General features: G+C 42.7%; 1 protein-coding gene, 2 long non-coding RNA genes, 1 other non-coding gene and 1 pseudogene across 8 annotated transcripts; 2 read left to right on the top strand and 3 right to left on the bottom strand.

Moving 5' to 3' along the window:
• Positions 1–5,964: 5,964 nt before the first annotated feature.
• On the bottom strand, positions 5,965–6,096 carry Gm24670. Its single transcript, XR_003954222.1, has one exon. It is a non-coding gene; the product is annotated as a small nucleolar RNA SNORA17 (small nucleolar RNA).
• On the bottom strand, positions 18,799–20,133 carry Gm13347 (predicted gene 13347; annotated as a pseudogene).
• Positions 36,105–39,653, bottom strand: Otud1 (OTU domain containing 1). The gene has a single exon (NM_027715.2). It carries the CDS (start codon positions 39,320–39,322, stop codon positions 37,958–37,960), a length of 1,365 nt encoding a protein of 454 aa, NP_081991.1. The 5' UTR covers positions 39,323–39,653; the 3' UTR covers positions 36,105–37,957.
• Positions 39,487–41,578, top strand: Gm3230 (predicted gene 3230). The gene has a single exon (NR_033642.1). It is a non-coding gene; the product is annotated as a predicted gene 3230 (long non-coding RNA).
• Positions 41,579–60,354: 18,776 nt separating this feature from the next.
• Gm13348 (predicted gene 13348) lies at positions 60,355–63,351 on the top strand. Of its 5 annotated transcripts, none has more exons than NR_166089.1 (5): positions 60,355–60,427; positions 60,799–60,915; positions 61,537–61,711; positions 62,259–62,351; positions 63,167–63,351. It is a non-coding gene; the product is annotated as a predicted gene 13348 (long non-coding RNA). The 5 variants fall into 5 exon arrangements; NR_166088.1 differs by having other exon boundaries at positions 62,259–62,395; NR_166091.1 differs by lacking the exon at positions 60,799–60,915.
• The last annotated feature ends 8,738 nt before the right edge of the window (positions 63,352–72,089 follow it).

The following is a 72,089-nucleotide window of genomic DNA, read 5'->3' as shown; positions in this document are numbered from 1 at the left end:
CCAGTGGACTGTCTACAGTGCCACCTCTGCAAGACAATGAGTGCTGTGGGACCACTGGACTGTCTACAGTGCCACCTCTGTAGGACAATGAGTGCTGTGGGGCCAGTGGACTGTGTACAGTGCCACCTCTGCAGGACAATGAGTGCTGTGTGGCCAGTGGACTGTCTAAAGTGCCACCTCTGCAGGACTATGAATGCTGTGGGACCAGTGGACTGTCTACAGTGCCACCTCTGCAGCACAATGAGTAGTGTGCTTTACATTTCCATAACATTCTTGTGTTCTTTCCTGTGTCGTGTTCTCATTGGCTGGCTCTTCTCACAAAACAGGAGGATGTTTTGTTCCTAAGCAACCTCTCCTCTATGCAGCAGGAAGGACCAATGCTCCCTTGCCCCCTGCTTACATACTGAGGAGATGCTGGCTTCCTAGTCAACTTCTGAGTCTCACAAGTCATCTAAACAGAAAGCCTTAGGCTGCTGTTCATTCTATGTCTATTTCAGTATTGCAGTTTCGAGGTTTAAGCAAAACAAAAAAAGGAACTACATAGACTACCCTGTGTCTGCCCCACCCTCTCCCACAATCTAAATCCTTCACCAGAATGGTACCTTTTTTATCTTGTGATATAGCCTGGTCTGGTAGGGCATATCTATAATTTCAACTACTCAGCAGGCTGAGAAACAAGAATCTTGAGTTCAAGGCCAACTTGGGCTTCACAGTAGGATGAAAATCAACTTGAACAAATATCAAGAGCATGTCTAGAAGGATGAAAACAGGCTGGTTAGGGAGCAATGGAAGGGAAAGGAGAAATAAGAGAGAGAGAGAGAGAGAGAGAGAGAGAGAGAGAGAGAGAGAGAGAAAATGGAGTCACTATCACCCTAAGTCCATAGTTCAAATCCCCACCATGACATGTGTCATAGAGGATATACTCCGTACCCTAATGTATTAATTGTTTAACTGGAAAGTCTTCTAATCATATTTAATTTTACAAAATTACTTCTTTATGGATCTTAAAATTACTACAAGACCCATAGTAAGGGTTTTACTATATATCCTTTGCTAACCTGGAACTCACTATATAAACCAAGCTGACCTCAAGTTCACAGAGATCACCTGCCTGACTCCTGGGTGCTGGGATTAAAAGTGTACACCACCACCATGAAATTCTAATAATTAATTTTTTAAAAGACCAGATAACTATAAAAATATATTTCTTAGTCTGTTACTAAATGGAATGAAAATTTTAAACAACATGAAACAAAAACATCTTTGATAGCTCAGTAGCACATTATTCTTTCTAAGAAAGAGAATTACATAGTTGGTTTACACAGGATGAACTAAAGCTCAGTTGCTAGCAAGCAGCTTCTAATACAAAACTGACCACAGGCTGAAAAGAATGGAAGAAATGAAGTCACATAACAAAAAAAGGACAAAATAGCTGAAGAGATGGCTCAGTAGTTAAGAACACTGGCTACTCTTCCAGAGGACTCAGGTTCAATTCCCAGCATCCACATGGCAGCTCACAACCACCTGTATGTAACTGCAGTTCCAGGGGACCTGACACCTTCTTCTGGTTTCTTCAGTCACTAGGCACACATGTGGTTCACAGACATTCTTACAGGCAAAACACTCATACACACAATATTTGAAAGACACAATCAGAGGAGCCAGAAGATGGCTCAGCTGGAAAAGTTCTTGCCAAGCAAGCATGGAGACTTGAGTTCATTTTTGTCACCTACATAAAAAGCAGGGCTTAGCAATGCATATCTGTAATCTCAATGCTTGGGCTCATTGGCCAGGCTGGTCAAGCCAAATCAGTGAGCTCTAGTTTCAGTGAGAGTTCCTGTCTTGGAAATTAGGGTGGAGAGGAAGGAAGGAAGGAAGGAAGGAAGGAAGGGAGGGAGGGAGGGAGGGAGGGAGGGAGGGAGGGAGGGAGGGAGGGAGGGAGGGAGGGAGGGAGGGAGGGAGGGAGAAAGGAAGGAAGGAAGGAAGGAAGGAAGGAAGGAAGGAAGGAAGGAAGGAAGGAAGGAAGACACCTGACATTGATCTCTGGCCTCGTTATACAAGGGCACACTTGTGTATGCAGATATGCACACACATATGCACAAACCCATGTGAACACATGTGGAACTGTGAAAGGCAGCCTGCTTTCTGGTCGAGCTAGTTTTAAACCCTGGAGACCCAGCAGGTGTTCCTGCAAGGGACAGAAGACCTGTTTGCCATGCTCCCAGACATAAGGCTCCTGACATGAGGCCCCAGCTCCATAATTCTGTGGCCATCAGTCATGTAGGGCAACACCCCAAGCTCCTGGTATTTCACCCCACAGTTACCTGGCAACAGCCAGGTATGCTTCTACCCACAGTTACCCGGCAACAGCCAGATAGACCTGACCCACTATAAAAGGGTCTGCTTGTCCCCTCCTCCCTCTCTTACTGCTGTTTCCCAGTTGCTTCTCTCTTGCCCTTTTGCTCCCCCTATCTCCGAATTCCCTTCTCCCCTCTCTCCACATGGCCATGGCCAGCCTCTACTTCTCTACTCTCTCACTTTCTCTGCCTTTCTACAATAAACCCTTAAAACCATGAACTGCCCCTTCTCATCGGGATCCACCATACTGGAGCAGTGGAGCAGGTCTTCCTCTAAAAGAGCCGAGCATCTAATCTCCCATGGAGGGCCTCTCTGCGCTCTCAGCCAGGGTCTCCACCAAGGCAAACCAGAGACAGAGACACTCCTCCCTGCAGGACCCAGCCGGAGCTCTCCTCCTGCCCTTTTCCCTTTGTGTCCCAGGCCAGAGTCAGCCCGTAGGTACCCACTCTGGGCATTCAGTAGCATGTGCGGTGCCCAAGAGTGAGAACCTGCTGTCCCTGGCTTCTGTGCAGCCCCGGGAACCAAGAGCCAAACTCCGACAGTTCCTCGGGGACCTCAGACTGCGCTTTTCCCACCCTCGGAGCGGTGTTCTGCGGCTTCTCACAGACACCCACCTGGCAGCAGTGTGGGGTCCATGAAGTCAAACTTCCCGCATCCGCTTCCATGCCCTAGCCCTGTGGTGGGCCGGACGTGGGACACACCATTTTGAGAGACAGACAGACAGACAGACAGAGAGAGAGAGAGAGAGAGAGAGAGAGAGAGAGAGAGAGAGAGACAGAGAGAGAGACAGAGAGAGAGACAGAGAGAGACAAAGAGAGCAGAGAGAGAGAGGAGAGAGACACACAGAGAGAGACAGAGAGAGCAGAGAGAGAGAGAGAGAGAGAGAGAGAGAGAGAGAGAGCGCTTAAATCTGACTTTGCACTCTGAGGCCATGACCTCTCCAGAACACATCACTGAGTACATTGCCTTGGTTTCAGATAAGCAGACACTGGACCAACACCACACTGCAGCTTCTGCATCATTTTCACACAGCTCCTGCTCTTCCTTTAGTTGCCACTGAGCTCTCACCACATGAGCTGGAGCTGGGGATGTTAATATTTGCCTTTCAAAAGATGTGCACTAAAATAAACATACTCATGAGACCCACTTGTTGCCTAACACAACAGTGGATGTCAGTATTGGCTTCTGAACTTAGAGAGTCATCTCTACGTCATACAAATCCCACTATTCACAAAGGGGACGTTATGAACATACTTCATCCCCATCCTTACAGTATAAGCTTCTTGGGATCTAACTCTGCTTGATAAGTGCTGGTTAATTTTTTTCTCAACTTAACACAAGCTACGGTCATCTGGAAAAAAGGAACTTCAATTAAGAAAATGCCTCCGGGCTGGTGAGATGGCTCAGCGGGTAAGAGCACTGACTGCTCTTCCGAAGGTCATGAGTTCAAATCCCAGCAACCACATGGTGGCTCACCTATAATGAGATCTGACGCCCTCTTCTGGTGTGTTTGAAGATAGCTACAGTGTACTTATGTATAATAAATAAATCTTTAGAAAAAGAAAAAGAAAAGAAAATGCCTCCATCAGATTAGCCTGTAGGGAATTATTTCAGTTTAATGATTAATATGGGAGGACTCAGCCCATGTGGCCAATGCTGAGTAGGTGATTCTGGAGTGTATAAGGTAGCTGGCTGAGCAGACAAGCTAGGGGAAGGCAGTCTCTGCTTCAGGTTCCTGCCTAGAGTTCCTTCCCTGATGATGGCATCATCTTCAAGGTGAAATAAATACTCTCTTCCTCAGGTTGTTTTTAGTCAAGATATTGATCACAATGGTAGAAAGCATTCTGAGACAATCAGAATTTTCAGGGTTGCAAATCCTGTCATCTGCAGCAAGGTGGACAGAGTGTGACGTCAACTGAAATAAGAATACCTAGAAGGACAATCATCCTGTTCTCTCACGTGATGGGAAAGTGACCTTGACCACAATACAAAGCAGAAATCACTGGAGGCTGGGGCCAGGGGGTAGATAAGAGGAGGGTGGGTTTGCTTATTACATGTTGTATATGTGTGCTGAAATATCACAGTGAACAGGGTTAATATGGAATAATACATGGAAATGAAAATTAAATGTTTTTAGACGTTTTTATTGGTTCTTTGTAAATTTACATCGTGCATTTCAATCCCACTCTCCTCATACCTGCCCTCTACCCTTGCAACCTCCTCCCCAACAGAAAAAAACCTGTAGTGTCACAGTGTGTCCCATAGTATACCCCTTTTTCCACACTTCTTTGTTTGCAAATATTCATTGCATTGATTCATTGGTCTGGTAGGAGACCTCTGGCTTCTGCTACTCTATCAATCCTGGAACCTCACTGTAACTCCTTTTGAATATTCTGTTGTTGGCCTGTGTCATGGAGATCCTGTACTTTTGGATCCGTAGGACTGGCCCCTTCATGCACTCTAGCTACCAATGGGGTATGTATTGGAGTAGGCCAACTTAAAGCCTTGGATCTAGGCTGGTCAGTCTGCTGGATCTTCCCTCTCATGTCCTTGGGATTGGCTCACCAGCAAACACCCACTGCCCTGTCAGCTCTACCCTGCTTCTTAGGCAAGATGCAGGGACCACTTTCATAAGTGTTGCAGCTACTGAGGAACGTAACCAGTTCTCCCAGTCTCATGACCCTGGGGCCATCTCTCCTGCCTGCCATAGGTGGCAAGGGATGAGGAGAGGGAAGAGGGCATCTGTCTCTCATCTGGGCTACTGCACAGCAGACAAGAGGCAGGGTCAGCTCTCCTAAACTCACACCCTCAAAGCCAGCTCATCTGCAACCCCATGTCCAAGGTCATCCCTACTATGCTGCCCAGGTGAGGGCTCACTCTGGTGAGTTCTGCAGCTGGAGAGGAGCAGGCACAGCTCTCCTGCATTCATGACCTCAGGGGAAAGTTTCCCACCTGCCACAGACAGTGAGGGGTTGGGGAGAGGAGGGTAGGGCATCTCTCCCTTGTCCATGCCACCACACAGGAGACAAATTGCTCGTACCCTCAGGGCTAGATCACTTACACCTCCTGAAATGTATGGTGATGAATCTTCCAACTGCAGCTAGCTGGAGTGGTATCTGCTCTCATTTTCCCAAGGCCAGCTCTCCCAAGATGCCAGGTAAGGGGTGGGACCAGTTCTGCACAGCCTTCAGACATCAGCCCAGACCAGAGATGTCCACCTGGCCATTGGTGGTAACAGACCCCTGCTGCTCTAGGACCATGGCTCCAGAGATGGCCCTGGTGGCAGCACAGTCCCGGACTCCACCATGGCCTCAAGTGGCATCACTGGCTATGCTGCTCACTACCCTCCAGTCTGAAGTTCTGCCTCTCTTCAGTGTACCCACATCCTTTGGTTTCTGTTTCCCTTCCATTTCCCCACCACTTGTTTGCTCTTCTTAGTGGTTCTCAGGGCTTCTGGGTGTCTGGGCCATCTCAGGAGTGGTCTCATAGGTACTGTGCCCTCTCGTATATTACGGCACCAAACAGAGGTGACCTTGGGAATAGTCTCTCCTGCCCTGTCTGTATGGTGCTGGACTGGTGGTCATCTCAGGTTTGCTTTTTTCAGGGAGTGTTGAGCTACCAGTTATTCAGATATTTACAGGTCCGAACACTGACCAGAAACACAGCCTCTCTCCTCTTTGCCACCTGCTGATGTACACGTGACACAGTAGCCACACCTGCACAGACTCTATGGGCAGAGAAAATTCGATGTTTTAAACATATAAATACATTCCTCCACAAGCCACTTATTAAATTTAGAATAAATCCTACTGTCTTGACACTTGCCCAGTTTTACCATATAGATCTGAAATTATAGTAAAATTACAAACTTATTTTTCTCCTTGCTCTCAGGTGGGAAATGAAATTAACAGTGCTCAGTATTGTGTTGTGTTTGTTTACTAACATGTATTTGTTCACTAATGTTTAGTAATCTGTGTGCACACCCATGTGCCACAGTTTGTGTGTGGCTGAGGGCAGCTCTCAGGAGTCTGTCTCTTCCTGCCACTACACAGGCTTCAGGAGGGAGCCTTGGCCCATTCACTTGCTAAGCATCTCAAGGGTGGTAGTCCCAATTAAACAACTCACCACAGGGCTTTCCAGACACTGCAACAACAATCACGAACAAGTATGCTATTTGCAAAAATGCTATTAAGAATTTTCTCTCCAATCGAAATGCCACATCGCCAGTTAAAAATGCTACATTGCCAGTTAGCGCATTTATTAGAGAAAAATCTGCACAGTGACCACGTCTGCAGTGGGGAGGCAGCGACAGCTGGACGACACACCTGAATTCTCTGATTCAAGTAATGTGGTTATCAGCATAGTCTCTGGAGTAGACACCCACTCAATATCCTGCTTGTGATGTAGGAAACCCCAGTACGCATTCTAGTGCCCTGATGAGTTAGTCTGTCATAGTTTAGAGATTCTTTTTTACAAAAAGCTCTCGTTTTAAAATGAAAATCAGCGAGAGATACCTAGATACTAATGTTCCACACGGCTCGGTGTGGAAAACAAGGGTCAGTAAAAAAGGCCTTTCATCGGTGCTTCAGCGTGCCGTGCCGAAGCTGAGCTCACTGATAACCACAGAGAAGCAATTCTGGTTTTGTTCCAACTCTGCTAAGGTCGTAGAGCAATGACCTCCATGTCAGCTTACTTGGCAAACATATGAACACCACCAGCCCTCAACAGTGGAACATGCCTTTATCTTTCGGCTTGGGTCGCTCTCATCCGCTTTAGTGTAAGCGGAAGGGAGATAAAGCAAAACAACCAGGGCTCGCTGGAGACCACAGCATGGCACCGCCCATAGATTCATTCTAGGACCGAATGCTGGGGCTTTAACTGTGAGCCTTTGGCATGGTGTAAATGAAAATGATAGAAATGCAGAAGACTGAGAGCGGGAAAGAGGAGCAGCAACATGGATGGGGAAGAGGAGCCATTTAAGCAGTGCAGGTGATCTCTCCCAGGGAGCTGTGCGGCCTATAGAGAACTTAAGGGGGTCTAAAACAAAACCCCTGTCACCGCCCCCATCCCAAAGATCCAGGAGTTCCCAAATAACTTAATCCAAGTAACTTTCCTCACCTGCTCCTTTGCATAAGTGTTGCTGTTAGAACACCCACCCAATACACACACACACACACACACACACACACACATACACAAAACAGGTTGCCATTTAAGTTCAGCTTGGCAACTGAGTCTCCTACTGCCTCCTAAACAGTCCCATCCAATGAAAAGAATTCTTCCATATTTTAAAATTATTAGAAATTTTTTTGTCACAAATGTAAACTGCTCATCAATGTGATCAAGGAAGGTACCCCATGGGCCTGGCCTCCACATGCATGTGCACATGGTCACCCATGCACATAAACATAAATGCACACCACAGATACATGCATATGCAAACTTAACTCACCAAAATATTAACTGTATTTGAAAAGCAATTTCTTCAAAAAATACCACTGAACAGACATGAACAAATTAGAAAATACCAGTCAAGATGTACAATTCTCTAGTCAAAAAAAAAAAAGAGGTACAATTTATAAAAGATAATTCAAAATATACGCAGAGATCTCCTATTTTTAGTTGGGAGCCTCACCTTTAATGGTGGAGCTGTCTCTACAGCTCATACTCAGAGAGCTTTCTTGACTTTTTTCCTTAAAATATTTTGGAGAGGAAAAAAAGGTTGGCTATTGTGCCCACCATGTTTCCAATACTTAAACAAATTCCTGAGGTAATCAACTCCTCAGGAGGGAAGGTTTATTTTGAGTCACAGTTTCAAAGATTTTGTTTCATGGTGGCTTGGTCCTGTTGCTTTTGGCCTGTTTTGGTACAGGGCATCAAGGCAGTGACATGTGGCAATGGAGAACTGTTTCCTCATGGTGCCCACAAAGTACCAGAGAGAGCCACAGCAAGGTGCCAGCTCTCGATAGTCCCTTCAGGAGAATATCTCCAGTGACCTAACTTCCTTCCATTAGGCCTGCCACCTAAAGGCTATACCACCTGCCTAAGAGTGGAAACCCCTAAAGTAAATGGATTCAATCAATCATCAATTAAGAAAATGACTCGTCACAGACATGCCCACAGACAGGCCAATCTGATGAAGGCAATTCCTCAACTAAACTCTTACCAGGTGACTCTAGGTTGTATCACGTTGACGAAGGCAATCCAGCACAACTGATCCCTTGCAACTTAACACATAAGCACAACCTTTCCTTACCTGTTTATGATGTTAATATTAACATCACAACATGAAACACGATCCAACTTTTAAAAGCCACACAGTCTCTAAAAATGCCAACACTTAAAATCAAAGTTTAATATCTCTTTAAAATATCCAAAAATCTCTTAAACTGTGGGCTTCTGTAGAATCCAAAATAAATAACATGCTTTCTTATTCCATTGGGGAAGAACCAGGCACAGTTACAAGATCAAAGCAAAAACCTGAATCCAATAGTCAGGAATAAAAGAGGAAATATGTATTCTCCATTGTTGTTTCAGAGGTTTTTGTCTATGGTCAGTTGGCCCAGCTGCTCCAGGCCTAAGACCAAATATCATGGCACGGGCTGGCACTGAAGCAATGAGGCTCAGAAGCAATCACAGCAAAAGAGAGGGGCTAGGGTTAAATAGCCCCTCTAAGGGACTATCCCAAGTGACCTTCCTTCCGTCCACCAGGCCTCACCTCAAGTCCCACTCCATCCCAACATTACTATTACTTATGGATCAAACCTGCGATGCATACCTAGCCTTTAGGGAAGAGTTAGCAAGCAGAGACTAGACTTGATATCTTGAAAAGACTAGAGCACAGCCACAAAGGATAGTCTCCTGTTTCTTGTTCTCATTTTAATAGACTTATAGTTTCTGTATTTGTGTTTTTCTTCACATATGCGTATACCATGTGTATATCTGATACCATTAATTAAGAACTGGAGTTCTTAATTAATATTAATATATTAATATTAATTAACTGGATATTGAGAACTGGAATATATGTGCTATGAGCCACCATGTGTGTGTGCTGGAAGCTGAACCCAGGTCCTTTGAAAGAACAGTAAGTTCTTTTAATCACTGAGCTAGCTCTCCAGCCCCATAGTGTCCTGGGGGAAAATGCTAGATTTTTATTCACTTATTGTGGGTGTGTGTTCATCTGTGTGGATGTACATCTGCAGTGCTGCACATACATGTAGAGGCCAGAGGACAACTAGGAATTTGATTTTCTCCTTCTTCCATGTGGGTCCCAGGGAATCAAACTCAGATCTTCAAGCAAGGACTTTTACCTTCTGAGTCATCTCAGCAGCAGTCAGCCTAACAGTATAACAGTACCTTGTGCCTGGTGGATTGGTGATGGAGGGGTGGGGGTGGGGGAGTGGAAGAAACAGTTCCTAGAAATTGCCTCAGGTGAGTCAAGAAAAGAAGACAGTATAGGACAATCTGAAGCTAAAAGGGATGCATTGATCACAGGAGTGTGGAGGACCCAGGAAAGGGCAGAGGCACAGGGGGAAGAATTTGGAGCAGAGGGAGATGTGAAAATAAAAAACCAAGGTGACAGAGATAATGATGAATGTTAAGAACTGCTGCTGAGGCAGAGGCTCCTGGGGACAGACCTTGAAGCCTCCAGAACACCCTGCTGTAGAGAGAGGAAACCCTTAGAAAGAAAGAAAAAAAGAAAGCAAGAAGGAAAGCAAGGAGGGGAGGGGAGGGGAGGGGAGGGGAGGGGAGGGGAGGGGAGGGGGGAGGGGAGGGGAGGGGAGGGGAGGGGAGGGGAGGGGAGGGGAGGGGAGGGGAGGGGAGGGAAGGGAAGGGAAGGGAAGGGAAGGGAAGGGAAGGGAAGGGAAGGGAAGGGAAGGGAAGGGAAGGGAAGGGAAGGGAAGGGAAGGGAAGGGAAGGGAGATAGGTTCCTTTTCTGAGCTGGTTTGCTCTGGCAGCTGAGATCTAGGTCCTCAAGTTGGGTTGTAGAGTAGGCAGGAACCCTGGACCTTTCTCTAGCTTTGGATCTCACTTTATGTTTCCCTCCTGTGTTTCTTCAGAAACCAATCTTCTTTCCGGAGTAACACATTCTTTCCCGACGTGGCTAATAGCAACCAAGATTCAAATAATAAAAAATCCATCCATGATAGACTGTTTTAAGAGTTTTGATTGCCCTGTACACTGAAGATAAGATGATACTATGCAGAGCAGCTGTTGGGAGAAAATAAAGACATCTATATGAAGTCTAACGCTGCCAAACCTGGATAATAGCAGTTTCTAGGAAACAATGCCCAGGTTCTGCCTGAAATGTACTGAGTAAAAAGTCTTAACAGAACAAGACTGGAAATTTGAATTTTACTAGGCTCAATGGCTTCCCTTTCCTCTCTTTCTAACAGCCAAAAAAAGAACAAAAGTTGAGGTATAGTTTACAAGACATCAGCAAATCCTGGCTAGGGTCCTTGTTTTGAAAAACACGCTAAGACCTGCAACTCACATCACGCGAGCTCAGGCTCTCACGCAGAATCTTCACTGCTGATGTCACCCACGTGAATCTGAAGCAGCCCAGAGTCCAGAGTAGCATCTCAGGCGATGTTTTCTAAACTCAGAATCCTAAAGAATTCTGGGGCTCCTTAAACTCTGTTTAAGCCAATCAAAATCCACTCTTCGTGGAGGGGCCTGGGAATCTAAATTTAACAAGTCCTCCCAGGAGACTTTTACCACTGGGCAAATAAGGTTAGGTGGCTTGAAGTCAGTGTTTACTGCGCACACACCTGTTCTGTGTAGTGTTAAAGCGCTTTCATGTGGATATCATTATTTTCTCTGAACAACCCTCATCTTCAGTTCACAAGGGAGCCACCCCTCTTTAGCCAATTAAGGATGGATTTTACAGTTTGAGTCTCAGGGTAACCTCATTTCCATATCTCTAGTCTTGATTTAGATTTTTAACTCCCTCTCACTTTGAGATTAAGCACCGGTTTGCAAAGGGCCCCACAGACTTCAGTGCATAAAACAGAGGACCCGCGCCTCCAGGCACTGGTAAGGAATCAATGGCTCCTTCCGCTCTTTGTCTGTGCGCTTGGCGCTGTAAGCTGCTACCTTGATTTTGGAGATTTGAGACAGAAGTTGGCTGCAGAACCTGTTATTGAGAGCAAAGATCTTTTGAATTACACTGAGAATCGGAGTCCTGCAGAAACTGAACCAGAAAAAAGAAAACAGACCGATCATCTGTTTGTGCTGGCTCTGCAAGCCAGGGTGCTGGCGGGAGAGGCCTGAGCATTTCAGCTGCTAAGAAAAAGGTAATGAATATTTCCAGTTTCCTGTCACGCCCTCCTCCCACATTCTTATCCTCGTGCTCATCGGTCTTTGGAGACTCATGGTTTCCAGTTTACTAAAAGCCCACACTCATCTTGTCCCGTTCTGTTGATTCCTCTTACACTTGTCCGGACTTTACAGTTTGTACATCCTAATACTTTCCACATCTGTGTTTACTCAATAACACAAAAGCAGACTCTTCCAAGCTGTGTCCCATTCATCTTTACCCCAGGGACAATCAGAACAAATGATGTTTGAGTTCTCTGTCTTCTCATCAGCAGTATCGTGACTCCTTCAACATAGGGAAGCTTTGCCTTGCTCTGTAATTCAGAGTCCCTCTCTAGAAACTTAAAACTCTCATTAAGTACATACTGTTGGTGGTTGTTCTTGATCCTAACAAACTCAGGGTACTAAGACTTTTCTTTTTTCCCAGCAGATAAAACTAAAAGAGTGGTATTTTTAAAGTTCAGTATTTTTTTTTTCTAATCCTGTGTCTCAGCAGGTAAATGTGATGTTTTAAAATTTTTGGGAAATCCACCACAGTTACCACATGATACTGGGGGCTTTGGGGTCCCCTTTGGAGGTTACTAGTCTCATTTGTAAAAAGAATTTAGGGGTGGACACAAAGGGAAGCTTAAAGACATTTTGTGAAACTTTAAAAGAAAATCTCCCGGGCAGGAAGTCGTAAGTCTCAGCAGCTTCCTGGAGAAAGATGGAGATGAGGGAAAAAAGGCTCGATCTGGACATAGAAGTCTGACATTGCTGGCAGCTACCTGGTGGGGAGGGGAGCTGGAGAAGAAGAGGAGAACCCCCTCCCCCCTCAAAAAAAAAAAGTGGAAAAGCATGCTTTAAAAAAAAGGAAGAAATGTGTGATTCAGAAAGTGGGCAGAGCCCTGTGGCTCAGGGCTTAGCTCTGGGACTGCTCCTGGCACAGAGATTCCAGGGAAGAAAAAGTACATGATCCAGTTAAAGGGATAATTATTCCTCCCACCTCTGTAGCTCCGGCTAAGGTAAGCCCTCTTTCCTGCAGGCTGGTCTCTTAGCCAGGTGATTGGCCCTTTCGGATGAACTCCATGTTTTGAGTAGCTAATAGGTCGCCATCCAGGCCAAGGAACCTGCTTTCCCTGATGGGCCTCCACAAAACCCCGACCAAGGCTTCGGTAACAATGCTTTCTACCAAGCTTAGAGACCTGAGCTCAACGCCTGGATCTCACATGGAGGAAGGAGAGAATCAACTACACACACACACACACACACACACACACACACACACACAAACACACTAGTAAGTAAGTGTCTTTTTAAAAATAACTTGTTATTAGGTATGACTTCAAAGTCTGCATTCTTCCTTGTAATACTCAGTGTTCCAGCATTTTCTTCATTCATTGATTCAAGTGTGTATGTGTGATTTCCACAGGGACATGGGAAGCAGACATATAGTGCTTCTTCATCTTGGAGTCACAGAGAGCACTGGGTGGAAATATTCCTAGAACACTTGTTGATTTCTCTACCTAGCCAAGCCAACCTCACCAAACTAACTATGAATGCAACAAATAAAAAGCACACTAACTAAATGTACTGCCCTAGGACTTCCACCAGGAACAAACATCCCCTGTTATTCCCCGAGGAAGCCACAAGTTTGGCTCACTCACACCCTGGGTGACCTCTGGCATGGTGTATCTCCACTTGGCAGATCAAGCCCACTGAAGGATGAGGGAATGGCCTTCCGAATGATGAAGCGCTTTAATACTTCAGTATAGTGAAGACTTTCCCTCTGTCACCTACTGAAAGTTGCTCACTTTGCAGTATAGAAATCAAGTCAGAACACCGTTGCTTAATAGTTGGTGGGTCCATATAGTCTGCTGACTGTCTGTAATATCCAGTAGTGATCTTCTATTTGTTGACTTAACTGTAGTGTAATGAAGTGGCACTAAGCTGTAGGTCTTTTCCAGGACTATGGTATATATATATATATATATATATATATATAGTATATGTCCTCTGGTTTGATAATTGTTCCTGGATTGCCTCTCAGGTGAAGAGAGCATGTGCTTGCTAGATGAACTACAGGCTCATAAACATAGTCAACCCAGCTCTACCCCCTTTACCCATTGCCTAAGACTCTATCCTATTTCACATCCTTTCTCTTAATGCTCATGTTTTTGCAGCTTCTTCTCTATGCAATACAGCACTCTTTCTTTTTGTTTTTCTATGTTTAGCAAGGAATCCAGTGTATGGAACATGCTAGACAAGTGCTCGGCTACTGGACCACATCTCTGGCCCACAGATAACTAACAGTAAACCAAATCCTCTATTTCTTTACTCTCTACTCTAAAATATTTAAACTGCTTTCTAATTTCACTTATAATAGTTCCAGATGTCATATGAAGTCTGCTTGGGTCCCCGCCAACATCTCTGACCCCATCTAACTCCTCATTGCATAAATACTTTTGGGATGAACCAGTAACATTTTTCTGAGACTGGAGAGATGACTCAGTGGTTAGGAACACGGACTATTTTTGAAGAAGATGTGAGGTCAGTTCCCAGCACTTATATAGGGCAACTTCAGACTGTGTGTAACCACAGATCCAGGTGAGTCCAATGCCCCCTGCTGGTCGATATGAGCATTGCATTTACATGCACTCAGGCACAACCATATGTACCTCATTTAAAGTAAAATGAAATAAGCATTTTACTTCAATTTTATAACTTATAGAAACTTCACAAAACTATTGCGCTAGAGTATATAACATGAATTCCAGGTAGCCATCTGGATGACAACTAATTGGTAAGTATCATTGGTAAATACACCTATTGTCGGTCATTAGCTCTGCTTTTTAATAATGGAATGCTACACTTCATCCCCACTACACCTCAGAGGCAATTTGAGAAAGTCATACATTTTCATTTTTTGGTTGCCTGATAGTTAGTAGGGCAAAAATCAAATTGAATTATCTGTATCAGCCAAATAGTACTGTACTAAGGATGCGATGTGGCTGTTTTAGTAATTAATGATTTGATTGGCTGATTGCTCTATGAATCAAGAATTCCTTAAATTTCATACACAAGGAATTTTTCAAAGAATTTTCACCAATTATTATTATTTTACTAAGTTTGTTATAGCTTGGATTTACTAACAACACCCAGCCAACTGACAGCAACTACTCAGAACACTAGCCAGGGAAGTGTCAATACTGCCATGATCTAGGAACAGCTGACAAACAGTAAGCCATTAGTGGGCTTTGGGTTGGAGATGGACAGGTGTATTACTGTGCTGGCTTCATCCCAAGAAACTTCACACTGTCACACTTGGATAAATGATCATGAAGCAAATGTGGACCACAGATGAAACCCACAATTCTACCTGAGCAGATCCAATGAAAAGCAGCCTAGATTGTTAGTTCAACATATAGTTAGAAAAGTAAATGAGTCCAGGTAAAAATATATAATTACTTTGAAAAAAAAGACTGTTTTTCACGATTATGATTCCCTTAACTACCCCCTTCTTAACCAATATTTATTTATAGCAGCTAGGCCTTTGAGTGCAGGAAAGTCATGCTTCAAGACTCAGACTGGATTCCTACTGAATTGACCCGTGGGCATGTTTTGCAAACCAGTACAAGGAATGGCCACATTGCATTTCTGAAACTAATCCATTTTATCCTGAAAGTTCATATTCAATTCGTTCTCAATAGCAAGAAGGAAAAAGTCATTTTTCTAGACATTCTTAATTTAGCCTGAAAGGAACCCCAGAGGCTTAACATGCCTTAGCTATTTTAGTGGAATAAGAAAATGTCATTTAATGCCTTATCTTCAAAATACAATCTCTTGAAATAAACCTGAATGACTCAAGTGTGCAGAATCAGCAAACACACGCAGACTAAGAGGGCAGATTGACATGAATGGGTTTTGATATATCCACTGAGAAGCGCACGGGTGTCACAAGCTTTAATCAGACCAGGAAATACAGAAGAGCCAATGGTACAAAGAGTATATCAAAAGGAAATGCAGTTATTTATGTCAATGTTAATATAGCAAGAAATACAGAAGATTGAATTGGGTACCCAAAAAAGATTGACAGTTTCTTTGTTCCATTCATCTAATTTAGGGAATTAAAGAAACCAAGAGTAAACATTGGGTAACCCAATTATGTTCTGACTCCAATTGTTTTTACCCAACCACTATTTTAACGTTAATTATTCATTTTAATTAGCATAATTCATTTTTCAAACAAAGCTTACACTTTAAAGTGTCTTTAGCACAAATCGCGGCAAGGAACTTTTTAATAAGAGGTACAGTCATCCCTTAATTTCCGTGGGAGATTGGTTTCCAGACTCAGAGACTATCAAAATTCACAACGGGGTGGGAAAGATGGCTCAGTGGGGAAAGTGCTTGCTGTTCCAGCAGGAAGAACTGATTTCAAATCCCAGCACTTATCAAAGCAAAGTGTAACATTGACCTTCACACAAATGTATAATTTCACTCCCACATGAACCTATACAAACAAAAATTAAATAAAAAGTTAAATAAAAAAATTAATGGTCAGGTCCTTGGGTTTTATATATATATATATATATATATATATAGCATTTCTAGATAACTTATAACACCCAATGTAATATAAATTTTATTTAACCAGTTGTAGCCTGGCTGGTTTAGAGAATTATGACAAGGAAATGGATCTTCATAGTCTAGTAATGCAATTTCATTTTTACAATTTATTTTGTGTATGAATACTTTGCGTGTATATATTTATGTATACCAAATGCATGCATGGTGTCAACAGAGTGCAGGAGAAGGAATTAGCTCCCCTGGAACTAGGGGTTAGGGATGCAGGGATGTCTGTGAGTCACTAGGTGGGTGCTAAGAATTCCCGAGTCCTCTGAGAGAGCAACGAGTACTCCTAACCACTGAGCTCTCTTTCTATTCTCCACAGGTTGACTTTAACATTTTTAGCTAGTTGAATATTTAGATGTGAAACCTGCCAACATGGAGAGAGAACTGTATTTCAAACCAAAAGAAAACCACCCCAGCCTGAAAGGAGAAAATATGTACTTTTGCAAGTTGTTTTTCACTTAACAAAAACCCCCTTTCAAGTAGCAATACATTTTAGCTTGCTTCTAGATTCTGGATAGATGGATCTAGAGAGCTGTAGTGACAATTTTGGAATTTTAGTCTCTTTTAAAAAACACAGAAATGAGCCAGGCATGGTGGTACACGCCTTTAATCCCAGCACTCAGGAGGCAGAGACAGGCAGATTCCTGAGTTCGAGGCCAGCCTGGTCTACAGAGTGAGTTCTAGGACAGCCAGGGCTATACAGAGAAATCCTGTCTCGAAAAACAAAAACAAACAACAACAACAAAAAAAAACAAAAAAAAAAAGAAATATTATAAGAATATGTTTCCATTTTAATCCCAGGTGTGGAGTACAGGGCTGCTTCAGAGTGTGCACAGCATCTGATATGAGTTGCCTTGTGCAGAGGCATGGTTTTGCCTCACACACAGGTATTTTCTGCAACTGTGTGACATTTGGAATTCTGGGGACGTTTTAGAAGGTATATTAATGATAGAGCCCTGAGAGGTGGGTGGGCTGTTGGTTGGTTGGTTGTTGGTTGGTTGGTTGCTGCTGATCAGTTTTTTAAGAAGTTAAGAAGAAGTTGGACAAAAGAAGAAATTAGATAGGCTGGTGGAGAAGATCAAACTTGCCCCAAGGAACTTGACGCCCCTAATAAGCAGGAATCAACCTAAAAGTAATGTCACCCCCTTTCCCCTCTATCTTTTTTCTCTCCTATCTATAGTTATGGGCATGAAGGGAGGAAAAAGAAAAAAGGAACCCACAAAGTATCAGAAGACCAGCTACAGAGAGCTAAGGAAAATCATCTCTCCAGAACTTGCTAGTTACCACAGTTCACTACGGAGTTTGGATCCACAAGGTCACTCTTGAATCTTAGGCCTAACTGGAGCTCACCTGTGGCAGAAGGAGCCAGTGTAGAGCCTCCAGAGCTCTCTCCTGAGGGATGGATGGGTGACATGATGCAGTCTCACTGCAGAAGAAGTGCCATCATTGGACTTCAGTGGAATCAGATGAGGCTATGTATGGCCAGGATCACCATCAAGCAAGAACCAAAGTCTAAACCTCAGGCAGGACCAACCAATTCGGGCAAGAATGTAGACTGCATAAGAATATATACTGCATACAGCTGGGCCTAGAAAGGGGCCACTGCCAAGAAGCAAAACTCTCTCGGGAATTTCTCTTCCTCCTTCATCTCAGTTCCTTGGCATATTTATTTTATCACTCTGAGAACCAGCTACATTTTCTGCTCCTCTGGGACTCTGTGGAATAAATTACACATATGATATTTTAAATTTAGATGTTAGCACCCCTGACTCCGAATGTACTAATCTTGCATGGGCTGAATGACTACCCAGGTGCAGGGAGCCGTCGGCATCAGGGGTAAGGCTTCCCCTTGATGGCATGAGAGAGTGGCAGAAAGCAGGAAAAGCATGGCAGAACTGAGAAACCCTTTAGACCAGGGGTCCTCAGCCTTCCTAATGCTACCACCCTTTGATGCAGTTCCTTGTGTTGTGGTGACTGCCAACCATCAAATTATTTTTGGTGCTACACCATAACAGTAATTTTGCCACTTTTTTCCTGTAAACACCTTTTATTCAGTTAGCCACACTAGCAGGCAATTTTTCCACACCAGAAAGGAGTCATGACTTGATTTTTCCTGCTTCCAAAATGTTTATCAAATCCTGTGTCTCCCAACAAATGAAACATCCATTGTCTGTGAGACTCGCTCTGGGGAATGGAGGTGAGTCTCCAGTCTGTATGCACCATGAGCAGGAATGTCAGTCTTTCCTCCTCTTCTTTACATATCTATTCCTCCTAAAGTATCATTCCAGAAAACTGGGAATGAACGACTACAAGGTCAAGGGAGGAAAGGAGGTTGGGACGCACACACCATGAACACAAACGAAATGAAAATTGTACAAAAGCAGTTTATAGTGGACTACTCTGAGACACCAAAGGCTGGTTGAAGGAATTAGCCATTTTGCAGGAGCCGGGGCTGTGTGCTGTGTGTAGATCTGAGCCAAGCAATTCACACTGACTTGGGGTTATAATCCCCCTGCCCATGCCTAAGTCTGGTTTCTGCATCATGCCTCCACAGGGGCCTCTCATCCCACCACTCGGCACACCATGGGGGGCTTTAGGTCCCGAAGGCAGTTATCCCTGCAGTCGCCTTTTGTAGGAGCTCAAGACTTCTTCTCTTCCACATTCATGCACGCAGCGCTTCGGAACATGATGGGCCTATTATTAAAGACCTTCTGAACAGGTTCAGAGCCATCAAACAACAAAACCGCAATTGGGTAACTTCCCTCCACTGTTGATGTGCAGCTCCATCACGTTCCCATATTTTTGGAAAAAATCCTTCAGTTCCACATGTCAACCTCATGAGCTGTCAGGGTGCCTCACCATCCTTCAAAGTTCCACATCTCCTGGTTTACCAGCCTCACAAATTGATCAGGGTCCTCTCTGAGGAGGGATATTGATCCATTGTTCTCGAACTCTCTGATCTCTCTGAGGCCTTTGTGGTGGGATCTGAGAGTCAGGTTTAGATTCTGGACGGGGCTGTAATACTGGCACTTTGACCACATGAGGTGGTGTCCCTGTCACTGGAACAGCCCCACTGGGAGGTAGTTCTTACTAGTCACAGATGCCAAAAATAAAATGCCCTCACGTCCTCCTGTGCTGGGACCATGTCTGCCAGGGCCTAAGAAGCGCTGTTCTGCGCATCCTCAGGAGCAGCTTCTTCCAATGCAGCCTCAGGTTTGTCCTCTTCAATGTCGGTCGGGCACAAGTTCTGGCTCCGTCTCTGGTTCCAGTTCCACAGCAGGGTCCTCTAAATGTTCCTCCAAGTCATTACTGACAGTCTGATCATAGAAAGTTCAGGAATCAGGCACCACCTCTGGTGTCTTCTGTCTTTCTTTGGGTTCCTCTACGTCTTCCTCGGATTCCTCTTGAGGATCTGTGACAAAGCCACTGAAGAGCTCATCTTGTTATTTGAAGTTGTCGTTGTGAACATAGAATTTGTTGGCAACAGAGCCCTCAGGAGCAAGGACAAAGGTTTGTGTGAACCTCCGCAGAGCCTGGTTGTTGTTGGACAGTAGCCCCATCACTTGGACCACCACCCGGTCATTCAGAGTTGCTTGAGCATCCATATGGTGGATCTTGGTGTGGCAGTTTGGTGATGTTTTGTGACATCACTTTCCTATGGATTTCCTTCTGCCCGTAGATGGCACCTGCTGGCTTCCCATTGGAATCAAAGCCCCCATGGGTATAGGAAGAGTTATTTCAATAAAATCTGTGTAGCATGTCCATGGCCTGGTTCAGCAGGGTATAGTACTATCACACAAACTCCCTCCCAACCAGCATGTGACTAGGCATCTCCATAACCATTGCTTTGGTGGAATCAACCTATGTGGCTGAGTCAGAGGAGAAGGTTGCTGTGTGGGAGGAGGTGGTGGCATCCCTACTATTATGAATTGTAATGTAAATATTTTTGAAACTGGATGTTTACCAAAGAGGTCATGACACACTGGTTGAGAATTACTGTTTTAGACCAATTTAAATGATGAAGAAACCAAAGTTCAGGAGATCCTGGTTGATTCCTAGTAGAAAAAAACATGGCAACCCAGTACTGAGTCCAAGGCTCTTCAGGTCTCAGCACAAAAGTCACACAATGGATGCGCAATGCCCGCCACAGGTCCCTGGGAACTCTTGGTCCCCAGCTGGAGGCACTCTTTTGAAAGGCTGACTGGTTAGCCTTATAGGTTAAATAAAGCATGGCTCTGGTTCCCACCCCAGCTGTAAACCCCACATCCCCATCTTATCTTTCCATGGCCCTGGTCTCCTCCTCAGCTGTAAGCTCTCCCCACCCCTATGCAACTCCTCTAAAGCTTCCAGGCAAAATAAACGCTTCTTTAAGTTGCTTCTTTCAAGAACTCTGTCAGAGCTGTGAGAAAAGTAATATACTTGAGCAACAAAAGAAGATACTTGTATTTATTGGTATTTTTAATTCTACAAAAAAAGCTCAAAGCTATATCTTAAGCCAAGTATGCTGCACCAAGAAAGGTCACTCCCTTATTCTAAAACTGAGTTCTTTAGTCTGTGGTCATCTTTATCATTCCTAATTTGCATCCCTCTTCCTGTTAAGACCTGTCTGTAACATAGCCTCGTTCTACAGGGAAAAGCTTCTCCAGGGTCAGTTTCTCAATCACCAGCTCTCAGGTACTTAATGAGTTGCTATCACTAGAAAACAAACAAAAACCAAAAACAATTTTGCAGGGAATGAGCAAGCTATTCTAGACCTTTTTCTCTATCTCCATTTATGATTTAAGTACCTCCATATCCAAGCCTACTTTATGATATGCACATCAGAAGCTTGAATCTCACCATACTTAACTGTAGACAGATCAAGACTTGCCTCCTACCACACACAATGTCTCAGTTATCTCATTTAAAGTAGTTCACACTGGTACATGAATTAATGTCTTTTTTTTCTTTTTTTCTTTTATTGGATATTTTATTTATATTTCTAATGTTATCCCCTTTCCTGGTTTCCCCTCCAAAAAAAAACCCTCCCCCTTATTCCCTCCCTGTTCCCCCTGCTCACTAACCCACCCACTCCTGCCTCCTGGCCTTGGCATTCCCCAACACTGGGGCATAGAGCCTTCATAGGACAAAGAGTCTCTCCTCCCATTGATGTCCTACTCGGCCATCCTCTGTTGCATATGCAGCTGGAGCCATAAGTACCAACATATGTGCTCTTTGGTTGGTGGTTTAGTCCCTGGGAGCTCTGGGGGTCCTGGCTAGTTCATATTGTTGTTCTTCTTATGGGGTTGCAAACCCCTTTAGCTCTTTAGGTCCTTTCTCTAGCTCCTTCATTGGGAACCCTATGCTCAGTCCAATTGATGACTATGAGCATCCACTTCTGTATTAGTCAGGCACTGGCAGAGTCTCTCAGGAGAGAACTATATCAGGCTCCTGTCAACAAGCACTTATTGACATCTACAACAGTGTCTGGGTTTGGTGATTGTATATGAGATAGATCCCCAGGTGAGTCAGTCTCTGGATGGTCTTTCCTTCAGTCTCTACTCCACACTATGTCTCTGTAACTCCTTCCATGGGTGTTTTGTTCCCCATTTCTAAGATGGATCAAAGTATCCACACTTTGGTCTTCCTTCATCTTGAGTTTCATGTGGCTTGTGAATTGTATCTTGGGTATTCTAATCTCCTGGGCTTCTGGGCTTCTGGGATAATATCCACTTATCAGTGAGTGCATATCATGTGTATTCTTTTGTGATTGGGTTACCTCACTCAGAATGATATCCTCCAGATCCATCTATTTGCCAACGAATTTCATAAATTCATTGTTTTTAATAACTGAGTAGTACTCCATTGTATAAATGTACCACATTTTCTGTATACATTCCTCTGTTGAGGGACATCTGGATTCTTTCCAGCTTCTGGCTGCTATGAACATAGTGGAGCATTTGTCCTTATTACATGTTGGAGCATCTTCTGGGTATATGCCCAGGAGTGGTATAGCTGGGTCCTCAGGTAGTACTATGTCCAATTTTCTAAGGAACCACCAAACTGATTTCCAGAGTAGTTGTACCAGCTTGCAATCCCACCAACAATGGAGGAGTGTTCCTCTTTCTCCACATCCTTGCCAGCATCTGCTGTCACCTGAATTTTTGATCTTAGCCATTCTGACTGGTGCAAGGTAGAATCTCAGGGTTGTTTTGATTTCCATTTCCCTGATGACTAAGGATATTGAAGATTTTTTTTAAGGTGCTTCTCAGCTATTCGGTGTTCCTCAGTTGAGAATTCTTTGTTTAGCTCTGTACCTCATTTTTAATAGAGTTATTTGTTTCTCTGGAGTCTGACTTCTTGAGTTCTTTATATATATTGGATATTAGCCCCTTATCAGATTTAGGATTGGTGAATATCTTTTCCCAATCTGTTGGTTGCCTTTTTGTCTTATTGACAGTGTCCTTTGCCTTACAGACGCTTTGTAATTTTATGAGGTCCCATTTGTTGATTCTTGATCTCAACACTAAAAGAACCTCTGGTGGAATCACCATCCCTGACCTCAAGCTGTACTACAGAGCAACTGTGAAAAAAAAAAACTGCATGGCATTGGTATGACAGGCAGGTAGATTAATGGAATAGAATTAAAGACCCAGAAATGAACCCACACACCTATGGTCACTTGATCTTTGACAAAGGAACTAAAACCATCCAGTGGAAAAAAGACAGCATTTTCAACAAATGGTGCTGGCTCAACAGGCAGTTAGCATGTAAAGGAAGGCAAGTTGATCCATTCCTATCTCCTTGTTCACAGCTCAAGTCCAAGTGAACCAAGGACCTTCACATAAAACCAGATACACTGAAACTTATAGAAGAGAAAATGAGGAAGAACCTTGAACATATGGGCACAGGGGAAAAATTCCTGAACAGAACACCAACGGCTTGTGATGTAAGATCAAGAATCAACAAATGGTACCTCAAAAAAATTGCAAAAAATTAAAGTCTTTTATTACTGTGCCATAGCATTAAGAACAACATCGAACTAAAATTTGGGATGTGGGGCTTTTGAGAACCTGTAATGTTATTTTTATGCTATAGCTGTTATGTCACAGTTTAAAATGAAAAACAGCAATTCCCACTACAGCCCTCTCATTCCCTAAGCGTAAGCCCACTCCTGTACCCTTTACTCTGGTATTTTGTTACACATCTAACTGATGTGCATATCTTTTGTTATGTTATAGTTATGTGAGTTTATGTTTAGTGTTATTATAAATATAAATGTAGTTTGATAATAACATGTAAATGTTATTTTATAGAAATATTAAAATATTTGGGTTTTACTTTTAGACATTAAAAAATGTTTATATATTTGTTGATGTGTGTCTATGTGTGGATGGATGGATGTGTGTGGGTTCCATGAGTGCATGTGGGACTCAGAGGACCACTTGCAGACAATGATTCTCTCCTTTGACCATGTAGGTCCCAGGGATTGAACTCAGGTCTTCAGGCTTGATAGCAAGCACCTTTGCCTCCTGAGCCACCTTAGCTGACCATGCTTCTAAAACTGAAAATTAAGAATTTAACCTTCTTGCTTTCTCCGTGTATGTATACAAGCATGAATCACTTGTAGTCTCCACATATCGTTGGGGGATTTCATCATTGCATGAACTCAGAGAATGGATTTATGCAACCTGGAAGGTTATATATAGGTCTCTTCCTTCAAATAGTTACTACACTAGCCGCAGTTAATAATTTGACTGCTGTAGTGAATATCTTTAAATCAATGTCCCACAGGTTGGGTGTCATTCCTCCAAGGCAGAACTGAGAACATATTTATTCTGCGGCTGAGGATAGGGTGAAATTTGTCACCTAAGTTGTTCCAATGACACATACCTCTGCAAAACATCAGAAGTGTACATGAGAAAGTCGTTATTTGCTGAATGTCTCTGGGTGAACGAGAGACTACACCACAGCTTCACCACAGCTGCCAAGGACACAGGATCACTGTGCCAGGTACCAGTGCATCCCCGAAAGGGTCTTTGGGTAGAGACCCTGAGAATGTGCTGTAAACATTCAAGTCCTTTCTCACCAGAACAGGCTATAAATAATCTGAGCAATTTAAAGTCACTTTATTGTCGGTGCCCGCTTTAACTACAGAGTCTGCTGTTTCTGATTAAGAATAGTGAATGAAAAATAAATAAATATAAAGAACCTGACTGCTCCTAGGTTTGATGGAGAAAGTTCATTGTAGATAAAAGAGAGAGCATAGCCAGAGGCAGAGTCATCTGGGAGAGGCCAGAGTGGACATGACCCTTGGCCACGTGAGGGGAGGGAAGAGGGTACAGGAGAGAGGAGAGAGGGAACCAGGTGCAGCAGTCAAGACGCAAGATGGCAAACAGTAAAAAACAAACAAACAACAAACAAAAGAAGAAAAAAAAAACAGGTGGGAGAGCAGCAGATAACCAAAACCAAAAGGGCTAGACTACCTAAGGAAGACCCTCTGGCTCTGGGAGGAGAACAGCCCAATCCCGGGGCTGGAGAGTTGGTGTGGGTAGAAGGGCAGGGTATATCAGCCATGCCCTGTAATAGGTAGGGATTGAGGGTTAATGAGAGAGCCTGGCAGCCAGATCCACTCTGCTATGTTAAATAGGCACCCCAGTCATTTGTCCCAGGGTTTGAGATGTAGGGAATTCTAAGTGAGATCACTGAACACATAATTAACAGTTGGAACCATTGTTTCCTCGGAATTTGCAAGACAGTAGTCTGCCATCTTTTCATCCTTTCCATCTTGTATTAGTCAGCTCACTATTACCATAGCAAAGCACCTGAGATAATCAACGTAGAAAGAGGAGAGCTGTATTTTAGGGGACAGGCTTAGAGCTTTCAGTTCACAGTCAATTGGCCTTGTTGCTTTTGAACTTGTTTGTGGTACGCCAGATCTTACGATTGGGAATGAAATAGAAAAAGGAAATGAGCAGGATCATAATTCCAAGAGTAACACACACACACACACACACGACGAGAAAAACTCCTAACTAGGTCCTATCTCTTAAGGTTTCCATCATCTTTCAATAGTATCCAGCCAGGAATGTTCAAAATGCAAACAATAGCGAGTCATGCTTTGTCATGCTTTGTCCCAAGACCGTGAGTATAACCTATCTTTCCTCTCTGTAGGCTTTGATAATATTCTTTTTGAAATTCCTAATAAAGGGCCTGGAGAAATGGCTCCATGAGTAAAGCGCTCATTTATACAACCCGGGGCATCCATGGGAAAGCAAGGTATGGCTACTTGTGCCTAGAATTTTATTTTATTTTATTTTATTTGGGGGCGAGGGGGTCGAGACAGGGTTTCTCTGTATAGCCCTAGCTGTCCTGGAACTCACTCTGTAGACCAGGCTGGCCTTGAAGTGCTTAGAACTTTTATACCAGCGAACGGGAAGTATAAAGACAGAAAGATGAAATGGGCTTTCTAGCCAGCCGACAAAACTAAAAACAAACAGCAAGCTGAAAACTCCGTGACAGACCCTGTCTGAAGAGAGTAAGGTGGGGAGTGATCGAATGAGACAAATGAGACACCTCAGCATTCCCTGCTACCTTCCACGGGCATGCGCACAAGTGTTCACATACAGGAAAAAAAAAAAAAAAAAAAAACTAGCCAAATTCCCACAATGCATCAGTCACTTCATGGGTCCTATTCCCGTCTGAGTTCACAGATCCAACTTGAACAGCGGCTGTCCAGGATGGCCTTGTGGATGCTGAGGGACTTTGCAATCTGGAAACTGTCACAGAGTTCTAGGACATCTTTTCCCTAATCTTTGCAGCCCAGCAGTGCCGTGTTCTATTTCAGGAGCACTGACAGTTAGATATTAGACTTACTAGATTAATCTTTTTGCTTTCTTTTTTCATCACATTTTCTATGCCCTGCCTCCTTGTTCTACTTTGAGCAATTTCTTCCATTTTATCATCCAAATTTCTACTGAATATTTGACTTCAGCGATGCTATTTTTAACTTCAAGAATAGGTTTTTAAAAATAGCATTCTACTCCCCAGGGTCCAAGACCCTGCTGCAGATGTCACGTGTGGGTTGATTTCTGTCTTATCTCCTCTTTGGGGTTTTGTTCTCGTTTACTATGTTCTTTTCTGTTGCCTTTCTTTTCCTTCCACTTGCCCTTTCCTTTTTGGTTGCTTTGCAGTTTTGTTTCCAAGATGCTGTAACTGCCTCATGACACAGTGCTGGTTGTCAGAGTGGGATACAGAGCCTGCATGTAGTGGTGGAGTATCTCAAAACTTGTAGCTTTTACTGGGGAATCTCAACTGTCTCTTCTTTTGACCCAGACCAATAAAAAGAACCTGCCTCAGGTCAGTATGTAAGCCTGGCAATCAGCATGCTCAAAGACACATGGAGGCAAAGCTGGGGCCTCACCTTTTAACGTCTAAATTTTCTGCTAGATGCCTGATTTCAGTATGCTTGGTGTAAAGACCTCACACGGCAAGAGCAGCTCAAAACATGCTTTGAGCAGAGAGCAAGCACATGCTAATGAGGATGTTCCACATGCATCCCTGAACTCCCTTCATGTGTCTAAGGATGGAAGATGCTCAGCCTCAGAAGTCCCATCCCTAAAGAACTGCATCAACCACAGAGGACTAACCTGGATCTTAGGAAAGGACCCTGGAGGTTGGCACCACACCCAGTGAAGTGGTTTCTTAGTGTTCTCGGCCAGTCTTGATTTACCATGCATGTCCTCCTCCCTTCCCTAGGCTGAGTGTCTACCACTCCCAAGGAGCCCTAAGTCTTTTCTCCTTTCCCTACAGTGCACAGGATCTGAGCTTTAATCAGTTGTTCCTTCTTACAGTTCATGTGTTGCGGGACTTGCATGAATAAATGTATAATTGCCTTTTCTATTAATCTGTCTGTCAATTTATTGCATAGCTCAAATCAGTCTAGATTGACACAGAAAATTATTATTTACTACCTAAAAGTGCATATGTTAGTTCATTGTTATAATTCTACAGTATTTTAGAAGTAGATATAAAATCCACTGAATTCCAATTCTATAGTCTGTGCAAAAGATACATACATGCATGATGTCATTTATAATTCAATACCACCACAGCTTCTGAAATAGATACATTGATCTATTTCCATCACACAAGTGATGAAGCAAGGTAAAAGAGGTTAACCAATTTACATGCATGCAGTAAGTTCTTCAGTCACAATCCAAACTCCCACTCACCAGCAGACTCTGCTCCAAAGAAGCCGCTAGTAAGCAAACTTGTGAGCAAAATGGGATTATAGCCTCTTAATTATTAAGTAGATAACTATTGATGTACAGTCCAAGTGTTTACACCACACTGCACACAATGCTTATCTTCGAGAAGTCAGTATTTGCTGACTCTTTGCTTCTTATATCCAAAAAGTATTTTGTCTGTTTCCTAAGTTACTCAGCACATCAGTGTGGTTGGCCCTGATGCCTTCTGACCTATCATCAGAGTCAGTCTTCAGTCATTGTAATAAAGAAGCTGCGGAAGTCAACTTAAAGGGAGGATGATTTGTTTTGGCTCAGTTTCTGAGGTTTCTGTCTCTGGCTGATTCACTCCACTGTTTGGGGCCTTAAGGGGAGGTGGAACATTATCTGTGTGTGGTGGTTTGAATATGTTTGGCCCATGGAAAGTGCCACTACTAAGAGGTATGGCCTGGGATGAAGTGAATCACTGTGGGGGGTGTGCTTTGAGGTCTCCTCCTGTGCTCAGGCTCCACCCAGGGCAGATGACAGTTGTCCCCTTCTGCTGCCTTCAGATCATGGATCAAGATGTAGAACTCTTGGCATCTCCAGCACCAGTCTGCTCAAATGTTGCCTTGCTTTACACCATGATGACAATGGACTGAACTCTGAAATTATTAAGCCAGCCTCAGTTAAAGGTTGTCCTTTATAAGAATAGTCTTGGTCATGATGTCTGTTCACAGCAATAAGACTCAAACTAAGACACTGTGGAAGAGTTTAGGGGAGCAGAAGAGCTCACATCAGGCAGCTAAGAAGTAAAGTAGGAAGAGGACAGGGTTCCAATGTCCTCTTAAAGAGTATGCTCATATGACATAACACTCCACTACCCAAGCACTTCCCAACACACTGTAAGTTATGAAATATTTAACATCCAAACAAAATAAATAGATAAAACAGGACACAAAATCCTGATAGAGATGGGGCAGATGATCTCCAAGTACCCTCATTTACTGAGGCGCTATTGGCAATGCTCCAGTGGTTGGCCCCACACCCATGCACATATGGGCAGCACTGGCTAGAATTAATAGGTTATAAGATAAAAAAGACAGGAAGTTGGAATTTGGAAGAGGGACCTTGGGAAGCAAATGGAGTTGGAGGAAAGAAATGGGCCGGGGTATATATGAACACATTTCATTGTATGTAACTTTAATTTTTTTCAAAACCCATTTACAATGATGGTTCTTAAATGCTTTAACCTCCCTTTTAGCCCACCACCCACCAGAGTCAGTGAGAAAGGAAGGATATTGTGGAAGGGACCTGTTTAGAAAGGGTCTTTGGAAGACCTCCCATCTGTGTTGTCTGGAAATTGGCAGTTCAGTTCACAGGTCAGCAGTGTCAGCTCAGATCCACTCACAATTCACAGAAATAACAGAAGTCCAGTTTGGTAGAGTTGGGTTAGCAGCAGCTGTGGCATGACCTAGCAAGAACAGCCAGAATAGTCAGGCTCAAGTCTGCAGAAAGGACCAACAGGAATGCCAGGAAAAGTTCTCAGCTGTGCCTCTTTCTCTGGGAAGCAATGATCAGCAAAGACTCGGACCAACAGGCATTTAGCTATGTAAGCAAGCCAAGCTCAGCCTCCGTCACTGTCCATCAAGTCCTTTTTAAACTACCTCCAAACACCATGTGTTCTCCATGGGTCTTGCCTTAGGACGTGTGTCTGTCTGACATCACTCTGCCAATCAGCCTGAGTCCAAGAAACTGCAGCACAGCACCAGAATTTTTTGGTGCATTTCTCTCTATTGAGTCCCAACAAGTGGAGCTCAGTTACGCATTGTAAGGCAGACCAATACATGTGTGTCATTAGCAAAGAATCCTTCATCACGTACCCTTTAATGTGCTTGCTTTAGCAGAACATCCTTTCACCCGTGTCTGCATCAGCAAAACATTCCTTCATAAGTCTGCCTTAGCCTTTCACCTGTGTCCACTTCTGGAAAACATTCCTTCATGTGTTTGCCCCAGCAAAACACCATCCAACACAACTGACTTTTCAAAGAATCCTTAAGTTTCCACTTCAATTGTATAGATATTTGAAATTCTCAAAAATATTTTTTTAAAAGAAAGGCATACTAAACAATGTGGTTACTTGTCTCTATTCCCTAGAGTTCATGTCGAGTGCCACCCTTCTCTGTGACAGTACCATGCTGAAGAGCAGTTATATTCAGGACAGTTATCACTTCCTTCTTATCGACTACTTTTGATGATTTCTGCTAAGACTATGTGACCCAGGCTCCATGGGGAGGCCCCCTCCTCCTCCCTAGAACTTCACTGATGAGGTGTGTTATTATCCCCTTTGCGTGTGCAAGTTCATGATGATTCTTACTAAGTTTCATTTTGGAGGATTATCCTCATGGTTAAATCCTAAGACTCATTTATCAAGCCTCTTGCCCACTCTGCAGTGCTGCTCCCTCTGCTTTCCTTTCTGGAGAAGTAGACTAGAGTAAGGTTTAATCTTGTTTTACATATTCAATTTTGGTAAGTTAGTAAAGTTACTAAGGAAAAAAAGTTAGTATGTTCACAAATATTAGCAAATAAACAAAAACTTATTATAAACAAATCAGACCACATACAATTATTCTAAAGGAAAAATCATACAGAAAATTAGCAAATAGAATCAGAGAGAAAAATAACACCAGAAATAAAACGAAACAAAGTCTGTAAAGAGCCCAAAGAGGGGAAAAATATTTCTATATTGTTCTTTCTAAAGAAATGTGGGGCTTACATTGGACACAGATTTTTTTTCAAGACCTTTCTGATATACCAAAGAACAATTTAGAATAGAAGGAAATAGAACACTAGCTCAAAAATGTGGACCGCCTTGCGTGAGTACACTTGATATGTGACAATTACATTGTTGAGGGGTTCATAATATCCTAAATAGAGCCACCATAATTCTACTCTCATATAAATGACACAGTTTTATTTACTTCCAAAATATTTCTGTACTCTTTCTCCATAAAGAAATGTAAACTCTAAGTCATTTCTAAAGTACAGATTTGGAAAAACTGCTACTGTCTACCATAACGTATTCACCTTTTTGTACAGTGTTCTGACCTGCCACACTCCCAGGCATGTTGTACTATATATGGTGGCTTCCCAGTGAGGAGGGGGACAGAGGTCACCAGTGCCATCCTGGCTCATGAAGCTTTTTTCTCCCTGAGCAGCTAGACAGAGATATGCTAGTGGTGACATCATGGCCCTCATGACATGTCTGGGGAGCGGTATGCCACACCAATCCTCACGTTCCCTTTACTTCCATTAGGAAACAGAGAAATCTGTATTGTTTTGTTACAGTAGCCTGGGCTGGCTAGCATAACCATCTATTCTTAGAGAATCCAGCTGCCTTATAAATCAATGAAGTCAGCTCTTAGCAAACTGCTGTCCTTTGGAGAACTCCAGCTTCTGCCAGGTAAAATGGACAAATTTAAAAACAAAAACAAACAAACAAACAAACAAAACCGGAGAATTAGTTTCTTTTTTAGAAAGTTCATCCTGTAGCTGAAATCTCTCTCTTCGGTGGCTTAGTTCAGGTGAAGTGCCGCTGAGGCTTCTGCTTCAGGAACACTGTAGTTTACTGAGACAATGAGCGCCTCATTAAAACAAAAAAAAAACTGTCATTAAAAGATTATTCCCTTTAGATCTAGTGAGCTCTTGCACCAGACTGGCTAAGGCAGGGAAGGGAATTCTGGATGTTTGTCCCCTCAGCTGTGGCATTTCCTCCTGCTTCCAACCCTCTGACATCACCAGGCTTGCTCACATTTCACTACACAGTGCAACCACAGTGTGAATGCTTCCTGTTTGTCATTAGAACCGAAAGCCTCCTTGGAGTTGATTTTACAGATTGGCTGCACGTGTGTCACATGAAACATGGGCCGGAACTCCCTTCACAATTAACCACTCTGCAGCTGCCCTTAAATAGTACCTAAATAAGCTGAGAAATACAACCATCATATTCTCTCCCTCAAACTCCTTAGATTGGGAATTAAAATTCCAAATATCAGTTTAAACTTAAAACAGTGCTTCAAGTACAAATCAGGAGCTGTCTCTGTATACATTGCCAACCTACTGGCATCCTGAGTTCAAAATTACAGTTAAAAAATTCTGACCCAAAGAATAAAAAGCTCCATAAAGAGCTCTGTGTGTGTGTGTGTGTGTGTGTGTGTGTGTGTGTGTGTGTGTGTGTGTGTATGTGTGTACACGCTCACAGGCAAGAGTGTATTTTCTACTTCAATTGCTTTAAAATATTAAATGCATATACCCCCTTGTGATCAAGTCATCCTCTCTTCAAATCACCATTGTTTATATTTTAATTGTCAATATGTGAATGTGAGTGCCTACTCAGCTGTTCAGCATCTCAATATGCCTCTCATGGACTTGAGGGCTAGGGACATGGAGGACTAGCATGGAAGACTAGTTTCTAGAATAGACATAATTCACACTCACTCAAAAGCTATTATCAAAGACATTTGCAGGGAGAGCGTCTGTGTACCCGAAGTGTTTGTGCACAGTATGACGTGGAGTCTTCTGTGAAGGCTGAAATGTGCACTACTTCAAAGTTTAGGGGAGTAGTGAGCTAAACACAGAAGTATATATACAGAAAGGAGGTGATGGCAGATATGTTTATGAATGCTTATCTCTGCAAGGAAGGAAGCAAAGCACTAGGCATTTTGTGACAAAATGGGCTAATTTTGAGGATTAGTACAGCCAGCATTTGACATTTAAATTAGGCACTGCATGCATGCATTCAGAGACCTATTCAATGGCCAAACCCACAATACCATCAACAGCTATCAAAGATTAGGTAAAGGGAGTGGGGGGCAAAACTAAAGCTTAAGCATGTGACTCACAGGGCAGCCCCCTGTCCCAGATAAGAAAAAGTAAAACCCAGTTAATTCGTTAATTCTAATGAAGTCAAATGTCTCTAACCAATATAAGACATCACAATGGGGAGTTAGGAACAGAGAGTGACAATTGTGAGAAACCAGAATGTTTGTCAGGGACATAAGAGGGAAGCTGGTGGAGGGAGGTTCCAGGAAGCTGAGACCCCGTGTAGCACAGACACTTCTCAGCCACCCACTGAGTTTCACAGCAAAAGACCCAGTCCAGCAGAACCCCGCACCTCCTAGGGGGTGTGCAATGCAGGAAGATTAAACCAAGTTAAGTTCTTCTCTATAGGCACACAAATCCTTAAGGAATTCCATCTAAAGCAATTAATTTGTTTGCCTTACACTTTTCTATACAAACCGACCATTTATTTAGAAATTTCAATTGTGAGAACTTGGATTATATTTTACGAAGAGTGATCTGATAACAGTGAATTCTCTCTCTGATCTCTGATCTTTCCCTTGGAGAACAATTGACATTGACCCAGTTTACAGCAGAGGAAATACACTGACAGTTTTGATCTGATTCATGCTACTTACCCTGGTCCCATTGATCAACTGGCACAAGCATGCGGTCAGTGCTACTGAATACGCCATCCTGAAAGAATGCTTGAAATGCGTCCAACATTTCAGGCCAGGCTATAGAGAGGAAAGAGAGAGCTAGAAACTGCTATATTCTGGACTTGGTCAGGGTATCCTCATCCAAAGCAAGCCAGACAGAGACTCTTAGGCCAGTGGGCACCTTCTGCTTCAACGCAGACTGACCAAAGTTCTGTATGGTTCTATTGGTTCAATTTCTTAAGACGCTTGAAAGGTGACACAAAGATAAATTCAATTATTGCTAAGTCTGTTCATTACAGAATTCTAATACTTTGGACCTAGAAATGAAGCTCAGTAGTAGATTGTGTGCTTAGCATACAAGACACCCTGGTTATAATCCCAAATATATTTTTTTCTGTCACTGACTATTTTAGTTTAAAATGCCCAGATAATTTTATCAATGATTATACCCAGAATTTTTAGTCATTTTTCCATATCATATCCATCCACTAAATATTTTTCAAAGCTCCTAATTCCTTCCAACTTATTTCCTCATTCAGATGCTAAGTACCTCCTCTTTAAAACCTGGGAGTCAACAGTGGACATAAATAGCCTACACCCACTACACTTAAAAACATGGGAATAAATACATGAGATACATATATTCTGGCTTTGACACAGTCTAGACACACCTCCATGTGATGACTGTTAAATCAGTCCATGCTACACACGCACTTCTGAACGTATCAGATATGTTTGTCTGCAGCAGCATTCTGTTGCTAAAACTGAGCACAACAGCCAGGTCTTATCTCACGGTTCTGAAATCTGGAGAGTGCAAGTGCAGCATAGTGACTGTTTCCAAAGAGGCCCTTCTTGCTATATCAAAACATGGCTGATGGCATTAGCTGCAAAGCAGAGCAAGATGGCAGACAGCCACTTTAATAGCAAAGTCAGATCCTCAATATCCCAGTAATTCACTAACCCAGTTAGCTCTCAAAGATCTCACCTCTCAAAATGACACTTATGGCTGGGGACTGTGTTCCCAACACACTTTCTGGGGGAGGTTCCCAACTATAGCACCTACATAGAAAACTGTGCATAAGAACAAACACTTTCCTTCTCAGATGCCTTGCCAGCTCTCCCTTAGTATTGTGGTGAATTAAGAGAAAAATATACATTTCATAATACCTCAAGATCCTATTTTTGTTTTTATTCGTGGACAAAACTACAAAGAAAACCTCTCATCATAGGGCTGGTTACATACCCCAGGGCAAACCAATCGTGATGATCATGGGATCCTCAGGCATTCAGCTTATAAAAGTGGTTTCAGAGGAAAGCTGTGTGTGTGTGTGTGTGTGTGTGTGTGTGTGTAATGAAAGCTCCCCAGGCACGTTATCTGCAGTGATTTAACAACCAATCTCATTAAATACACTAAAACAGGTAAATTTTATCTCTGAGAAAACATCTGAGCAGAAAATGAACAAAAGATTCAGATACTATGCTTCTCTGAAAATGCTGAATTCCCTGCTGTCTCAGATTTCAGGCAGTAGTCAAATGCACATTAATAATTATTTTATCGGGCTGCAGAAATGGTTAAGCAGTTAAAAGCACTGACTGCTCTTCCAGAGGTTCTGAGTTCAAATCTCAGCAACTACATGGTGACTCACAACCATCTGTAAAGAGATCTGATGCCCTCTCTGGTGTGTCTGAAGACAGCTACAGTGTACTCATATATAATAAGTAAGTAAATCTTTAAAAAATAATAATTTTATCATAGGGCTTTTGGTTTCTTTGGTTCTTCTGTGGTAGGGTCTGCCTATAGATCCCAGACTGACCTAAGACTTCCTATTTAGCAGAGACTGGCCTTCTGCTGCTTCAGCTTCCCAAGCAGAATTTACAGATTTATCATCACACCTAATCTTTAGCGTAGCTTTTAATCTATAAGCCACTTCAATAAAATATTCAAGTTAATAGTATGATTTTTCTCACTAATTTACCTGAAAACAATTGCTGGGTGTATTTAGATCTTATCCTTACCAGGATTTAGAGAGAAATAAATTCAAAAGAAACTTGATGTAATTCACAGCATCCGCTGTCTCCTTTACAAGGTTCTGGGTCTTGGCTGCTCTGCAAAAAGTAGCTGAAGGAATAAATGCTTAATAATCTGCTTGCTAAAATAAATGCAAAGAAGAATAAACCTTATTATCACCTATCTTTTCAGATGTCCATTTCCTGTGCTTAGTGATCCAAGCTTGCCACTACTGACACATAAAATTGGCACAGCAGTAGCAGAGAATACGAAATAGAAAGAAGTGAATACTGTATTTCCTTCTTCAAAGACAATAAAATAAGCACAAAGCCACACAGGACAAATGGGTACATAAGAAACTATTCAGACCAGACAACTAAAAACCATCTCATATTTCATCACACACACACACACACAAAAAAAAACCCACTGTGTGCACATAAGAAAGGTTCCTACCCACACCTCACATGAAAAACATCACTCTGACCCCAAAGATGTAGAAATATATGCATTGAACTAGCATTGCATTGGCTGAAGCTGACAACTGCCCTTGTGCCTTGTACTCTATCTCACTAGCATGTCATCTTAGAAGCTGTGTTAAAATCCTCACACTTTCCAGTGGAAACCTATGGCCAGGAATTCTGATTTGAAAACACAAGTAACCTATTCAGGTCAGTAAAAGGTTGAAGGATACTCTGAGGAACATTATCCACTCCACTTTCTGGTCTAGGTTCTCACCATCTCCAAAGTTCACAAAATAAATAAAGCAGTGGCTAGTCGCATAATTCAAATAGCATTTGTTCCTGACCACATTATGTAACCAGGGAGGACAAAACTTTACCGAAACCTCTAGAGATCCACAATTAACATTTAAATTTCTGATATTTTCTTTCCTTGATAAACAATGTAATCCTTCCAAGCATGTAGTTAACAGATTCCAGTGTCTACAACTGTGGTATCTAAGCAATCTACTGAGAATAAACCCAAATTAGCTATATTCTGCAAGATACCTCACACCCAACATTATATACACAGATTGGTGTGGTCTTTTAATCCAGTATTCACTTCTTTGTGTTGCTAGAAAAAAAAACACTTGAAACTGGGTTAAGTATAAAAGAAATTTATTCCCTTTTAGAGGCTGTGAAGTCCAAGAAACTGCCATGTTTGATAAAGGTCAGTTACTTACAGATTCCAGGCATCCATGAACTGCATAGGTCCAAAAAAGGCCTAAAGCTAAATCTTCCAGCCCTTTCATGGGGCTTATTTAAGAGGCCAGAGCCCTCAGGATTTAATCTCTTTCCAAATGCCCCACCTAGTGGGAATTGTGATTTCTGAAGGGGGCACATATATAACATAAAATGCATTTTAGAACTAAATCTGGTTAGCACATTTTAAAGTAGATTCTCATTGCCATGACAACCAGATTAGGTAAATTCTGGACACCACTTTGGCAACTCTTTAATACAGAAAAGTCTACCCCAAAAGAATGGGTCACAAAGTATAACATTTAATTAGACTTGGGCTGTCAAATTACACTCCCTTGTTCATTAGTCAATAGGCACAGATAAAATTTGATAGAATTATAATTAGAAATAATAAGAGCAATTTCTTTAGCCATTTCACCTTTCAATTATATTTCATTGAGACTTACCCTTTAATATGACTAGACTTCCCATTCATGTGAGAATTTGACAAACCTCTCAGGATTCTGGGACATATTTACACTTGAAAAAAATGTGTACATTTAAAAAAAGTTCTTAAGAGATTTGGCTACTTAAAAACCACTCTACCCAGAAAGATGTAAAAGTATACATTTTATTCATTCATTCCATCAGCTGAGAACTGCTACATTGTACAAATAATTATTGTACAAAAAAAATCACAAAATGTTACAAAATAAAAAAGTACAAACTGCATTACCTAATAAATACACTAAAAGTAGTTAAAGTGGCAACATGGATTTTTTTTTGATGGGGGGTGGGGTGGAAACACTGTTTGACCCAGCAAACCATACAAGTGGCTTACATTTTTACATAATACAAAGTGAATTCTATTTTGCCTTTTGGAAGAACTTTAAAACGACAGAATATTAAGACAAAAGCTTCCTGCTAAAAACAGTGTTGAAATCAAGAAGCTGTATAATGCAGGAGGCTGACCTTCTCACAAAAGTTCATAAAAGCCTTTCCTAAGTTGATGAATAAAACGAACACAATCGAGAACACCAATCTACTCTATAAACATAAGAGTACAGAATTATCATTCTGCCGTCAGCAAATAGCAGACTTCAAGTAAGGCCTGGTACTGTCATTAAAAAAAAAAAAATCGTCCCAAAGCTATCCCTTCCTTAACTTCTTCAAAATGAACCATTTCTTAAAAAAATAACATCTTCTCTCCCCCCCTCCCCAATAGGTTTTTTTCATCAAAATGGAATGGGCTAATCATCTGGTAACATAATGTGTCAATATCCATTTGAAATAATTAAGAATTGTGAAATATTCCAACAATAAACTAGTTACTAAATCACAAACTGAAATAAACTTCATAGAAAGCACTTCTCTGGATTCTGCTTAAAAGCCATTTCTCGAAATTGGAACAAGGCAATAGATGAAAGTACACCCATTTTTAAAAATGTGCAAAAATACATTTTTATAGAAAATAGACTACCAGGAATGAACAAATTCATACCGTGAGACATCAGCTTGCAAATTAAGTAGCACTCACTTTATACAGCAAATTTTAAATAGCAGTAGGCTCACCCAAAGCTATCAGGAAACATCATTCAGGTGCCCAGCAACCTGCGGCTCTGAGAGGACATTCAAAAACTGATTAAGGCATTACACCTAAAGTCAGTCTACTAGGAAAGTGAAAAGTGCCATTACCCTAATTAGAGTTCGTGTGGTTCTCCCAACACAACTGACACGCGCCATTTCCCCCAACTTGTCAGGTCCTCAGACTTTTCAAGAGCATGCATTTTGTTCAATATACATTTTGGACAGGGATATGGCCATGGACTTGGCAAGTTCTTCATCGCGTTTTTTCTGTATCTGGGTTTGCTTGCACCAATTGTCATACTCTGGGTTAGGATAGGAGTGGTCAAAAACAGCATCATAGTGTCCATTGCTGAGCCAACTGAGCCAAATACTGGGCCGTAGAGAATCCTCTGGGCCCAGATAGTGGATCATGGTAGACACGGTGGGGCTCTCCAGCCTCCCTCCAGTAGTTAAGTGTATATTCACATTCAGCATCTGCCCCATGGCCAGCAATTCGGGATATCCGGCCCACGCCCCATCTTGGGCAGCAGCGATAATAAACTCCCCCACGTCGCCCTCAATGAGTGGGCTGAAGTGGTCCAGGTGGTCCGCGATGTAGTGCACGGTCTGCTCCCTCAGCTCCCGGTGCAGGCTCTGGTCCCCGTACACAGTCTTGCTGACAGCTCGGTAGAGGCAGTTGCCGTCGGGGATGATGTGGAATCGGTACTTGTTTCTCTGCCTCAGGTACTTGTCCTGCCTCTCCACCTCGGCCAGGTACAGGGCTAGCTTCTCGTCCCTGGGATCCGCCCGGGACGTGCCTACGGCTTCGCCTTCGCCGTTCTGGGCCGGCTCGCCGCTGCTCCGAGCGGGTGCCGGAACCGGGTGAGCCTCGGCTTCGGGATCTTGCCGTCGGAGCGCGTCAGACCCGGAGGCGTCGCTGCGACCGCTCGCCCGGTCCCAACCCCGGGAACTGCGCTCCGCCCGGCGCTCTTCACCCCACGGGCCGGAGCCCGGGCCGGCGCCGGGCTCCGGGCCGACGGGGGCCGGTGCAGGGGCCCGGTGCTGGGAGGCTGCCAGGGCCTGGCGGTGCTCGCTCAGTCGGAAGTTCCTGTCCGGAGCGTCGCGGACGGCGTTCGGGGCCGCGGGCTCGTCGGGCCGGAGCAGCTCTTCCAGCAGCCAGGCAGAGGAACCGCGACGCGGCGGCGAGGGGGCTGAGGGTGGCGGCAGCAGGAGGCGCTCGGCGCCCAGGGCCCGCACGGCGATGTGCGCCGTGGACGTGAAGTGCGGCGGCAGCGGCGGCTTGCTGCACGCGCCCGGCGGGGCGGCGGCGGACCCGGACCGCTCGAAGCAGGCAGAGAAGGCGGGCATGGCAGCGGCGGCGGCGGCTTCGCGTGGTTCGGTGGCCGCGGCGGGTGGGCGCTCTCCGGTATCCGGCTCCGGGGCCGCGGCGGCGGGGCTGGCTGACTGCAAGGAGACCTTGAAGGCGGCGGCGGCGGTGGCAGGCGGGGCGGCGGCCGTGGGCCCCGGCGTGCCCGCAGGGTAATGGGTGCACACGCTGCTGTAGAGCTGCATGGCCGCGGCCGCCCGCGGCCCCTTATAGCTGCGAGCCCGGCTTGGAGACACACCCTCGGGCGCAGTGCCCCGGAGCCCGAGAATAGCGCTGAGCTCAGCGCCGCGGGCCGCCGCGTCAGGAGCCGCGAATAGCGCCCGGGCCGCGACCCAATTCGTGCTGCGCCACAGCGCGCGGGCGGTCCGAGGGCACCGGAGGGCGCGCGCTCGGCCGGGGACTCGGGCGTAGGACGCTGGCGCAGCTGTGCCCCGCGCCGGCCGCTGGGGACGGTTGGAGGAGCTGCCCGCTCAGACGAGCGCCGCCCGCCCGCAAGCAGGAGTGCAGCGCGCGGATGGTAGGAGGCGGGGCCGCGCTTGTTTACCTCAGGCCGCGCGGCCGCGTCACGTGGTCCCACAGGAATGCGCGCCCCATTCAAGCGGGGCGGCCCCGCCCTCCAGCGGAGACCTCATGGGCGTGGCCGGGGAGGGCGAGGCGGGGGCTGGACTACGGACATGCGCATTGAGTGCGCTCCCAACCTGACTACGGTTGCTGGCTGCCTGGTACCTGGGAAGCAGATCTGTGGGCTATGCGGCTGTCCTGCTGTGTGACGCTGTGGCGGGACCAGCGTTGCTGGGGCAAACAAATAGGTTGGAATAACGTTTTTCTAAAACACTTCCGGACTAGGGACTGAGCTCTACCTTCAGGGCCAATGGCATTCAACTTCTTGAGTCGTTTCCTCCAGTTAACGTGTTTGGGTCTGGTCTACACGGTCTTGCTGCCCCGCTAAGCAAAAATAGACGTTCCTGCACTGCTAACTTAAGTCACCTAGGAAATGCAAGGGCGAAAGGAAGGCTTTTCAACAGCCTTCCTTGGAATACCAAATAACATGCCGCCTTAAAGCCTTTTGAAAGTAGATCGCGACTGTTAAACTTTGAGGCAAGAGGCACACAACCTGTTTTCTGGAACAGCACAGCAAAATGAAATAACAGACTGAACTGTGCTTCCTCTGCAACGGAAAGCCAGAGTGTTATCAAATTGGTACCTACTTGCAGTAACAGTAGCTTTTGCCTTATTCTGAGTTTCAATCCAATTTTAAATTTAGTTTCCAGATATACAGATTGAATTGGAGACTACTTCTTGGTATGGAAAAACAGCCTGCAGGTTGTACTACCTGCGCGCCACCATTCTGCTTGGAACATAATTTATGCTTGTTACTAGGGTCTCTCGTTGGGGGTTCTTAGTCTCCTTAATCAAATAAATTTAAAATGTTCAAAAGGAAGCTCGGGGGGGGGGCAATTTTACTAGAGTTTGAGAGGGTAGGCAATCTGCTAATCTTGGCAGGTGGCCAGAGAAGGGAAGGGGGGGAAAAAAAAGAAAAAAAGAAAAAAAGAAAAAAAAGCCATGCCCTTTTAAGTTAGGACTGGAAAAGGCAGGCCAGCAGGTTCAGCAATGGAGTTTGGCCAGCGGTTGCTCAGGGAAGGGTTGGTGTAACCCGCCTATCAAGACTGGAATGGGTGTATACTAAACAGATATACTAACCCTGTTATTTACCCCATTGGGAAAAAAAAAAATGGACACCTCTCCCCCCACCCCCACCCCGCCTCCGTACACTGATAGGCACATATGCCTGCACACACATTAGAATTCCTCCTAGGGATCTATCTCCTGCTGGGAGGGAAAAAAAAAAAAAAACCGGCTGAATCCCTGGGGACATCCAGAGAAGAAACTTATCTTCTGGAAATGACCTTTCAGGAGAGATTTGGAGCTGAGAAAGGAATGGATTGGGGACCACATTTGCCAGTGTTTAGTTAGGCAGAGCTTTTGTTTTGTATTTGAACCTCATCCTCAGGAAACCCAACTCCAAGGCAGAATTTGTGGATTAGTAAGATCTCTGTGTCCCACTTTCCGATGTGGCCACATTGAATAAATCTCCTTTTCTTTTTCTTGTGGCTTTCTTTTCCTTCATTAATTTGGCACTTTTAGCTGCCTTACTGAAGAAGGATGGCCGAACTTGAGTTGGAACACAGTTTGTAACCCATAATTCTAGTAATAGTAGCTTTAGAGAAAAGTAAAACGGCACAGAATGTCCATAAAAGCATGCCTGGTATCTTCAAGCAAACAATGCAAAAGAGGAAATGACCCTTTTCTGAATGAGAGCTCAGAAGAGAAGGCAGGCCAGACCACAGGGCTGTTTTCCAGAGAAGGCCAGTGGCCACAAGGTGGGCAAGGTCTTCTGGGAAGGGAATGTATATTATCTTATTAAATGAATTATTATCCTCCTCGTTCTCCATTACATAGCTTAAATCTATAGTACCTCCATCCTGGGCTGAGCACAGAATGCTCGGATTCTATTCTTTTGACCAGGAGAAAGTAGCTTTGTCTTAATGTTCTTTAACAAAATATCTACCTTTTGCCTGGTAATTTAAGTCAGAAAGAGGTACTTCCCTTTGTAGGTGTTGGGAAGGTGTGCTCTGAAGTTCTGGATTCCTAATGCTTGAGTGAAACGCCATCTTGTTTTGCTTTCCTGTTATTGTCTAGCACAGTACTAGCCATGCAGTGGAACTGAGGAAACTTACTGAATGAAGGACTAGATGGCAAGTGAATTCTCAAACTCTCTCAGATGGCAGTGAAGTCAGAATTGCTATCTAGGTCTCTTGGCGTTACCCAGGGCTTTGGAGGACTCACTGGATCCTAGGGACTGTCAAATGCTCAAATGTTCCGGCCTGCTAGGTGGCTTCATCGAGGAGAAACTGAATGATTGCCTCCATAAGGAAGGCTGGATCTCGCCCCCTGACTTATTGCAGACCCATCATTCTGCCTTTAGGCATGTTGCTCTAAACTCTGCCTTCAGCCTTTCAGGAACTGAAGTTGTGAAACAAGAAACTAATACTGACAATAAGATCATCTTCAAATAAAAGTTACTTGGTAAATGTGTGGCTAACAGGGCTAGCCAGCAGAACAAGGGCCTGAGGGAGAGAAGGAGAATGTAGAAATCCAAATTGTCATGTAGTCCATGGCAACAGGGGAAGATAAACACAAGAACGCAAAGCAAAGTGACACAGAAGGCAGGTGGTGGTGATGCATCCACTGGACCAAGTTACAAATAGGCACAAAGACGGAAATATCTAAGCTTTGACATAAGGGCATTGCTTTCCCTTTTAGCTTGCATGAGCAAACTGTGCAAAACTATATATTCACTGTGAGGATCAATATTATCCATATAGCATTAGGCAGGTCTCCATGGGAACAGAAGGACCAATGATTCCATTCTAGAAATTTATCTGTCTAGAATATCATGGTGGTGTGCAGAAAAGAGGCACAAGTTTCAAAAACACAGGATTCCAGACTAGTGGATGTTTAGTATACTAGAAAACAAGATATTAGCAATTATCAGCCAAATGGTAACAAGAAGAAACCTAGTGTCTTAGTCAGGGTTTCTATTCCTACACACACATCATGACCAAGAAGCAAGCTGGAGAGGAAAGGGTTTATTCGGCTTACACTTTCACACTGCTGTTCATCACCAAAGGAAGTCAGGACTGGAACTCAAGCAGGTCAGGAAGCAGAAGCTGATGCAGAAGCCATGGAGGGATGTTACTTACTGGCTTGCTTTCTTATAGAACCCAAGACTACCAGCCCAGAGATGGTACCACCCATAGGGGCCCTCCCCCCTTGATCACTAATTGAGAAAATGCCCCACAGCTGGATCTCATGGAGGCATTTCCTCAACTGAAGCTCCTTTCTCTGTGATAACTCCAGCCTGTGTCAAATTGACATACAAAACCAGCCAGTACACTCAGTGTGTCTGCATATACATTGGATGAGGTATATATTGAGAAGCTTTTATTGAGTCCCAACTATGCTGCCAGTTACAGAAGACTCCAAAAGTCTTTTATGCTTTCCAGGCAGCAAAAAACTATCCACCAGAGGGATATGCATAAAATACAAGCCTAACACTTTTGTCCTATAATACATACACTGAGAGCTACCAGCTCAGTGTTTCTGACCTTCCCTGCTAAAATGAGACTTCAAAAAAACATCAAACGTCCATCTATTTCCTATTCATCAGTTATTTTTATAAAATAACTGACTTTATTATATAATTTCTTTAAAAGCCTACTGTGGAAAGAGATGGTGGACCCAAACTAATAAATTCCAAAATTCACCACAAGCCTACAGTCATGCAAGGTTTTCATTGTAAAAGTGACTTTTAACTGTGGTCTCAGAGGCTTAATGCCTTCATCTACTAATCTGGGCTTAGTTCTGGAAGTTTCTAGCCTTTCTACAATCTTATGTAGGCCTAGAATGTTTTCAGCCCCTGAGACTCACTACTGAATAAACTTTCCCCTAGTCCTTTCTGAATTCTGCCTGGCTGGTTCAACTCAGCTGTTCTGGCTCAAACTCTTCTCCAAGCTGACTGATTCAATCCGACTTTGACTGAATTGCTCTGCTTGGCCTCATACTAACTTTGGCAATATCTTCTAATTTTCTAGCTCCTTCTCATTTTTTGGCTCACTCTGTCTCCACCTTTGTCTAGCTTGTTCCCTATCTGCAACCTGTCTCTCTGTAACTGTAAAACTGCCTCCTCCCTCTCTCTACACTGTTCCCTCAGGTAGTTTCCTTTTCCTCTTTCTTCTTGTGAGAGTTGGGCATCTTATTGTCAAATCTTCCTCTGATTCATCGATTTGTCTGCCAGTCAGACATCACTTTCAAACATGGGTGCTTCCTTCTACAAACTAACTTTACCTTCATTGTTTGGGATTAAACCTATGTACTAATGGTGTGTCTGTATTCCGGCCAGAGGGATTATTAAAGGTGTATGCTGAGGACTGAGCCACAACACAACTAGAAACAGCGTTTTTCAGTAAATAAAACAATCACTTCAGTTTCACAGTGTGATAAATATCCTGCAACACTGCATGCTACTTCCTTGAAGACAAACATAGATCAATGGAATAGAATTCATAGTGAAAAATAGTCTTAAATTTCATACACTTAAGGTCAATTGGCTTTTGTTGTAAACATTTAGTTTATGTGTATGTATATGCCACATGTTTGTGGATGCCCATGAAAATAAGAGGAGGATGAGATCTGCTGGGGCTGGAGTTACACATGATAGTGATCCACTGAACCTTGGTACTGGGAATAAAACTGGAGTCCTAACCACTTAGCTCTCTCTCCAGCCCCTCAACTGACTTTTAACAATATGTTGAGACAATTCAGTAGAAAACTAGATATCTACATGCAACAAAATAATTTAGACTTCCTATCTCATAGCATGAACAAAACTAAAATTCCAAAGACAAGAGCTAAGACCATAAAAACCCTTAGAAGAAATGTTTGGAATAATTTCTTATGGCTGAGAGTAACAGTTTCCTAGGTTTAACACTAAAAGCTGATCTACAAGAGAAAGGTGTGTAGATATAGTGGGCCTCATGGAAACTTGAAGCACCTGGGTAGGTCTGGGAGGTCATAAAGTGAAAGGGCAACCTAAAGAGCAGAGAATGTACTTACAAGTCATATATCTGATAGGGGAATTGTATCCAGAATATACTGAATATAGAAGTTACATAGGACAAGAATGGTTCTTGAAACCCAGTCTTGAGAAACTAATTGCAATGTATTTTCCCAAAGAAGATAAACATATAGCCAATAAGCACTGCAGCAGATGCCTGGTGTCACTGGTGTTCAGGAGTGCACACCGGAGCTTCAGTACAACCATACTGCACACCCACCTTTGATGCTGGAGCTGGCATTACACTCAGTGACAACTTTGTAATGCTCATTTCCTGGTATGACAATGAATATGGCTACGGCAACAGGGTGGTGGACCTCATGGCCACCAAGGGGTAAGAAACCATGAGCCACCAACCCCAGAAAGAGCATGAAAGGAAGACAGGTCCTTGGCTGCTGCTGAGTCCCTGTCCCAATTCAGCCCCCAACACCAAGGAGGCTAATCACCAATACTCCTCTCCCCTCACAAAAGAAGGGGGAAACTTAGGGAACCCTAATCTATTGAATACCTCCAATAGTTTACTGCACAGCTCCTCTCCAAAAGAAAAGTGGTTTATTTGAGCTACAGTTGCAGAGGATCAAAGGCACAGTACCAGTATCTGTGCATGTGACTGTAACTGCTTTTATATGACAGATGGCATCACAATGGCAGGTGTGCATGCTCAAGGAAGACATTCCATGGCAACAGAGGAAGGCAGATTAAGATGAGGGTGGCAGTAATGACTTCTCTACTGGCCCCACCCCTCTGGACACCATCACTCTGATATCTATCCTCCCAGAGCATGAATCCTAGGGGGACATACTGAAACCACAGCAATTACACAGTTGCCCATAAAATCCAGACATTCTGTTCCCAGAGAAAATGAAAACACATGTATTGGTATTACAACTTGCTTATCCATGTTCACAGTAACAGTATTCATAATAACCATAAAATAGAAACTACCTAACCATCCATCAAGCGAAGAACAGATAAGCAAAGTGTGACATAAGCACATAATGGGATACTAAATCAGTCATAACTGGAGAAAATACTGACTGACATGTGCTCCATGAAGGAACCTTGGAAACACACCGTGTTCATTACTTCTCTCATTTCTTACTCAGAAGAATTGGTTTTGCTTTGGATTTGAAAGCATACAATCCAGTCCACCATGGCAGAGAAGGCAGGGAAATGCGAGGAGGCTGAAAACATGGCATCTGCAAGGTGGAGTCAGAACAGGTTAATGTCTGATGCTCATCTAGCTTGCTCCATTTCTATTCTTTATTCAGTCTAAGACCCCTGCTCATGAGATGGTCCCAGCCATACTCAGGGTAGGCCAAGATAGAAAGATAGGAAAACTTTATAGGGACAGTTCAAGGCAAAGGAGCCCCCTTCCCCCGAATCCAATTGAAGTCTCTCACCAGCAAAGCAGCAAGAATTCCAGCATTAACAAGTGCTTTAAGGTCTTTCCCCCTCTTAAGCTATAGTTTTCCAGAAACCCCAATTACAGGCAAAAGCTATGTACTAAGCCCCAACCCTTCTCCACCTCCATGGAACCATAGTGGCTTCTGATTTATCACATCATATTTTCATCCAAGGCATCCCTGTAACCACAGCACTTGTCAAAAGAGAAAAGAAGAAGGAAGTTTCTTAGCTGCTCTTTGAGCATTCAGAAAGGTTGACTATATATGGCTACCACTGAGACAATCAATACTCTCCCTTCATGAGGTGCTAGTCCCTATTCCTGAGTATGCCTTACTTTCTGCTGCATCTCTTCTTCGAGAAGTCTGCACCCATGCTCTTGGGTGTGTCTGACCTGAGCACCTCTATCTCAATGCCCCCCCTGCCCCACAACTGTCTCAACAGTGTATTCAGGTGATAGTCCAGCCCTGCTTCATAGACTGTCTAATCCTGAAACTCTGGCCTACATCAAGTGCATGAATCCTGGTTTGCTCTGAGTCACAGTCCCAACAAACGCAGAGAATACTGCTCCAGTGACAGTGTCTCTGTCACCTCACCACTGACAGTTCTTTCTTCCGCAGTTAAACCTCTCTGGAAATGTCTTCACAGGCACAACTGGAGGTGTGTCTACCTGTGACATTGAATGTAGTCAAGCTGGCGATGAGATTAACCCACATTATGTGAACTAAATCACATGCAAGATGCTATTTATTACATAGTATCACTTATATAAAATCATGCCTGAGAATCCATACATCAGCACCTTTGCTCTAGAAATAAAGAAATGGTGGAGAGAGGGAGGGAAGGAAATGGTAGTGGTCAAAAGCTAGGTAAGACAGTGATACAGGCTAATTACTAATATGTTTCTTTGGGGGCGATGGAAATGTTTTGATTATGGTGCTGACTCAATCTGTTAGGGGCTAGAGAGAGGGCTCGGGTTAAAAGCACTGGTTGCTCTAACTGAATACTTGGGTTCAGTTCCCAGGACCCACATGGCTATTCACAACCCTCTTTAATTTCAGTCCCATAGAATCTAATGTAGTAAAAAAATATTAAGAAATCCTGGTCCAGGGCTTCTTCCCTTCCTTAGACTATTTATGTCCCCAAATAAAAGTTATACACAGAGCCTTTATTTTTTTAATAGCTTTAGTCAGCAAAATAGCTGGTCAGCTGCCTACCCTCCATGCTGTTAGAATCCATTTTCAATAACCCCACGTTATCACTTACTATTTACTATGTTCCACCGGGGGTTGACTGAATTGGGCAGCCCTCTGGGGCACACGTTCTCTTGGCCCTTTGCCCATGGCAGCTCTCCTTCTCCCACCTGTACATTCTTCTTCCATGGCAGCCTCTCTCTTCTCCCTCTCTCTTCTCCCTGAGTCCTCTCTAACTCAAGCCCTGGAAACCTCACCCCCAGTTATGTGTCTTCTGCTTAGCTATTGGCTGTCGGCATCTTTATAAACCAATCAGAATTAACTTGGGGGCAGAACTCCAGAGGCTATATGCAGACTCCAAGTCTTGGGGGCCCACACTTAGCATTACAATAGACAGTAAAGGACAAAACCTTAACATCTAAAGTTCCCTTTTGACCTTCATATGCAGTCAAAACACTCATACACATACAATAATTCTAAAATTAATTTAAACATATATGTTAAAAACCATTGTGTTATACATTTTAAAGGGGTAAATTTTATGGTGTGTGAAGTATGTGTTAATGAGCCAGGGATTGTGCCAGGTGCTTGAGAGGAAGAGACAAGTTCATGTTTTCTATAAATAGCTCAGGAAAGCAACATGCAGACATCACTGTATAAATTGTAGACAGGCTTTTATGAACTTCTGGTATGTTCATGGTACTCTGTGTGACTGCTTAAATGCATCAGTTAAGACAATAAAAGCGGTAGAATATAGTGACATGTGTCTGTAATTCCAGCATTTGGAAGGCAGAGGCCAGCCTGGGCTATGAAGCAAGACCCCTGCTCCAAGCCCACCTTCACCTTGACAAAATATATAATACTACAATGAACTTGAAGCTTCTGAAAGCTACATTGTTTCTGCTCGGGTGGAACGGATACTTAAGAAACTGAATGATTGAAATAGCACTTGAATTTATAATTTTGCTTTTCCTTATACATTTTTTAGTATTCTTTTAATATTCTATGTCAAAGCCAAAATCCTTCCTTCTTGAAGGGGAGGAGCACTTAAAAGTTCATTCATAAAACACCTTTAACTAGATACAGAATGAACCAATCTGATGTAAATTACAGGGTGTAAGTTACAGGAGAAAGACTTGTGTGTTTTTTCCCTTACTATAATAAAAGTCCCTTTATGAAAAAAAATTTTAAAGTTGAACGTATCCCTGGCCCTCTTTGCATTATAGTCAACCAGATCATTTGGGGAGTCCTGAATTTCTGGTGATGGGCCATTATGCTCAGGTGGAAACTGGCATTGTGCTTACTGCTCAGCATCTCCGCACATTCATCTGCTACATGATCATGAAAGGACCCGTTTCTGTCACTCTACCTTGTACACAACAACTGGTATGCAATATTAATAGTGACACCTGGCCCAAACTTTCCTTCAACTCAGCAAAGTGAGTTTCTCTTATGGCTTCTCTTCAGCTGCCTTGAACAGTTCATTGTCTCCTTAGGGTCCATAAAAGTCACCACTGAAAACAAAAAGTACAAAGCAGTCAGGACAAAGGGCTGAATGCCATCAAACCAAAACGGAATGTAAGCCACCAAGGTAAGCCTCCTGGCAAACAATATGTGTGAATATATGCTCATCCTTAGAGCACATTCTTGTTGAACTAACAATGTAACCCAATAAATAAAAGACCTCATATTATTCAGACACCGTAATAATTTTTCTCTGGTCCATCTACCATGGCTGACATGTCACTGGCACTGACATTTCCAGAAGTGAAAGATACTCAACTATTTTAACCTTCTGGTTCCTTTGAAGCAGATTTTTTTTTCAATTACTTGAATAGCTTTAATCCTGTGCTAAAGATAAAAATCCTATTCTTTAAATATCCCATGACTTTAGGAAACTTAAGTCAAGTAATTCTAACAAGTCCAATAATTGATTTTTTTCTTCATTCTGAGTTTCTTCTTTTCCCTTTGAGATAGGCTCTTACCACATAACTCTTGCTTGACTTGAACTTCTGATCCTCCACCAGACTGTCCTGAGTTTTGGAATGGCAACAATAAGAATGTTACAATATATGTGCACAAAACGTTGTGATTGTAGCAGGGTAACTCTCATATACATTTCTTTAAACATTTATCATTATTTCCCACCATTGAGAACATTCAAAATCCTACTGAAATACACAATTGTGAAATGTCAGTTTTGAAAAAATAAACACGAACCATGGACAGCTGTACCATGTTGACTTTTTCAGTACTGTGACCAAAGTTGGCAAACAATGCAAAGGAGGAGAATTTGGTTTGAATTCAGAGGTTATGGTCTATCCTGGCACAGAGGTTGTGGTGCAGAGCAGCTGGCATCATGGCATCTAGGAAGCTGGAGAGGGTCTTTAAAAAAAATTCCATCTGAGGTCCCCCAACCAGTGGGATGGTGCTTCTCACATATAGAGCAGTTAATCCACTGGAGAAGCAGTGAACCCAGACACACCTAGAGGTAAGTGTTACAAATCTCCTAGAAGATGCTCAATCCAATCGAGCTGTCAATATTAGCACCACAAACTGTTACCACAGTGCTGAGATTTACTCCTTCTATCTGTTTGGGGATTTGTAAGAAAAAAAAATAGAACAAAGTATACAGAAAGGATTGACATTGTATGCTTGGGCTTGATAAAATGACCAGCACCTGGTAAATACTTGGAGTTGCTAACTACTGACTAGCAAGTTTGAAATCCTGCTCATAGGTGGCATTTGTCATATGGTAAATTCAACTGAGAACTGAGAGAAGTCAGGACTGTTAGTCACAGGGAGGCTTAAATGACATGGTTTGCATTTTTGTCCCCATGCCCAGCTTTGAGTCACTACAGCCTGAAGAGGAGGAGCCTCAACAGTCATTCCCTGCATTCTCTTGCTTGATGTTTGAAAGGAAGCGTTTTGATCAGTGCCCTCCTGCCTTCCTGCCTCTGACTAACTTTATCAATATGGTAATCAGGTCTCTTGCAATAAGTAGGCCTGATAGCTTTAGAAGGAAAAACACCATAGCCTTGGTTATAAAGAGCTTAATAGAAAAAACAGAAAACAGTATGTGAGTGAGAAAGAGCATGTGCAGCCCTGCATGCACACTTGACTGCACATGCACACACATGTGCACAAGTACATGTACACACACACACACGAAAAACAATTGAAAACATGACCAACAGTTGCCAAGGGTGATTTTTAGCACATCTCGGTTGTCTGTGTGATGACGTTAATAAAAACTGTCTATTCTTTAGAATCCTTACCTGGCCTTAAATTATCTATAAATGAGTGACCTTGAGAATATTTTTTCACTCCACAGCCTGGTCCACATTCCTTTTGTGGGGGTAGAAAGACAGACTGAGAAACACACCCTTAGTAGCCTAGAGACCCATGCTGCAAACGCTTACCTATTATAACGCTGCTCTTCTAAGCCTCAGTGAAAGTGGAGGGAGAGAATTGCCGTTCTGTTATTTCAAAATTGCTTTTAAAATTCTAAAATAGTAATGCAAATAAGTAAACGGGAAATGCAGAGGGTGGGGTGTTAGAGTTCATGCTCAGAATGCATGAGGCTCAGGCTTACAAGCTTGCTTCCCAGAAAAGAACATTGCCTTACATAACACCATCTCTGTCACCCATATCTTTGATCTCCCATGGTAACTGGTATGAATTGCACATATATGTAAATATCATATACACATTGTGCTGTAGAATATTTCTGTTTTTCATCTTAGGATCACACTGCACATTTTCTCTGAAATAATCTTTTATTTGCTGTGCTGGATACGTTTCATATCAGAACACACAACTCTTATCTGTTTAGCAACTGTAAAAATGTCCAAAGTAATGGTGTGGCAATATGTTCTCTCTGTGCAGGCAAATTGTCATTTTGTTCCTTTAAAATTCTTTGAGTCATACATGTATACAGGATATTTTGGTCATATCTATTTCCTAATATCCCTCAACCTGTAAATAATGTATGTTAATAACATTTACATGTCTAGATTTCTACATTAGTCACACTGGGGCAGAGAGCATCTTGGTACACATATCTGAACTTTATGTAAGGACTCCCATCGTTGTTTATAAAGATTTCAGAAAATCATGAGGCTTGTCAATCTGATGTCTGTATACCAGTCAAACTTGCTTTTTCGAAATAAGTCCTTACAACGTACATGTAATTATATTTTTATTTTTTTCCTGACTCCACTCTTTTTGGAGGCACAAGATGAATAGTATGTAATGAAAAGGCCTTAGAAGGCCTTTCCTTCATCATTTGTAAACTCACAAGTCAGGTGTTAATTAGTAGTTGATTAATCTCTTGGAAAGAATAAAAACCAAAATTCATATCATCTAATAATTTAAATGATATACCTTGATTTCTGTGGATAAGGATGTGAATTTTTGGTCCTCATCCACAGTCTTGAATCCCCTTCTATTCTGAGTCCTGTGGTTAATGGGTGCATCTCTGATTATAATAGTTGGCTCTGAGCCAAACATTTCAAAGTGTTTGAAAGTTGATAGTGGTCAGAGTGTTTCTGTGATGCAAGGCCTTCCAACTGCTCTGAGTTTTGATTCCTGGAATGACCGAGGGTGGGACCTTTAATGAGCTTACGGTGGGACTCTCCACAAAGAAGGCTGTCAGAGGCACACATGGACCCTGGGTAAGGATCTGATTGTGTCTGATTAGAACTCTTGGCTAAAAGCTTTACTGAGCACCTGAGCTGCCACTGACCAGTTGTGGTAGGATATGAAGGTTTCCACAAGAGGCCTTGGACTACGTATCCCAGTCCCCACTCTCCCCCTCTGCATCTCACGACTACCCAATACTATTTTTGAAATAAACTGGAAACCTTACAGGAGTGTTGCCCTGAGTTCTGTGTAGCAAATTAATCAAACCCCAGCTGGGGTTGTAGATGAAGGGACCCTGGCCAGCTTGACCACTGTAAGTATGGCTCTGGAAGCCCTTGCCCTTCCCCCTATTCCCACTGTTGTACTAAACAAACAAACAAACAAACAAACAAAACCACTTAGATTACATTCCTAAAGCTGGCCACCAAGATCTATTCCTTTATTTGGCCAGTTCCTCCTCCTGAGGCTGACTACCAAGGTCCAGCTATCAAAGTATTGAAGTTCAGCAATCAAAAGCCTCCTTTGGTTCACCTAAGTAACTTTCTCAACCAAAATATACCATGGCATCCTAGACCATTCTAAAGCAGACCTCCATCTCTTCTTAAAAGTTATACCTGCAAGATCATTTGCTGATGTTTTTCTGCCTGAGTCATAAAACATCCACTTTAATTTTTCTTCCCTGCTTAATAAAGGATCCTTCTATGAAAACAGATGTTTGGCTGTGGTTTATGCCTAATCCTGTCTGAAAGGGAACCATCACTGTGGGTCTCCTAACATTATGAGCCAAGGCTGGGTGACACAATTTTTTGAAATATCACCACCTGCCAAGGAACTGAGTGTTCAAGCACATGGGCCTATAGCAGACATTTTATTTTCAAACCATAATAGCCAAGGTTAAGAAAGCCTGACACCCATGCAGGGCATACATATTATACACATCTTTTTGGCAATGATGAGAACATACTATATATGACTATCATTTACTTACATGTTATAATTAAACTGTTATCTTAGGGTTTCTATTCCGGCACAAACATCATGACCAAGAAGTAAATTGGGGAGGAAAGGGTTTATTCAGCTTGCATTTCCAAATTGCTGTTCATCACCAAAATAAGTCAGGACTGGAACTCAAGCAGGTCAGGAAGCAGGAGCTGATGCAGAGGCCATGGAGGGATGTTCATTACTGGCTTGCTTCCACTGGCTTGCTCAGCCTGCTCTCTTATAGAACCCAAGACTATCAGCCCAGGGATAGCACCACCCACAAGGGGCCCTCCCCACTTGATCACTAATTGAGAAAATGCCCCACAGCTGGATCTCATGGAGGCACTTCCCCAACTGAAGCTCCTTTTTCTGTGCTAACTCCAGCCTGTGTCAAGTTGACACACAAAACCAGCCAGTACAATTGACCCCTTGTCAACTTGACACACAAACACATCACTATTAAGCCTCAACCCTTATGTTCTTATTCATCCCCAAGATCTAAATAACTTTAAAAGTCCCACAGTCTTTGCAAATTCTTAAAATTTCAATCCTTTTAAAATATCTGCTCTCTTAAAATTCAAGATTTTTTTTTACAATTAAAAGTCTTTTAACTGTGGACTCCACTAAAATACTTTCTTCCATCAAGAGGGGAAAACATCAGTACACAGTCACAATCAAAAGCAAAAATCAAATTCCAACCACCCAATGTCTGAGTTCCAACTCACAATCTTCTGGGCTCCTCCAAGGGCTTGGTACCTTCTCCAGATCTGCCCTTTGTAGCACACAGCTTGTCTTCTAGGCTTCAGCTGTCCATACTCCACTGCTGCTGCTGTTCTTGGTGGTCATCTGAAAGTACTGGCATCTCCAAAACACTGCTGTCTTCTGCTGTAACTAGACTTCACCAACAGCTCTCTTCCCAGTGCCAAGCCTCAACTCCTTTGCATGACCCCTTCAGTCCTGGGCCATCAATTGCAACTGAGGCTGCACCTTCACCAGTGGCCTTCTGCCACCTCTCACAGTGTCGAGCCTTAGCTGTTCATCTTGACCCCTTTACGCCTTCAAAACCAGTACCACCTGGGTGACTCTTACACATTACCGATTCCTGATGTAGCACGAGGTACAACCTTGGCTATCTCTGGAACATAGTCTCTGTGCTCTCAGAAAACACTTCCCAGAAGACTTCACCTCAATGATGCTGGTCTCTTCTTAATCACTGCTAATTTCTTAGTTCCAGCTAACCAGCATCAAAGTCCCGGTAACGCAAAGCTTTTGCTTTAGTAGTTCTGATATCTTGTTAATCACAGCTGATTCTTCAGCCCCAGCTAACCAGAACCACAGAATCATCACAACCAAAATAGCAATGGCCCTGATAAGAGTCTTTAATCTTCTCTCTGGAATTTCACAAGCCAGGCCTCCATCTTCTGTATTGTTCTCAACATTATCTTCCAAGCTCCTACAGAACATCCCACAAAACTCTTAACATTGAATGGATCTTCAAGCCTAAAGTTCCAAAGTCCTTCCACAGTCTTCCTCAAAACATGGTCAAGTTGTCACAGGAATACCCCACTATGCTGGTACCAATTTGTCTTAGTCAATGTTTCTATTCCTGCACAAACATCATGACCAAGAAGCAAATTGGGGAGGAAAGGGTTTATTTACCTTGCATTTCTAAATTGCTGTTCATCACCAAAAGAAGTCAGGACTGAAACTCAAGCAGGCCAGTAAGTAACATCCCTTCATGGCCTCTGCGTCAGCTCCTGCTGCCTAACCTGCTTAAGTTCCAGTCCTGACTTTCTTTGGTGATGAACAGCAGCATGGAAGTATAAGCTGAATAAACCTTTTCCTCCCCAACATTTTTCTTGGTCATGATGTTTGTGCAGGAATAGAAACCCTGACTAAGACAACTATAATATCTTCACTAGCATTTCAATAAATCAACTATTCTTGAACCTCTTAGAAAAACTATAACTTTCTTGCATAAATGCATGGTGTTAGTGCCAACGTACATACAGCAGCTCAGCTTGGCTTGCCTTCCTCCCTTAGAAATGATATTGGATCCTCTAAATCACACACACACATGCACACCCCTGGGTGCACAAAATCAATTAGTCATTTAATGTAGTTACACTACCTTCTGGAGGCAAGATTAGCTCCACTTTCTGTTTGGCTACTTGTAAATACTAATTATATCTGATAAGTATTTCTCTGCTGGTGAAATGAGCCAATTCAAGCCAGATTAGATTATATAAAATGCAGGTTTATTGGGAAGTTGCACTGTGGCAAGTTTCCAACCCCTGGCTGGAAAGTTCAGGGTTGGGGGAAGGGTATGCCAGGTAGGGACTGAGGGATGCTGGGAGAGCCTGGACACCCAATCTGCTTTTATACACAAAATATGCACCTCAGTCCCCAAGGTCTGAAACCAAACAATGTTTTCAGATTCCCTTTCTTGGCACTATGACTGGGAACTTACAAATTAGTACCTTGAAGCCAGATCTGTTATGAAAGGCAGACAGGTTTGCCTTACCCACAGGCTTCAAGATAAACGATACACAAGTTCCTATGTAACCTTTCACAGATGTAATCTTCAGCTACTTCCTTATCTAACCTCAGTTTCCAGTGACTAATTCAGTTTCCAGATTTCGTCCCCTTGTTATGCCACTGTTATATTGAGACTTCAAGAGTTTAAAATCCTAATTTTTATCAATAGAGTTCTTATACTAACTCTAATAAAACATTCCACTATACGATCAAATTCAAATTTTAAGTTTCCTTTGGTTGCATTTTAACTATAGACTTAAAGTGTTTCTCATGCTAAATCTCTTCTACAGCTACTATAGTTACAAATTTGTCTCCTCTGTAAGACCCCAACCCCCAGTCAAAGGTACTTACTTTGAGACACCCCCAAGTGAGACACTTAGATGCAGATAAATGCAAAAGCAAGGGGTTTATTTTCCAGCCTGTTGGGGGTCAACCTTCAAATAGTCCCTCAAGGTGAGTGACTAGAAGGTGACTTCTGAATGGCTATTTTAGGGGAACAGGTTACATCAGCAAGGTTACAGTTCAAACATATTGACTAGGCATATTGACCTTTAAATCTATTGGCTAGCAAGCATGACACTTATTTGAACTCTAACTGGGACTTTCCAGAGGGTCAGGTGCCTATTAGTCAGTACATTCTGAGAGTTTTTTACTCAAGAAAGTTCCAGTGGGTGAGAAATGGATCTTGGTCTAGCCTTGACCCCAGGCAGGAGAGGAAAGTTGTAAGGAGGGTATGGGCTTGTCAAGCCCCCTTACTCTAAGTAGTCAGGCTGTGCAGGAGTCCTCTGCCTCTGCCTCTTCAGTGCTGGGACTGCCTGCAGCTGCCATGCCTGCCTGGCTTCTCAGTGGGTTCTGAGGATCTGAGCTCCATCCTCAAGCTTGCAAAGTAAGTGCTTTATCCATTGAGCCACCTCCCCAGCCCGAGTAAATTCTTAAAGTATATTGCAACATTCCTCTTAATAATTGTTTCAGATTTGGTATAAACTGAGAGTACCTGAAACAAAACAGGATATATGATCACTAATAACAGATGTAGAAAAGAAATAGCTAACATTGTTTTCCCATTGTTCTATCATATCCATGAATGTAGATGGTGTAGATGTTTGGTGTATGAGTGTTGTAACTTGCTACTACGAGCTATAATGAGTTCCTTGGGATTCTCCTCTCAGTCTCAAAACTAATTAACTTTGAGAACATGATTACACTTCCCTGCCCTTAACTATGCCACCTATATTATAACTTAATGATCTTGATTTCTTTTAACTTTAAGATTATATGATTTTATGCAGTAGAACATGAAGCAGAAACAATCTATAAAAGCTTACAGTATAAATGGAATTGTGTAATACCCTAGCTATTGCCCATATCTAATTTCTTAGAACATTTCAATCTTTACATTGAAGTCAGAGAGAACCCCTGAGCTGGGCTCAGCCAGGGTGCAGCCATGTGGAGAAAAGCACTGAAGGCTTCAACATAGCTCCCTTCTGTCTACAGGACTATTCCTAAAAGAAAAAAGAAATAAGAGAACTCCTGTGATAAGCAGGTATCTTGGAGGAAAACATTAATAGAGAACAGAGAGTTTGGAATCAAAAACAAAAACAAAAAAAAATGGAGTGTGTGTGTGTGTGTGTGTGTGTCCTGTGTGCATGCCTGTGCCTGTGTTTGGGTGCATGCTTCAGTGATGGATGCCTGTATACTTGTGCTACATACCTCTAAATACCCTTAATTGATGTTACAGCACTTCCTCAATCATTTTCCACCTTATTTAGGGCCTTGCAACTGAAACCAGAACACTCTAATTCAACTAGTCTAGCCTAGGGGGATCCCATCTTCTTTGTAGAACAATGAGATTAGAAACAGGCTGCCATCCCATCCAATATTTATGTGTGTCCTGGACATCTGAAATCTGCTAGTGATAGAAATGCTTTTCCTACAGAGCCATCTCATCCACACTTCAGTGTCCTTTAAAACATTCCTTCCTCCCAGGACAAGCCCTATTTCCTCCAGATAGAAGCCTGGCTTCTATTCATGAGGCTGCCAACAAGATGATGGCCGGGATTCAAGTTAGGTTCCAGCCATGAAACGTGTTCATCTGCCCCAGATGTAAGTAGGAAAATAATAGGGATAGATAGCTGAACAGAAACCCTGGACATAGGCCTGCAACTTTGAGGTACCCATGCACAATAGCAGGAGCAGGGCCTTCTTCTAGAAGCAGTCCTTGCCACAGTAAGAGGTTCAGGGTTCTTCAAGCTTGATTTAGACTATCCCTGAAAATTCTCTAAATTTTCTAAGGTCATCTGATACATTTAAAGCTACTTACAGTGAACATTGTTAGCAACTAAAAGCTCCAATAAGCACTGTATCAAGTGTTCTATTATTAACATTTTGTCAAGGAGATAAAAAGATAATCTGTGCTAAAGGCTAGAAGTTCTGTTTGAAACTATATTCTATTCTGGACATTAAAGATGGATATCTGGGGAAAGGAGAAGGGCTGGCTGTTGGAGAGTAGATACACACAGAAACAAAGTTGTAAAGGTGCACCACTGGGGAACCTCAGAACACAGACCCACTTGTGTGTTCTTGGTCCGATAAAGCACAAGTTACTTAGTGTGGAGGTCATCTTAAGTGTGAGCTGAGTGGAGCTCGATACAGGCATTTTTAGGGTTGAAGTTAACTTACCTTCAGTGGCTTTAATATTTTTACTCTTAAAGTATTATCTCAAGATTACAAGTTCATTAGAATCCCAGAAGGATACATCTAGAAGAAATGTCAAAAGAAGAAATGTGGGCTGGTGAGATGGGTCAGTGGGTAAGAGCACCTGACTGCTCTTCCAAAGGTCCAGAGTTCAAATCCCAGCAACCACATGGTGGCTCACAACCATCTGTAACAAGATCTGACTCCCTCTTTCTGGAGTGTCTGAAGACAGCTACAGTGTACTTACATATAATGAATAAATAAATCTAAAAAAAAAAGAAGAAGAAATCATTTCTTGTGGCTAGAGGTTAAGTTTGGAAGAAAGGAGAGAGAGAGAAAGAGAGAGAGAGAGAGAGAGAGAGAGAGAGAGAGAGAGAGAGAGAGAACAAAGAATATTTAGAAAAGGTCCAGTATAGGCAGCTCTGTCACAGGATTGGAATCTGTGTGTAAAATTATCATGCCAAGGTGATCATGAGGCTGCTTTAATAAATAACAGGCAGATGTATGATCATTTAACTTTGTGACCTACACTTAATGCTATGGCTAGATCCCACAGTCCGGTTGAGTAATAATAGGGCAGTCCTACCCACACACAATGGCCATAACTATCTGTGCATAAAGAATGTGGGAGGGTATAGGACAAATTACAACTGTGTACTGTTCCAGTCATTTCTTCTGAACTTGCTTCCTAAACCTTATTTTTCTGCCATGACATATATAATATTCACAGATACTACACTCTTGAGTACCTGAGATTCGAGAGCCCCTGGAAAGAAGTCATGAAAATAGCATAATTGGTGCATCTCTCAGCAGGGCACAGGTAATGCTGCTCCTAACAAGGCAGGGCATGGACTGGGGGTATTAAAGTCTTGCAGTCTGCAAAGAAATCTTCTGTTTGTCATCCACAAAATGGAGTGGAGCAAATTGAAGGGGATAATCACACAGGTAAGCTTGCATCTACATCCACTTGTAGAGAAATCACTTCTCAATGGTTCCAGTGTTATGTCCAATTGACTGAAAGACCATACACTACATGCCCCATCACTTGAACTGTCAGACTGAACTAAATTAAACACCTTCTGTTTCCTTAGTATATCTTAACTAAAGACTAGTAATGATCCACCTGAGAAAATGTTCTACAGATTGAGTGAGAGAAAATTCAGAAAGGAAATAGATAGTAGGTTCATGAAAACACCCACCAAAGATCAATAGCATATTAGTCATCTATAGCTTGTAATATACTGCCCAGAAATTCAATGGCTTAAAACAATACACATTACTTTACTTATAGTAGTCTGTGGTCATCTAATATTCAGGAAACTAGAGCTGAGTGGTTCATGAGGTTGGCATCAATGTCAGAAGGGTCTGCAATCACACAAAGCCAGTACTTGAAGAGTAACTCCATAGCGGCTCATTCTAAGGAGTGACAAATTTTGGTGGCTGTTTTTGTAAAAGGCCAGTTGAGGGGCTAGAAAGATGGCTCAGTCAGTAAAATGTTTGTTGTGTGAGCAAGAGGATCTGAGTTCAGATCCCTAGCTCCTAAATAAAAAGATGCACACATCTTTAATTCTTGTGATTAGTGTGTAGAGATTTGGGGTCCCAGGAGCTCACTGGTCAGCCAGACTAGCCAAATGTGAGCTCTTGGTTCAGCAAGAGCCCCTGCCACACGATATAAGGCAGTTTGAGAGACACCCAACATTGACTTCTGGCTTCCATATGTACTTGTGTGCACACAATCACACAGAGAAAGGCTATTTGAATGTGTTCATGACACGGTGGGGTAGCTCACTAGCCAGCCAGACTAACCAGATAGATGAGCTCTGGGTTTCGTAAGAACTCCTGTCTCACAAATAAGGTAAAGAGTGGGAGACAACCAATGCTGATCTCTAGTTTTCACATGCCTGTGTGTACACATGACCACACTCAGGCTATTTGAATGTATTTTATGACATGTGATGCAGTCATCCCACAAGCCAAGAGTCTAAAAAGAGCAATGAAAATCTTTCTTGCCTTTTATGACCTAGTACTGATGTCAGACAGCAGCACCTCACAATAATTTGTTGGGTCAACAAGTCATCTCTGGTTTAGTATGAAAGGAGACTGAAGTGAACATCATGAGATAAGATTCAAGGGGGAACTGAACTCAACCAGGAAGCTAGGTATTAAAATCTAAGGGGGTATGATTAGAAAGGAAACTTACGCTTTAGATAGTAAGAGACAAAGATATAGATAGATATGTGACTTTGAGTTTACCAATGAAGCTAAGACATTTTAACAGAAGAGAAAAACTTAAGTCCATATATGACCACATAAAGTTGCCTACCAGTTTAGACTTCCTACTCTAAAACATTATTTGTTATTATTACTGTGTGTGTTTATGTGTCCAGATGAGGGGGACATACAGCAGGAGGGATTTTTTGTGATAAACTTTTCCTAGGGAAACTGTAGCCAATCTTTGCTACTTTGTGAATTCTTTTTTTCCACTTCTGTTTATCCCCCACTCCCTGTTTCACCTCCTATCATGAAACAGGAGGGAAAGAAGGATAGAGGGGAGAGAAAGAGATAATCTATCCGCAAATCTAATTTCTACTGACAAACAGCCACCAACCCACCTGAATGACCAACAACCATCAACCTCACCTCTCAGGTGAGGAAGTGGAAACTTGAGGGTTCTTTGGAAAGTTAGTTGTGTTGGATGGTATTTGCTAAGGTAAACATGTGAAGGAGTGTTTTATTGAAGCAGACACAAGAGAAAGGCTAAGACAGACTTGTGAAGAAACATTTCACTGAAGCAGACACAGGATACAAGATGTTCTGTTAAACTAAGCATATGTTTAAGCATGTGATGAAGGATTCTTTGTTAATGACACACATGTATTGGTCCGCCTTACACTGTGTAGTTGAGCTCCATTTGTTGGGCCTCCACAGAGAGAGATGTCTCCAAAAAGCTTCTGCTGGTGTACTGCAGTTTCTTGCCACTTCCAAGGGCTCAGGCTGATTGGCAGACTGATTTCAGCTGAGACAGATGCACTTGCTGAGGCAAGACCCGTGGAGGACACGTGATGCTTGAAGGGCATAGAAAGGACTCATCAGAGTGAGTGATAGGAACTAGCTTGGCTTATTTGCAGAGCTAGCTGTGCAACTCTTGTTGGTTGCATCCTTTCTGATCTTCACTTCGCTAAGAGAGGCACAGCTGAGAACTTTTCCTGTTGGCCCTGGTCCCTCCTGCCGATTTGTGCCAAGACTGAGGCCTGGCTGTCTCTGCTAGGTAGTGCCACCTCTGCTGATTCATGTTTGATATCCAAATTCTACTGAACTGGACTGCTGGTGTATCTGTGAAGTGTTTCTGAGTGGATTGAGCTGTTGCCATTGGCCTGTGAACTGAACTGCTGATTTCCAGACAACACAGATGAGAGTTGCTTCAAAGAACCCTTCCTAAACAGGTCCACTTCTCCTGTAACCTTTCTTTTCTACTACCTGTGGTGGGCTAAACGGGAGGTTAAAGCATTTAAGAATCATCATTAAATGTAGCTGTTGAAAAAAATTTAAAAAAAAGTTACAGGTCTTCAAATTTATATACCTTCTAAAAAGTTCCCAGAATTTCAAGTGTCCCAAAACCACAGAAACTGAGGCAAATCATAGTCAGCTGTTGCCGTAGACAGTTTGAAGAAGCCCCATATCTTATACCTGGGATTAAAACAATACCACATTCTTATAATATTTCTGTGGGTTGTTTGTTTGTTTGTTTGTTTTTAAGAAACCAAAACTCCAAAATTGTCACTATAGGCAATAGATCATGCACACCCTAGAAAAGGAATCCATGGTCTACCAAAGTAACAACTGCACCAAAGTCCAGTTTGGTGACCCCAGTGAGCTTCACTGGGGTTACTAACAGAAGTCTGGGCTAGGGGTCACAGAAGCAGGGATGATTCAAAAGCAGCTGCATCATGGAGAAGCCCACCATTACAACTCACATTGTTTTATGAGCAGGTGACAGTTCATGAAAGCTCCATTCGTGGACGTCTACGCACAACTTGATGGTCACTCAACAGAGCCAAGAATCTCCTCTTGACAGTGCTGTTGGTTAGTCTCATCACTCAACAGTTGTTTCCTGTTCAACAAGTTGGGTAGGGGCCTTCCAGACTCTTCCAAGTTTTTACTTTTTAGTTTTAATTTTTTACTTTGACATGATGTCTGTTTACCTCCCCAGTCTCATGAGCCTCCGCCTTCCTCCTATAGATTATGTTTCAATTTGAGGCAAGTGCTATACAATTGTATGTATATGTGTGTGGGGATGAGTGTAACTTTGGGTTAGAGTTGGTTCCAGGAATGGAACAGAAATAAACAGGTTGGAACAATGTCTTAGTATTTTATTGTTGTGAAGAGCCACCATGACCACAGCAACTCGTATAAAGGAAAACATTTTGGGGAGGCTGGCTTACAGTTTCAGAGGTTTATTCCATTATTATCAGAGTGGAAAACATAGTACAGGCAGACATGGTGCTAGAGGAGCCAAGAGTTCTACATCTTAATGTCTTCTACATTAAAGACAGCAAAGAGGATCTTCCTCTGGGTGGAGCCTAAGCATAGGAATCCTCAAATCCATCTACATAGTGACATACTTCCTCCAACAAGGCCCCATCTCCTCCAATTAGGCCACACCTTCAAATAGTGCCACCCCCTATGGCTAAGTATTCAAACATATGAATCTATGGGGGACCAAATCTATTCAAACCACCACAAACAGCAAATGCTATTACCTCTGAGCTGGCTTACTGCCCCCAAACGACCGACATCTAAGTAAAAGAAAAATAATGTATTTGGTGTAAGCCACTGTTATTTTGTTCACTACTAGTGGTAGTTAAATCATTATTCTAACAGATCCATTAACTTGTCAGATACCATACAGCAGCAGAGGCAGACCTGATAGATCTTCACTTGCTGACATCCACTTCCTAACTTGCTGCCTCACCCTTTGACAAGCATGATGTCCCAGCCAGAAGAGGATGTTCATCTACTACCCACTTCAAAGTACTGATGTATGCTAAGGGTTCAATAAACATCTGAAAATATTCATCGCTGACAATTGTATGTCTTGATTTGTCAAAATGAAAACAAAGGTCCTTCTACTGTTGAGCTCATCTGATTCCATTATGATAAATAATCAGCTCTTTAGAAGTGAGGTGTTTTCACTCTTCTGAGTCTCTGAGTCATTTTCTATGGAACCTAAGTTTGTTTGGGAGATGTTAAATTTGCTGATTGTTTTTAAATAAACTCTTCTACAGACGTATTTTTCCCTGTAATCTTGTGTACCTCCATCATACTGTCTTCGCAGAGCTCTTCTTGTTCTAACAACAAAAGTGCACAGTTGTTACTCATCTAACACATAAGGGTGCAGCCACACTAATTCCCAATAAAATACTAACTCCTTCTATATTCTTGGCAACTAGCCAACATCCAGTGGCCTCCAACACTATCCCACTGTTCTGGTCTCTGTGATCCTTTGCTAGGCATCTCAGGAATTTAGCAGCCTCAGAAACCAACTGAGAACCCACATCTCCATGACCCAATTCCTTTTGGCTTGACTGGCTCCCTACCACTATGTCTCTGGAAAGCCAGGCATGGTGGCACACACCTTTAATGCCAACACTGGAGAGGCAGAGATAGGTAGATGTCTTTGAGTTTTAGGCTAGTCTGGCCTACAGAACTAGTTTCAGGACAGCCAGGGCTATACAGAGAAACCTTCTCTCAAAAACCAAACCAAACCAAACCAAAAGTCTCTGATAACCAGGTTTTGTCTTGTAAAGCAACTCATAAAAATTTTATATCTAGTCAATTTCCATAGTTAATAATATCTTCAAAAACAACCTGTCAGTATAAAGATGCCAACATCACTACTACTACTACTACTACTAATAATAATAATAATAATAATAATAATTTTTTAAATGTTATTCTCTTGATAGTTTTACATCTTCACATAATTATCCGTGCACCCTATGATTCAAGGCCTGTATTTTTAATGGTGTCCAAGGTCTTCCCTACCAAATTCACATTGCGATAACACACAAACACAGATACACACACATGCATACATACATGAACACATGCACTTACTCAGACACACAAAGACACACAGATATACACATATACACAAAAACACACAGACACACACACATATACAGACATAAACACAAACATACTTATTAAGCTAACAGACCCATGCTATAGAGAAATGGATTAAATCATAATATAATTCAAACCTACTTTCTGCAGCCTAACTACTGTTCCTGTATAAGCCACACTCTTGGAAGGAAAGTAGCAGTCTGTCTCCACATGAAGTCCCACTTGTGCTTGTAATTATAGAGCAAACCCTCTTCAAGCAACCTCATTTTTTTCTTCTACTTTTGACAACTCTAATATAATTTATATGCCTTTTATGGTGAGCTACACCAATGTTACTTGAAAAACAAAAACCACATGATATAAAACATTTGCATTTTTCCAGCATGTAATCAGCAGAATAAATGTCAGCCACCATTATTAGTGTAAATGTTACTAACAGGATTGCTGTATCTCTAAAGAATAAATCATTCTTATCCTCCTGCTTGAGATCCCACAAGGCTCCTGTCTCAGGCTTTCTGTTGCTAAGAGGAAACAATTTGGGAGAAAGTGACTAAAACCAACCTGAGAGGAAGGAGTTTATTTCATTTTACAACTCTCAGGTCACTCTCCATCAATGTGGGAAGTCAGTGCAGGAATTCAGGTAGGAACCTAGATTGGAGCAGAGGAGGAATCTGCTGGCTGGCTGGCTTGTTATAGCTTCTTCATGGAAGCCATATAACTTAGGACCACATGCCCAGGTATAGTATCACCCATAGTGGGATGGGCCCTCCCACAACAGTCATTGATCAAGAAAATGTGATAGACTTATATAGCTCATCATCCAGAGAAGTCAGGACAGGAACTCAAGGCAGGAACTTAGAGGTGGGAGCTGATGCAGAGGCCATGGCGGAGTGTTTTTTACTGTCCTGCTGCTCATGGCTTGCTCAATCTGTTTTCTTATAGACCAAAGACCACCTGCCTAGGGGGTGGCAATAAGGATGGGCCTTCCCATATCAATCATTAATCAAGACAACACCCCACAGGCTTGCCTACAAGCCAAACTTTCAGAAGCATTTTCTCAGTTGTGATTCCCTCTCCTCAGATAACTCTAGCTTGAGTCAAGTTGATTCAAAACTAGCCAGCACAGCTCATATTGCATTTATTCATTCATTCATTCATTCATTTATTCCTTTATTTATTTTCTTTCTTTCTGGATGCCAAGGGTTGGACCTAAGACCTTGGACAGGATAGGCAAGGGCTGTACCACTAAGCTACTTTCTCAGCCCTTCTCAAACTATAATGGTTTATATTGATTAGGAACTTGGCAGAGTCTAGAATCACTAAGAAGACAAGCCTCCGGGCTTGATTAGATTAACTGGGGTGGGGAGACCCGTTCTAAAAGTCAGTGGTGCTACCTTATGGGGTTGGGAACTCGACAACGGAAGAAGAACATGAGCTGAGCACAGGCCTTCACCACTCTCTACTTCCTTCCTGATTGTGGATGCAATGCCAGGAGCTCCTTCAAGCTCCCCCGATTGTTCTCCCTCGGTGACTGTACCTCCAGCTATAAGCGGAGATAGCCCCTGCCTTCTTCCTTCCTTCAGTTGTCAGCCTCTTTTTTCACAGCAACAGGAAAGGAACTAAGACATGATGGTTTTTCTTCACCCAGTTTACGGTGTCCTCTGAGAATGGGATCCAGCTGATGTCCAGCCCTCTCCCCCAGGGTGCTTCTTCCATTCACATCTTGGTTAGCTGCCTCTTATGCACAGCAACTTGGGTTTGATCACATAGTTCCAATCCAACTCACCACCTACCCATTTTCTAGATAATAGCTGTGTACAGGTAGGCATTATGGTTTGTATTGGGACTATTCTGACAATGTTTGTCTTCTATCACTATCTGAAAGCTGTAGAGCTTTGGTGAGACCTGACTGGCAGAAGTAGGAGATTAAGGTAAAGCCTCTGAAAGTCATAGCTGCTTCTGGTTCACTCCTGTGGTCCTGGTGTCCTAGTTGGCACCATTGTACAGATCTTGGTCATACACTTCCTACAGAGAATCTCTGTTGTTCACCCCTTCCTCTGTTGTAATGGACTGAACTCACTCTGCACCAAAGTCAACTTTTCTCTCTGAGTTGTTTCTGCCTGAGATTTGGTCAGAATCGCTCAAAAAGAATTAGTACAAAAGGAGAGCAATCAAAATCTTTCCCTTGTGAGTTTCTTCTTAGGTTTTCTGCCAGTGATGTGTGTGTCAAGTCAGTACAGGGAGAGGAACTTCTGCTTTCTCTTGAAATCAATCAGTGCTTTCATTTTGAAGCAGTTCATGTTGTATGTAATAATACTGAAACCAAAACAGAAACATAAATTTATACCTCACCACTGTGTGTTAATAAATTAATGCCTCTTTTATCTTAAGCTAACATGCATGTCTTCACTTTGTGACCTCTAAAATGGGGGAAAGAAGGCATATTCAAAGAAATTATTATACGTATTATGTTATTATCATTCATATCTATGGCTGTCCTAGAACTCACTGTTTAGTCAGCCTGGCATTGAACTCACGGAGATCCACCTGCCTTTGTCTCTGGAATGCTGGGATTAAAGGCCTGGGCCATCACTCCTGGCTCATTCATTCTTAGTAGCAGGTTAAAGACATGTAGACATTTATAAATTTGATATCTTTCTCCACAAAGAACATCTTCAACAAATGTGCTTGAAATACAAGACTGCTAAAAGGATGGGTTACAATGTTATAAAAGGATGATCTGTGGTTAATTTAACCTTTGTTTAAACAACCACAATATAGTAACTATAATTAGCATTTGCATATTTTAGAGAGTAAATTCTTTTTGAAAAATTGTGTATTGTGCAAGTGTGTTGTGTGTGGGCGAATGAGTGTGTGTGTGTGTGTGGTGGGAATTGCATATCATGTGCATGCCTGGTGCCTGAGGAGGACCAAAGAGGTTATAGGATCTCTTAGAAGTGAAGTTACAGGCAGTTGTGAGTTGACAAATAGATGTTAGGAATGAAACCTGGGTTTTTAAAGAATAGCCTGTGCTCTTAACATCTGAGCCATCTCTCCAGCTCCCTTTTGGACTTAAAAAAATGTAGCTAACCTTCCATCCATCCTGTCTTTCAAAGGTGGACAAATACTCACACATGTACTCACAACTAAAAGGAGCAAGTCTCAGCATCTTTAAAATATAGACCTATAAGTAGCCAAGTAATTCTATCATGCTTAATTTAGAATACTCCTTGAGTGAACTTTTATACCCCAGATTTACCTCTCATACTTCTAATCTCCAGTGGTCAAAACAGAAGAAAACTATTTGGCACTTCTTTGTAATTTTTAAGGCTTATTTTTAATTATGTATATATGTGGGGGTGGCTGGTCCGTGTACTCATGAGCACAGGTGCCCACAGAGATCAGAGCTGGAGTTACAGGCAGTTGAGAGCTACCTAGTGTGAATTCTGGGACCCTAATTCAAGTCCTCTGCAAGAACAAGACACATCCCTTATCACTGAGACGTCCTCCAGCCCCTTATCAATTAGTGAGCTACCCCCACCCCTCATTAATCACTAGGCCATTCCCAGCCCCTATTTGGCAGTTTTCAAAGGGAGAAATTCAGAGTAATCAAGTGATCAAAAGAGTGAATTGACCAAGTGGGAAGAAAGCACAGAGTGGGAGACAATTTTGTCAATCCGAGCAATTGCTAAGAAACTTGTCCAGAAAGGTGTGGAGAACCCTCTCAAGCCACCAAGAAGACAACCCAGGCTTGAAAAGTGGCTAAAGAATTTGATATACTTTTCTAGAAGGGAAACATGGCCTTCGGGAGTAATCAGGGAGAAAGAGCCTTCACTTTTCTTCAGGAAAGCACAATCAAAACCACAATGACATCCAGCATTTAGCCACTGAACATCTGTCACCAAACCAAACCAAATGAAAAACAAAACAGAAACAGAAAGATAGAAGCAAGATACCTTAGTTCCTATCGTTGCTATGGGAAGGAGTAGTTGGTGGCTATCAGAGGGACAGCTAAGGAGTACGGGTTTCTTCTGTGATTATGAGGATCAGTGAACATTGTGTTGACCGCTCTTAATAAAGACCACTGTGGAAGTAAGTATACTTCCATGTATCGTGTTTAAATTATATCTCAGTAAAATTACAAAGGCAGCAACAATTGCTGATTAGCATGTAAAAATCTTAGAAACTAGACCTGTTAGGGTAATGCAGCTCCCGTAGAAGAGAACTAGGCAGCTGTTTAAAGTGACAAATGTGGAGTCACGTGACTGAGAAAAATCTCCTAGGTATAAACACAGAAGATATGAAAGAATATTTGTACACAAAAATTCAGACACCAGTGTATATGCAGGCATTGTTTGTAGCAACTCAAAATTCATCAACCACTGAACAGATATGTAGTAGAATATGAGCATGCCTCACAATGGGACATGAGTCAATGTGCTATGTAGATGAATCCCAGAAAACTGCTAAATGACTGAAGTCACAGATAACATTTGCAGGATCCTACTTACCCTATGCTCAGAACAGGCAAATAGAGAAATGTAAATTTAGTGGTTAAGTGCCTAAGTCTGGAGGGAGAATGTGGAAGTGGGGAGAGATTACTAACGGATAGGTTTCTCAATGGTAAACATGTTCTAAACTAAGATTGTGGCAGTAGTTCTGTGACTGTAAATACATTAGAAAATGCTGACTGTGCCACTTGAACTGGGGAACTTGGTGGTATGGGAGCTACACCCCTAAAGGCTGTTTCATAGAGAGTCTGTGGTATAGGATCAGCCTATAGTTTGGTAACTGATGACAGTCACTTTCCCCAAGTCTCAGTTACTGTTTCACGATTCCTTTCTCCTCCTAGTGTGTCTGTCTTCTCTACCAGCTTCTGTCTTCATGACTCATTGTTTTCCTCTCCCTCTTCCGCAAATGTCTTTTATTCTTGCCTCCTTTCTCAAAGTGTGTCCCATTCCTTTAACTGGTTAAAGCTCTTAAATCAAATTAACATTCGTTGCATATAGCTGTATATTGCATATAGTGAATAAGCATGACCCTTCCTCATTTCCTCATTAAAAAAAAAAAAAGCCAAAAAGACAGATACTTAAATTTACACGCTGCAGCTTCGTGGTGATGGTGCATGCCTTTAATCCCAGGATTTGGCAGGCAGAGGCAGGAGGATCTCTTTATAAGAGGCCAGCCTGTTCTACAGATTGAGTTCAAGAACAGCCAGGGACACACAGAGAAACCCTATCTCAAAAAAAAAAAAAAACAAATAAAAAACTTTTTTTTTTTTTTTTTGCCTGTTGCTTCATCTGGGGCTTAGGGTTTATGACTCCAGCATTAGAATCCAACTGAGGCAGCTTTCAGCATGATTAGGCTCTGGGTCAATCCTTTTGGTATAGTCATGTTTTTCTTATATTAGCATTTCCTAAGGTGCCCTAGCCTCCTCACTGTGATGAACTGTAAAGTAAGGATTTACCACACATTAAAATCCACCCTCCAAAAATTATATCTTCTCTCTCTCTCTCTCTCTCTCTTTCTCTCTCTCCCTCACTCCCTCCCTCCTCATCTGAATGCCATTTCTCCCCCCATTTTAAGCTTCTCACTCCTCCAGACCTAAAGTTAGAAAACAAAACTCAAAAGAGTGAGTAGAAACAGCAACTTCTCTTTTCCTGTGTGGCTCGGGTTTTTAACTGTTTTTAAATTCCCACTTCTCTATTTGCAGAGAGAGAGAGAGAGAGGTTGTACTCTGTCTCGAGCTGTTCCAGTGAGGTCAGAGACTAACATGCCACATGTGTCATTGACTCGGTCGGACCTTCCCTTTGGGAAGAGCTGGGGACATCACCGCTGACTCAGTGTAAACGAGGAGCCAACTCATATTGCTAAAACTGTGGTCTGTTCATCCCAGGCTTTGGGACATTGAATTCTCTCTGCTTGGCAACTGCAAGCATTTATTGATTACTTGTGACCATGAGAATGAAGACAAAAGTTGATGGTCTTCCTATTTCAATACAGTCTATCTGACATTATCTGATACCAAGGGGAAAAATGAACTCAGGAAACAAAAATTTTTTGCCCATATTAAAACAATTTGTAACAAATCCTCTAAGGAAAAAGGTACTCACTATTGGCTTTCTTTTTATTCAATAATAAACCAAAATAAACTGGCTTAATTGAATGAACAAGTATGCTTTTTAAGCATGCAGAAAAAGCCCATATTTTCTTAAGCTACCACTTAGCAAGCTGGCTGGCTGCTATCACCTCATAACAAATATTGTTTTGTTTGGTTTTGCTTATCTTTTGGATTTTTTGTTTGTTTAGATATTTATTTTCTTTATTTACATTTTACATGTTATCCCCTTTCCTAGTATCCCCTCTGAAATCCTCCTACCCCCTCCCCCTCTCCCTATTTACCAATGCACCCACTCTTGCTTCCTGGTCCTGGCATTTCCCTATACTGGGGCATAGAATCTTCACAGGACCAAGGGCCTTTTCTCACATTGATGACCAATTAGGCCATTCTCTGCTACATGTGCAGCTAGAGCCATGAGTCTCACCATGTGTTTTCTTTGGTTGGTGGTTTAGTCCCAGGGAGCTCTAGAGATACTGGTTAGTTCATATTGTTGTTCCTCTTAGGGAACTGCAAAACCTTCAGCTCCTTGGGTACTTTCTCTAGCTCCTTCACTGGGGATCCTGTGCTCTGTCCAATGGATGGCTGTGAGCATCCACTTCTTTATTTGCCAGGCACTGGAAGAGCCTCTCAGGAGAAAGCTATATCAGGCTCCTGTCAGAAAGCTCTTGTTGGCATCCACAATAGTGTCTGGTTTTGGTGGTTGTTTATGGGATGGATCCCCAAGTGGTGCAGTCTCTGGATGGTCATTCATTCAGTCTGTGTTCCAAACTTTGTCTCTGTAACTCCTTTCATCGGTATTTTGTTCCCCCTTCTAAGAAGGATCGAAGTATCCACACTTTGGTCTTCTCCTTGAGTTTCATGTGTTTTGCAAATTGTATCTTGGGTATTCCATGATATGATAGTATACATTGTAAGACCCCCTTTCGGGGACCCCCACTCTAGTCTCAGGAGAGAAAGCACACCCAAAGAAACACAAGAATCCTTCTTGCTGCAAACACATGAGGTAGTTTAATGGCGGAGCTCCTGGTCGAAATGTATCTCATGCAGGAGACAGTAGAATAGACCCTGAGGCTCGAAAGCTAGGGGTTTTTATGGGGTAAAGGGCTTAGGGATGGGGAACTCAGCAGCGACACACTATTGGCTTATTCAAACATCAGCAAAAGAATACGTGCAGGTCAGGGTGTCAGGGTTCTGTGAGTTGTGGACTCAGTTCAGATAGCCCTGTTATGTCCTCACATTCCTCTTTATCTTTATGGTCAAGCTATTCCCAGGAATGTTTTAACTACAGGGCATGCCCGGGTTTGTTTTTCTTTATTCTCAGTCCCAGGCAGCCTCTAGGCTCACAAACAACTAGCAATTTCTGAGTACTTTGTATGACTTATAGGTCTTGAAGTTTCATCTTTCTTTCAACATAAGTGACCCCAAAATTCTACCAGAGAAATCTTAAACCTGATAAACAACTTCAGTGAAGTAGCTGGATATAAAATTAACTCAAACAAATCAGTGGCCTTTCTCTACACAAAGGTTAAACAGGCTGAGAAATAAATTAGAAAAACAACACCTTTCACAATAGT

This window comes from Mus musculus, chromosome 2 (genome assembly GCF_000001635.26).
Source record: "Mus musculus strain C57BL/6J chromosome 2, GRCm38.p6 C57BL/6J".
NCBI classification, from domain to species: Eukaryota; Metazoa; Chordata; class Mammalia; order Rodentia; family Muridae; genus Mus; species Mus musculus.
This window is presented reverse-complemented; position numbering and strand designations above follow the sequence as displayed.

What these genes read in the sequence shown, in the direction of transcription:
- Otud1 (NM_027715.2), bottom strand. Translation starts at nt 39,322, where the DNA reads ATGCAGCTCTACAGCAGCGTGTGCACCCATTACCCTGCGGGCACGCCG.